The sequence below is a fragment of the Dromiciops gliroides genome, chromosome 4, assembly GCF_019393635.1.
Source record: "Dromiciops gliroides isolate mDroGli1 chromosome 4, mDroGli1.pri, whole genome shotgun sequence".
Taxonomy (NCBI): domain Eukaryota; kingdom Metazoa; phylum Chordata; class Mammalia; order Microbiotheria; family Microbiotheriidae; genus Dromiciops; species Dromiciops gliroides.
The window spans coordinates 239,029,442-239,098,483 of record NC_057864.1 but is presented as its reverse complement, the minus strand read 5'-3'; the positions used below and the strand labels follow the sequence as shown (position 1 = coordinate 239,098,483).

General features: G+C 44.4%; 3 protein-coding genes and 1 long non-coding RNA gene across 7 annotated transcripts; 3 read left to right on the top strand and 1 right to left on the bottom strand.

The window, feature by feature from the left end:
• The first annotated feature begins 9,238 nt into the window (after positions 1-9,238).
• On the top strand, positions 9,239-18,762 carry GTF2H4 (general transcription factor IIH subunit 4). The gene is made up of 14 exons (XM_044003671.1): positions 9,239-9,471; positions 11,705-11,847; positions 12,118-12,222; positions 12,330-12,461; positions 12,713-12,809; positions 12,969-13,057; positions 13,304-13,415; positions 13,577-13,645; positions 13,860-13,943; positions 15,179-15,311; positions 15,440-15,570; positions 16,555-16,602; positions 16,739-16,817; positions 18,292-18,762. Exons 2-14 carry the CDS (start codon positions 11,705-11,707, stop codon positions 18,462-18,464), a joined length of 1,395 nt encoding a protein of 464 aa, XP_043859606.1. The 5' UTR covers positions 9,239-9,471; the 3' UTR covers positions 18,465-18,762.
• Positions 18,763-18,982: 220 nt separating this feature from the next.
• VARS2 (valyl-tRNA synthetase 2, mitochondrial) lies at positions 18,983-34,541 on the top strand. 4 transcript variants are annotated; one of them, XM_044003668.1, is made up of 31 exons: positions 19,113-19,200; positions 20,134-20,298; positions 21,293-21,527; positions 21,613-21,694; positions 21,815-21,915; positions 23,545-23,666; positions 23,838-23,904; positions 24,003-24,100; positions 24,257-24,338; positions 24,506-24,625; positions 24,840-24,951; positions 25,651-25,739; positions 26,373-26,463; positions 26,898-27,025; positions 27,142-27,245; positions 27,420-27,501; positions 27,768-27,844; positions 27,956-28,025; positions 28,148-28,253; positions 28,446-28,516; positions 28,676-28,801; positions 29,028-29,132; positions 29,297-29,365; positions 29,480-29,558; positions 29,652-29,779; positions 29,886-30,038; positions 31,278-31,484; positions 32,363-32,474; positions 32,658-32,833; positions 33,028-33,156; positions 33,253-33,485. In XM_044003668.1, the coding sequence occupies exons 3-31, from the start codon at positions 21,327-21,329 to the stop codon at positions 33,340-33,342; spliced, it is 3,177 nt and encodes a 1,058-aa protein (XP_043859603.1). In that variant the 5' UTR covers positions 19,113-19,200; positions 20,134-20,298; positions 21,293-21,326; the 3' UTR covers positions 33,343-33,485. The 4 variants fall into 4 exon arrangements, with proteins under 4 accessions (XP_043859602.1, XP_043859601.1, XP_043859603.1 ...); XM_044003667.1 differs by lacking the exon at positions 20,134-20,298 and having other exon boundaries at positions 18,983-19,215; positions 33,253-34,541; XM_044003666.1 differs by lacking the exon at positions 20,134-20,298 and having other exon boundaries at positions 18,983-19,200.
• Positions 34,542-34,732: 191 nt separating this feature from the next.
• Positions 34,733-38,328, top strand: LOC122755353. The gene is made up of 3 exons (XR_006356386.1): positions 34,733-36,629; positions 37,246-37,352; positions 37,874-38,328. It is a non-coding gene; the product is annotated as an uncharacterized LOC122755353 (long non-coding RNA).
• Positions 38,329-46,879: 8,551 nt separating this feature from the next.
• LOC122753603 (surfactant-associated protein 2-like) lies at positions 46,880-47,650 on the bottom strand. Its single transcript, XM_044001115.1, has 3 exons — positions 47,590-47,650; positions 47,136-47,221; positions 46,880-47,005 (listed from the first exon to the last, which is right to left on the bottom strand). The coding sequence occupies exons 1-3, from the start codon at positions 47,648-47,650 to the stop codon at positions 46,925-46,927; spliced, it is 228 nt and encodes a 75-aa protein (XP_043857050.1). The 3' UTR covers positions 46,880-46,924.
• Between the last annotated feature and the right edge of the window lie 21,392 nt (positions 47,651-69,042).

The following is a 69,042-nucleotide window of genomic DNA, read 5'->3' as shown; positions in this document are numbered from 1 at the left end:
GACTCTTAAGTACAACATCCTAACCATTTAGCTAGCCATACTGCCTTTCAATACATCTTTCCCTCTAAATGTGCCCCTCTTTCTGATTTCATTATATCTGCAACACTTCCATTCACCTGGTCTCTCATGTCAGAAATTTGGAGTTCCTTACAACTTTTCCTTTTGCTTCATCTGTCATCATCTAAATGGTTACCAAACCCTTCCTCTTCTATGATCCCACAATCCCCCACATCCATTTCTTCTCCATTTCCATAGCACAGACTCCTTATTATTCCCTGACAGGACTCTAACAATACATCCCTAACAGGCTGGTTAGCATGCTAAACATGGAGGCAAGAGGAACTGAGTCTGAATCTTAACTCTACATACCATGAGCCATGAGATCCTGGGCAAATAACTTGCTCTTTATCTGATTCAGTTGACCTATATGTAAAAGGAGGAAATAATATTCTCCAGAATTGTTGAGGAAAAATGAGATAATAAATATGAAACATGTTGTAAAACTTAAAGTGCTATATAAATATTAGCCATTGTTATTTTAAAAATCATCATTGTTCATCATAGTGCTGGCAGCCTAATCTTTCTTATGTGTAGATCTGGCTATACCACTCTTCTGGTGAAGAATCTCTAGTGTCTAACTATACCCTACCAAGTAAAATTCAAACTCTTTTGCCTAATACTGAAGGCTATTCTGCTGTACCCCTCCAAATTACTCCCTTAGAGTCTACTGCACTCCTCTGAAACTGGACTACTCTCTATTCCCCAAACATACCCTGTGTTCTCTCACCTCCTCTGCTTTGCTCATGTTGTTCTCTATGCTTGAAATGCCCTTTCTCCTCTACTTTACCTGCTCAATTCTTACCCATCCTTTAAAGTCCAATCAAATATCATCTCCTTCAAGAAGAATTTCCTGATTCTTCCACCCCACTCAACTCCCGTTGGATTTTATTGTACAACTCTTGAATGAATTTATCATGTACTATCTTGTATTATAATCATCTGTGTTTGTATCTTGTTCCCCTACACAGCCTCCCTGGCCACCACTTCCAGAGCCAACTGAGCTTTTCTTTCTTTTTTGGTGAGGCAATTGGGGTTAAGTGACTTACCCAGGGTCACACAGCTAGTAAGTGTTAAGTGTCTGAGGCTGGATTTGAACTCAGGTACTCCTGACTCCAGGGCTGGTGCTCTATCCACTGTGCCACCTAACTACCCCTTGCACTTTTATTTATATGCTCCAACTCACTGGTTATGGTGGAGAAATTAGAATACTTCTTGCTCCTTATCACTTCAGGCTCTCTCTTCCACCATCACTCAGTAACCTCTTCTCTTTTGAGGTTCATTTAATCTATATTTACTACCCAACCAAGATTGAGGTAGCTGTTACCCTTCTACCTCTAGGATCTTCTTTCCTCAATTATCTCAATGCTTACCTTACAGTCCTTCCTCCTCAACTCCTGTTCTCATAGTAGGGGATGTACATACAGACATACACATATATGTGTGTGTATATGCACACACATATTTATATATACATACATGTGTGTACACACACATGTATGTATATACATGGATATCTATCCATATATCTATATACATTTGTGTATTCACACACACACAAATAGATATAGAAACTCTCTCAGAAATCCTAACCTCCCAGTTCCTCAATTTACTAATTTTCCATGACCTACTTCACCCCACTTCAGCTACACACAGAAATGGTCATATCTTAATCTTGCCATCACCCACAAATGGTCTACTTCTATGTTTACAAGCACAAATTTTGCAAACTGAAATTTCTTTATCTAATCACAATCTGTCACAATCTCTCCATCTGCCTTGCAACCCCAAATCCTGTTCTCTGTCCATTACCTCCAACCCTTCACTCCTCAGTCCTCTCCTTGGGCAGCACCCCTGCACTAGCTACATTCTTTTCCCTTCCCCTTCTTGATGAACCAGATCGACCCTCTTGAATCCCTTGCCCCCTTATTCTATTGTTAATCTTGCCTCATGACTCAGCCTTAGATTACTCTAAATGGACTGGGTGCACTACAAATGTATGTTACATAATCTCAAGTGGACTCTCATTGAACCTTTAATACTTCCCTAATTGATTTATTACATCAGTCACCACCACGGTTTTGCATACCCTTTCATCACTCCTCAAACCTCTCATGGCTCCCCATTCCCATACCCTCTCAGCTAAAATGTTGCCTCATATTTCACTGGAAAAAAAAAAACAAACAAAAAACTGAGGCCATTTGTCAAGAGTTCTTTCTTATCTCTCTCCTCATCTTGTATCACTCAGATTCATTCTTCTGTGATCTCCTTCACTCCTGTCTCCAGCAGTTTGCTGGAGAATTGGCTTAACTTCCCTATTACTGTTGAGGGTACAACCATCCTCTGTGTCCCCCAGAGTCACAGCCTAAGTGTCTTCCTTAACTCCTCTTGCCACCCATATTCAATCTGTTGCCAAAGTCTGTCTTTTCTACCTTTGAAACATCTTTCTACATGCCACTTCTTTCCTCTGATGCTGTCCCCACCCTGGTATAGGCCCTCATCACCTCATGCCTCTTCAATTGCAATAGCCTACTGGTTGGTTTCCCATCCTCAAATCTCTCCCCACTCCAGCCCATAGTCTACTCAGCTGTTAAGATGTCAATTGTTCTTAAAGCAAAGGTCTTATCATACCTCCTCTCTACTAAACTCCAGTGACTTCCTATCACCTCTGGGATCAAATATAAAATCATCTGTTTGGCATTCAAAGCTCATCTTAACCTAGATATTTCTTATCTTTCCAGTCTTCTTACACTTTATTTCACCCCAAGTACTGTGTGATTGTGCGGCTTCTTCTTGTTCCTTGAAGAAGGTACTGCATTTTCACTGGCTATCCTTCATGCCTAGCATTCTCTCCCTTCTCATCTCTGCTTCTTGGCTTCTCTAGCTTCCTTTAAATTTCCAGCTAAAGAGGAATGCACTGGGAAAAAGGGAAAGGGAGAGGTGGAATGGGGTAAAGTATCCCACATAAAAAGAAGCAAGAAAAAGCTTATGGAGTAGAGGGGAAGGTGGGAGAGGTGCAGGAGAGTGAGTGTGCTTTACTCTCATCAGAATTGGCTCAAAGAGGGAATAACATACACACTCAGTTGGGTATAGTAATACATCCTGCCCTGCGGGAAAGTGAGAGGGGAAGGGGATAAGAGGGGAGGGGTGAAGGAAGGGAGGGCAGATTGGGGGAGGGGTCAGTCAGAAGCAAAACACTTTTGGGGCAGCTAGGTGGCGCAGTGGATAAAGCACCGGCCCTGGATTCAGGAGGATCTGAGTTCAAATCCAGCCTCAGACACTTGACACTTACTAGCTGTGTGACCCTGGGCAAGTCACTCAACCCCCATTGCCCTGAAAAAAGAAAAAAAAGCAAAATACTTTTGAGGAGGGATAAGGTGAAAGAAGATTTAAAAAATAGAGTAAATATCAAGGGGAAGGAATAGGATGGAGAGAAATACAGTTATCAATAGTAACTGAAAAAAATTGAAGCAGAAATTAGGATGGAACACTATTGTGCTGTAAGAAATGAGGAGCAGGATGCTATCAGAAGGACTTATGAAAAGTGAAATCCATCTACAGAGAAAGAACTGATAGTATCTGAATATAGATTGGAGGTGTTGCATGACTGCACATGTATAACATATTGAATTGCTTAAGTTCTTAAGAGGTGAGGAGGGAAGGGGAAGAGAATTTGGAACACAAAGTTTTAAAAATCGATGTGAAAATTTGTTTTTACATGTGACTTGGGGAAAAGAATATAGTAGAACCCCATTTCAAATGTCATGAAAATAAAATAATACAATCATAAACGAAAATAAATTCATAGCTAAATTTCCACTTTAATGCTAGTGCTTTCCTTCTACTGATTACTCCAGTTTATTGTGTATATAGTTTGTTGTACCTAGTTGTTTGCATGTTGTCTTCCCAATTAGACTGTGAGCTCCTTGAGACCAGGGACTGTTTTTTTTACCTTTCTTTGTATCCCCAACATTTAGTACAGTGCCTGGCACATAGCAGGTAATTAATCAATGCTTGCTGACTTACTGCTAAATTGTAAATTCTATGAAGGCAGAGGCTATATCTTATTTATATTTTGTACTTTCTTATGAACAAACTGAAACACTCTACTCTGCACGCAGTAGGTGCTTAATAAATGTTAAATGGATGATTGAAGTGAGGCTTTTGACAAATTCTTAGGGCAGGTTTAAAAAAAAAAAGACTTCAGCCTTTATCCTACTTTCCAATCACACTGAGTTGGATTTCCCAGAAAAAGGCTACCTGCATCTTTCCCTTGAGGTTCTCAAGGTACCTCGGAGGAACATTTTCTTTAGCAATAGGATTAGGCCCAAATTCTGCTATGTTCTCCCCAAATATAAATTATCAGTGATTGGCTCCCCAGTATCATTTAACATAGGGACAAACTACACTAAAGGCCAAATCTGACCTATAGCTGATTTTTTGGTAGGATCCCCAGCTAAGAATGGTTATTACAGGTTTTTGAAATAATATAACTTTATTCCAAAATGTAAAAAAAAAAAAACCATTCTTAGTTCAAGCACAGTTCAAAAACAGGAAGGTCGGATATGGACCATGGGCTGTGATTAACATTAGTTAGCTTTTACAAAGATATATACTGATAAGATATTGTAAAAAACTAAAAGACAAAACATCTCTCCCTAAAATGATAACATTATTCTCCCTTATACCACTTTATACCCAGAGAGAGTAGGCTCAATCATAAAGTGTTAATTACAAAGCATCACTGGACCTTGATTTCTCTGACCTTTGGAAACTCACAAGGTCATCCCATCTCCAATAGTCTACTTAAGAACAAGTAAGAATAGATACAACAAGGAGAGAAGCAACAATGGGGCGTGTGCTCCTGATTTCATGTCAATATTGGTAGGCTGTTAGCTCTTTCTTTCTCCCTCCACACCTTCTTTGAGGTTATAGTAGTCCTGGTTTCCTCATTGGAATACAGCCAGGCAGGAAAGAGAAAGAGGTTTCCTTTGGCATGTTTTGTTGTTGTTCAATCGTGTCCAATTCTTCATAAGCCCATTTGGGGTTTTCTTAGCAAAGGCACTGGAGTGGTTGCCTTTTCCTTCTCCAGCTCATTTTACAGATGAGAAACTGAAGCAAACAGGTTTAAGTGACTTGCCTAGGGTCACACAGCTAGTAAGTATTTGAGGCCACATTTGAACTCAGGAAGATGACTCTTGACTCTAGGCTCAACACTCATCACCTGGTTGCCTATTAAGTACAATAGTTCCAGATTAGCAGCCAGTTCAAAGTCCATTTCCTCACCACATGGTTATCAGAGTAGAAGTAACTATAGAACACCTGAAAATACCCTAAAATAGAGTAGGGAGGCAAGTCTATTTCATATGAATAGTCAGTTTCCAGAAGCAAACTCATCAACTGTGTATGCTCCAAGGACTGAACCTTCTGTATATAATAAAAGCTATTCTGAATTAGAAGATCAAAGAAAGGCACAGCTAGGTGGCGCAGTGGATAGAGCACCAGCCCTGGATTCAGGAGGACCTGAGTTCAAATTCGGCCTCAGACACTTAACAGTTAGTAGCTGTGTGACCCTGGGCAAGTCACTTAACCCCAATTGTCCTGCCCCCCCCCCAAAAAAAAGAAGATCAAAGAAGAGATAGATTTATTGCTTATGGTACATAATATATTTTTAACAAATAATAAGAAAAACAAAGCTACTTTAATTTGACTTTGTTGACATGTATGTTCTTTATCAAATGATGTGTTCTTCAAGCTGAAAGGTTAGGGAAAAAGGTAAGGAAGAAAATAAAATTCAAAAAGTGAAGACAAAGAGACCATCCCAACCTGTTTCCTCATCTATAAATCAAGGGAGTCATCCGGATTCTAAGGTACTTTCCAGCTTTTTCATCTAGGATCTTATGAAATGAATTTGTGTATCCAGGTACAATCTGTCTGATGTTATTTCCAGGATGAAAGAAGAAAATTCTTGATGTGAAGTCAAAGCCACTGTCAGTAATCTTTAAGAAATCAGTGATATGGGGGCGGCTAGGTGGCACAGTAGATAAAGCACCGGCCCTGGATTCAGGAGTACCTGAGTTCAAATCCAGCCTCAGACACTTGACACTTACTGGCTGTGTGACCCTGGGCAAGTCACTTAACCCCCATTGCCCCGCCAAAAAAAAAAAAAAAGAAAGAAATCAGGGATAATAGGAGAAGTGCCAGAAAGTTTGGGATGGGCAAATGTCTCAGGTTTGCTGTTGTTATTGTTGTTTTTAAAGGATGTCCCCCATCTATTTGGTGGATTTTTGGAAACTACAGACTAATAAGGCTGATATCATAAATACTGCAAACTATTAGAGTTATAAGGGGCCTTAGAGACTATTTAGTCCAACTTCCTAATTTTACAGATAAGGAAATAATTTTTAAAATTTTGAAACATTTTTTTGATTAAAATTTTTTTCATTATATACATTTCCAATTTCATCATTCTCCTTTTCCTGCCCAAAGAATCATTCCTCGTAATTAATGAATTAAAAAAGAGAGGAAACAAAAGCACTAACAAAAGCACAGAACTAACCAAAACATCAATGGAATCTAACAGTATATTCTATACCTTGTAGTTCACCCCATACCTAAAAAAGAAGGATTAGAAGTACATTTTCTGGGGCAGATAGGTGGTGCAGTGGATAGAGCACTGGCCCTGGATTTAGGAGGACCTGAGTTCAAATCTGGCCTCAGACACTTGACTTACTAGCTGTGTGACCCTGGGCAAGTCACTTAACCCTCATTGCCCTGAAAAAAAAAAGTATATTTTCTCATCTTTTCTTCAATTATTAACTTTTGGGGTTTCTTTTTGAATTGTTGTAGTTATTGTGTATATTATTTTCCTGGTTCTGCTTACTTCACTTGGCATCCATTCATATAGGTCTATTCATTTATCTCTGGGTTTTTCTTATTCATTATTTTTTTGATAATATTACATCACATTTATATGCCACATTTTGTCTGGGCATTACCCAGTTGATGAGCCTCTACTTTGTTTCCAGTTCTTTACTACAACAAAAAGTGCTGCTATGAATATTTTGTTGTATAGAGAAATTTTCTTTCTCTCTTTACTTTTTTGAGGCATATGCCTAGCAGTGGGATCTATAACATAATTCTAAATTTCTTGAGCGAATTAATTATTAAACCCATGAATTGTGAGCATTTAGAAAAAGATAATCCTTAGAAATCATGGGATTGTAGATTTAGAACTGGAAGGGACTGCAGAGGTCATATAGTCTACCCCCTTCATTTTACAGGTGAGAAAACTGAGGCACAGAGAGGTTAAAAGAAGTGGGGTCTGAAGCAAGTTTTTCTTGGCCCCAATACCAGAACATACCTCTCTATATCATGTTTTTGTTTCACAAAGAAGTTATGCTAAAGTTGTTTCATTTGGTTTTTTGATAGGGAGAGCTTGTGGTGTGGTGGATAGAGCTTTTGACTCCCAGTTAAGGGAGACCTGAGTTCAAATTCTGTCTGAGACACTTATTAGCTGTGTGACACTAGGCAAGTTACTTGCCTCAGTTTTTCATCTGTAAAATGGCATCTATGTCACAGGGTTGTTGTGAGAATCAAAGAATTGTGTGAATAAAATACATGTAAAATGCTTTATAAATGTTAAAATGTTATATATAAATGCTAGTTTACTAAACAGGTTTCTAGACTGATAGACCAGAGTAATTACGTAGGTACAATGTGTCTTGATTTTAGGAAGACATTTGATAAGTTTTATCGTTATGCCATTGTGGAGAATGGCACCCAAAGGAAGAAAGTAAGGAAGGAAAAAAATATTTGTTAAGTGCCCACTATGTGCCAGGGACTGTGCTAAGTGCTTTAGAATGTTATCTCATTTCATCCACACAACAACCCTTAGATGCAGGTGCTGGCATTATTCCCATTTTACAGTTGAGGAGACTAAGGCAGACAGATTTGTTGTTGTTGTTCAGTGGTGTGAAACTCTTTGTTACCCCATTCAGGGTTTTCTTGGCAAAGGTACTGGAGTGGTTTGCCATCTCCTTCTCCAGCTCATTTTATAGGGGAGGAAACTGAGGCAAATAGGTGTAAGTGGCTTGGTCAGGATCACATAGTATTGTGTCTGAGGCTGGATTTGAACTCAGGAAAAGCAGTCTGCCTGCTCCTAGCACTATGCTACCCAGACAAGGACATTGACTAATTGAATCAGAGCTATTTGGAGAGAGATCTCTCAGTAATATGTCCCAGGACTGTGTCCTTGGACCTGTGTCTTTCTGTCTCCATGAATGTATGCATGAATGTATGTATATATGTATACATGCACACATTCATGTGTGTATGTATATATGTGTGTGTGTATTTAGTCAACGATTTGTTTTAAGTAAAAGACATTCTTTTAATTTTCAGATGGTACTAACTTGGGAGATGACAGATTCAAAATTTAAAATGACCTTGATAGATGAAAAGAATGGATCAACACCAGCATGAAATTTGGAGATAAATGTGGATTTCATTTATATTCCAAAGAGCATTCTCACCCAGCCATTCACAGGAAAAAGAAGGTAAGGGAGGATAGTGAATTGCAAGTCAAGTGTGATACAATAACTAGGAAAGCTTATGATCTCCTGGGATATATTAAGACACTGATCTCCAAGGAATAAGGAGTCCTGTTATATCCTAGGCCATACAGAACGCATTTGGGTTCTGGACACCGCAGCCTAGGAAGGCCATAGATAAACTGAACAGCATCCAGAGGAGAACAACCAGGAGGGCCAAGGACCTTGAGGTCACGCCCTGAGAGGATCAGTTGAAGGAACCGAGTATTGACCCTGGAAAAGAGAAAGGAGGCTTGGGGGTGGGGGAAGAAAGGACTGAATAAGCTGTCAAGTATTTGAAAGAATCGTTATGTTTGTCCCAAAATGCTTGGACCAGAGTGAAAGCTATAGAAAAGTAGATTTAATTTTGATATCAACAACAACAACAACAACAAAATCCTATTGACCTAGAGTGAAAGCTACCGTCCTGGGTGGTACTAAAAGACTGGGACAAAAAAGAGCGTCGGAACCAAAGTACCCATCCTATTGTTCCCTAGCCGGCCCTCCCAACGCTTGGTCGCTCTGGGTCCCCACCCCATCCTGCCGAGGAGTCCGCTGGGAGTTGTGGTCTGAGGGGCCCTCTGTACGCTTCCGCGAAAGAACGGGCAAGGTGTGGACTCAGATTCCCAGCTTGCTTTGCCGCTCCCTTTTCCCTCCCTCTCTCCCCTCCTCCCAACCCCAACTACCCATCCGTGACTGGAGTCAGTCCTGGAGACTTAACTCCCTTTCCCTTCCCTTCCCTAAGCTCCTGCAGCCCCTCCAAGTCGGAGCTCCGGGGGCGGCGGCGGCGGGGCGCGGAGGAGGACGCGGGGCCGAGGCCAGGGTGAGTGTGTGCGACGGGCATGGCGAGAGGGGGAGAGAGCGACCCAGAGGAGCCCGAAGTGTGTGTGTGTGTGTGTGTGTGTGTGTGTGTGTGAGAGAGAGAGATGTGTGTAGTGTGCTGTGTAAAGTGTGTTGTATGTATTGTGTGTAGAGATGTATGTAATGATATGTGTAGTGTAATAGTGATGTGTGTAGAGTGCATAAGGTGTTGTGTAGTGATATGTGTGTATAGTGTGTTGTGTGGTGTGAGTAATGTACATGGTGTCTGGTGATATTTGTGGAGTGTGTGTAGTATCTAGAGATGTATGTAATGTGTTCGATTTGTGTGACACATACCTTGCAAGGGAGGGCACCGTTGTGCTGCCCTCATCATAATTCTACAGCCTTTCGAAGTTTGTGAAGTGTTTTCCTCACATTTCTTCCTTTGAAGTGAGGAGTGCAAGAATCACATCATCCCCCATTTCCTGGGTGTTAGAGAAGAGAAAAAAACTGGGTCAGTCACACAGTTAGCAAGCATCCAAGTGGGCTCTTGAAGTCAATGCTGTTGCTGATTCCGCCCTACTGTGTAGTTTCTCCCCAAAGTACTTTAAGGTTCACAGGACAGGTGTTACTATCTTCATCTTACAGATGAAACAACTGAGCAAAAACCCCTACCCCTAAACAAGAACCCAGTGCCTGCTCTCAAGGAACTCACAGTCTAATGATTGAGACAACATGTAAAAAACTATGCACAAACAAGATATTTACAGGATAAATTGGAGATAATCTCAGAAGGAATGAAGTTTTAATTTCCTCATTTTACACATAAAGAAAAAGACTTGAAATGACAGAGCTAGGATTTGAATTCTGAACTCTCAGACTTAAAATCTAGCACTCTTTCATTGTGACTTTCTAAGATAAGACCACAGTGTAGGGGGGGAGGTAACATCTTAGAGTAGAATTTTTCTGGGAGTTGGGAGCTCCACCTGTATGATGTTATATCTGCCACTAGCTAGCTGTGTGACTTTGGGCAAGTCACTTCTCTGTACCTCAGTTTCCTCATCTTTAAGTTGGACAGTGGTCTTTGGGTTTAAGACATGAGAGGGGAGGGGCAGCTAGGTGGCACAGTGGATAGAACACTGGCCCTGGAGTCAGGAGCACCTGAGTTCAAATCTGGCCTCAGACACTTAACACTTACTAGCTGTGTGACCCTGGGCAAGTCACTTAACCCCAATTGCCTCACCAAAACAAAGAAAAAATGAAAGAAAGAAATGAGAGGGAGAAAAAGGCTCTCAGATTCTTGTTTGGAAAATATAGTACACAAACAGTAAGATAGGCAGGAGTAGGAGACAGAACTCTGTCATAAAAGTAGCAATGGAACCATAGAAAGTTACAAATAGAAGGCAGTTTAGAGGCTTTCTAGTACAGTCTCTTCATTTTCAGGTGAGGCAACTCAGGTCCAGAGAGGAAATGGGCATGTCTGATTAACCTCAAGTACAGAGTAAAGATAGTAAGCCTTTCTTATATGTGTATGGGGTAGCTAGGTGGTGCAGTGGATAGAGCACTAGACCTAGAGTCAAGAAGATCTGAGTTGGAATGTGGCTTCAGACACTTCCCAGCTTTGTGACCCTGGGCAAGTCATTTAACCCTGTTTGTCTCAGTTTCCTCATCTGTAAAATGAGCTGGAGAAGGAAATACAAACCACTCCAGTATCTTTGCCAGGAAAACTCTAAATGGGGTAATGAGTTGGACACCACTGAACAACATACAACAACAAAAACATGTAAATACTGTGTTTTACAAACATTTCACATGATCATGAAAATATTCCTGAGAAGTGAATAAGGCAGGTATCCCTGTCCCTATTTATAGATGAAGAAATTGAAGTGATTTGCCCAAGGTCACACATCTAATTAGGTATGTATTCAAACCCATTGTCTTATCTACTGCTCTTCATGTTACTTTATATCATATCACTCTCAATTCTTTGTCCCAGAACAGTCAGAAATAGTACATTCTGCTGAAATATAGGCTGTCTGGCAACTCTCTAGATGAGATACAAAGAGGGCAGAGTAGGAAAGAAGTCAGAGACTGGTGGCAAGTCAGGTTTAGCAGAAATACGGGATGATGTGGAAAGGAGAATAATATGTGAGAGAATGGAGATGTTTGGATGCTGGGTTGAGAAAGGTGATCTATTGGCTGTTGATGCTGATAGTGTTGCAAAGATTAATCACATATCTCTCTTCTCTCTTAAGATGATGGAGGGAACTCCACCTCGGACCGGGCTGAACCGAGGGCAGCTACAGTGCCGTAACCTGCAGGAGTTTTTGGGGGGTTTGAGTCCTGGAGTACTAGACCGACTTTATGGTCACCCAGCCACCTGCCTGGCTGTCTTTAGGTAAGAGAGACCCACTTTGTAGCAGGGACCCAGAAATTACTAATTGTAGAGGACTCAGAGGCTCATCTTGAATCACTACGAGAGAGTTTGAAATGCCAGTCAACCTTGTTGATAAGTTAGGATGGGAGAAAGGCCTACTCCAAAAGGCCAGGATACTATCAGAGATGGTGTTTCAGATGTAGGAAATTGGAGACATCCTTGGTAGCAGAGAAACAGTTGGAAGATCAATTCTCATGCTAATGCTTCATATCTTTATTCTACCTCCTACAGGGAGCTCCCATCCTTGGCTAAGAACTGGGTGATGCGGATGTTGTTTCTGGAGCAGCCATTGCCCCAGGCAGCTGTAGCCCTGTGGGTGAAGAAGGAATTTAGCAAGTGTGTCTCCCAGCCCTTCCTACATTCCTCTAGAACCTTCTGTGTTCCCTCTTCTCGGGTCCCCAAAAGCTCATGTCTTCTGTGTCACTTCACTGTTGCTTTTTTAGGGCTCAGGAGGAAAGTACAGGACTGTTGAGCGGTCTCCGTATCTGGCACACCCAGTTGCTCCCTGGTGGCCTCCAGGGCCTCATCCTCAACCCTGTCTTCAGACAGAATCTTCGCGTTGCTCTCCTGGGAGGGTATGTCATTTTCATTTCTTTGGAATGGGGACAGAGGAAGGGCTCCTCAAAGTACTTCTTGTGACTTCCATAGTTTTTTTAGATTTCCTCCCCTGCTTCATGGGATAGCTTAGCCTGAAATGTGGCTTATTCTGGGGTGATGAATGTCATGCTCATGGCTGATAAGAAGGAGGGGGGATGCTGGTGATGTAGGGGAGAAAGGGAGAGAAGAAGAGGAAGCATATTTTTACTCTAGACCCTTCTGGCCATAGGGGGAAGGCTTGGTCAGATGACACAAGTCAACTTGGCCCAGACAAACATGCCCGGGATGTTCCATCACTGGACAAGTATGCAGAGGAAAGATGGGAGGTAAGATTCCCAAGGGCATAGTCCTTGTGTTCCCAGAGATTCCCCAAACTTGTTTATCTCAAGGTCTATATGTTCCCCTTAAATGCCTCCTAGCCTTCTATAGAAGCTCCTCTATCCCCTGCTCCACCTGGATGAGACTCAGGCTTCCCCATCCCTCAGGTGATCCTGCACTTCATGGTTGGCTCCCCGAGCGCGGCCGTCAGCCAGGACCTGGCCCAACTACTCAGCCAGGCCGGGCTCATGAAAAGGTGAGGCCAGGGGCCTTGTGGGGCTCCCCGCCTTCCCTTCTTTCCTGTGGGTCCTTGCTGATGTGAGGGTGGAGAGTAGAGAGGGTTTCCCAGGGAAAAACCAAGGGAAAAGGGGGAAGCAAGGCCAAAGAAAGTTAGAAGTATCTGAGGAAGTTGTAAGGGAAGGGCCCAGAGTGGAAAGATGGGTGAGATTGAGGCTCTTTTTTTTTCCTTCTTTTTCCCCACAATGATCTTGAATATGTCTAGTTCCGAGCCTGGAGAGCCACCCTGCATTACCTCTGCTGGCTTCCAGTTCTTGCTGCTAGACACACCTGCCCAGCTTTGGTATTTTATGCTGCAATATTTGCAGACTGCCCAGGTAAGGAGGCAGTTACTGATGTCCCTCTTCCAGTGTGGGCACCTGCTGTTGAAATGGGGAATTTCTCCCAACAGCACTTTTGTTGTTGTTCCCTGCTTTGTCTTGTCTTCCCTGTGCTCTTTTAACCCTTTCCCCCCATGTCTCTGTTTTTCCCTCCTAAGAGCCGAGGCATGGACCTGGTTGAGATCCTGTCCTTCCTCTTCCAGCTCAGCTTCTCTACTCTTGGCAAGGTTAGCAGGGAGCTAGAAGGTGGTACTGTGGATGGAAGGGCTGGGGATACTGGGGAAGGAGACGTTGGGGGTTTTAGAGGCAAAACAGCTAGGGTATGGAGAGAGAAACGATTTGGGGAAGTAAGCAGAAGAGGGTGAAATAGGGAAAGGGGGAGTTGGGAAGGAGAAAGACATTTGGACATCTCAGCCAACCCTTGCCACCTTTTTATTCTAGGATTATTCTGTGGAGGGCATGAGTGATTCCCTTCTTAACTTCCTGCAACATCTACGAGAGTTTGGGCTGGTGTTCCAGAGGAAGGTATGAGTTCTCATATACATTTATTAAATGCCTACTTTGTGCCAGGCACCGTGCTAAGTGATTTACAACATTGTCTCATTTGGTCCTCACAGTAACTCTGGGAAATAGGTGTTATTATTATCATCCCCATTTTATAACTGAAATTGAGACAGACATAGGTTAACTGACTTGCCCAGTCTAGTAAGTGTCTAAGGCTGTATTTGACTTGTATCTTCTTGAATTGATAATTAACTTATGGAATTGTGAAATTATGAAATGGGAGCAGATATCTCTGGTTCTTTGGATACTCACTGGGAAAAACCATGATGACAGTGGGAAATAGGATGTCAATCACATTTATTATTTGGGGGCAATTAGCACAGAAAGTATAGGGGCAAGTGATGAAAAGTGAGGAAAGATATAGAGGCAGATGGCAGTGTGGGAATAGGGGATGGAATGATGAAGTAAAGTGGGCAGCTCAGGGAAAAGAATGGGGAGGCAGGAGACAGAGCATTTCACTCAAGTAACCATGGATTAGAGTTGGGAGCCCTCGGAAGCAAGGACCCAGTGGAGATGGAAGAGTGCTGGGAGAAGGGGGGCAGGAGTTTGAGGTCTCATTTTTATAGTGTTTTCAGGGGGGCAGAATAAGTCCTATCTGTGCCACCCTGGGGTTAATTCATTAACACATCCAGATAATTTCAAAGGTATTGGTAAAACTTCAAAGTTAACATTTACATTATATCAGCACCTTTTGAAGCTCTGCTGGTCTGAAACTGTTGAGCTCTGGAATTTATCTGGGATTTACATATTATAGCACTAGAACCCTGACAGCAACACTTAGATGGCTTCTCCTGATTCAACACATATTTCCAGGATGTGAATTTTGTTTAATATGATAGATACAGTTTGTAAATTATGCTCTTTTGATAGTTTGTATGTGACTTACAGGTTCCCTTTTACAATCTCATTTCCTGCTATTGTCCCTTTATGGTGGCTACTTAATAAACTTACTTACTATACTGACTAGAATTGGGGGTGGTGTTTGGAGGAACCAGAGCAAGATACAATTTTAACACACTTCCTGAGTCCAGTTCTAGCACTGTATCCACTATATCACCTCTTTGTCTCAATTAAAGAGGAATAGGGCTTTTTATCAGTTGAGAACAAGGGGACTAGAGGCTAGTGTTGGGTACCTGATCCCAGGATGGAAGGGACAAAACATCATCAAATGGCCCTCCCTCTTCTGTGCTTCCTAGAGAAAGTCTCGCCGATACTATCCAACCCGATTGGCCATCAACTTGTCATCAGGTGTTACTGGTGCTGGAGGTACTGCTCATCAGCCAGGCTTCATTGTTGTGGAAACCAACTACCGGCTATATGCTTACACTGGTGAGATTGGAGGGATGAAGATAGGAATAGTTGGGTACTTAGGGAGAATATTAGAAGAAGGAAGGAGATAAGGGGTGGTGGTTTTGGAGGAGGAACTGAAGCTTCTGTTTGTTTTTTTTTTTAAACAGAATCAGAACTTCAGATTGCACTCATTGCCCTTTTCTCTGAAATGCTCTATCGATTCCCCAATATGGTGGTAGCCCAGGTCACTCGGGAGAGCGTACAGCAGGCCATTGCTAATGGTATCACAGCGCAGCAGGTATTGTCTGCTATAGCCAGCAGGATAAGCAGGGAGGTCTGCAGCAGGTGGGGGTTGGGGTAGTAGGGAGAGTGATAGATTTGTTAGCAAACAGGTCAGATTTCATTTGGGTGAGGTGGAGTTGGGAACATGGCAGGTGGTTCAGGAGGGTAGCAGGGAAGGTGAACGGTAGAAGCCATTACTCTCAGATGGCAGTAGGGGTAGGGCATGGATTGATAGAATAGAATATAAATATAGGAGAATGTAGACCTTTAGGAAGTTTGAGAAATGATTATTTGTAATCAATATCTTGGGGAGATTCAGTACTCTCCCCTTCTTTCAAAGTCCTGAGTCCTCCCCATTTCAGAGTACTTGATGAGATTAAATTGACGATTCAATCTTGGTCAGACCCATCCAACCTTGCAAGGAATTTAATTTAGGGTGGAGAAGCTCATTGTGTGGATGGAGACTGGTCTCTTTGTCTAATTAGGAAGGCCTCTCTATGCAGGGAGGGGCTAGGATGGTCTGTTATATCGCTTCATTTCAGTATAGCCTATCTCCAAATTAAGGTAACAAATTAGATTTGATTGCAGTTTGATGAACCATCTACTATTTCAAGGGGATATAAGCTATGAGCCCTGCTGCCATGATTGTCTTTGGTCAGAGAGAGACGACCAGTGACAATCCTTGTATTCATAATTTGCTGGCCTTTTTAATAAAATGATTAAATTGCCCAGAAAGTATATTTCATATTTTTAATTGTCACAGAAGAAATGAGAAATATGATCAATAAAAAATAGGCTAAATAGCAGCAGCTGGATGGGAACAGACAGAGAAGGTTACAGGCAGCAGTGATGATAGCCATGCATGTTAAGTTGCCTGTAGCATGTGGGAGAAAAAGAACAAATTAATTTTTAAATAGAAGCAGGTAATAGATTTCAAGATGGCTGGAATTTTCTTATCTTTCTGCTGTGGCTTTAAAACTATTCTCATGTCTTTCTTCAGATCATCCACTTCCTGAAGACAAGAGCACATCCAGTGATGCTGAAGCAGGTCCTGAGTTAGGGGAGGCATTTGGATAGTGGGAGGGGAGCAGAGGTAGGGGAGGAGGGATTTGTCTTGGCAAAAAGAAAAAAGGCAACATTCAGCCTCAGCTGAAGGTTCTCATAGCTACTCCAATCCCTTATAGACCCCTGTACTGCCTCCTACCATCACAGATCAGATCCGACTCTGGGAGTTGGAGAGAGACCGGCTTCGATTCTCTGAGGGTGAGTTGTTGGTAGTGATCAGCTGGCAGCTGACCCTTTAGCATGATAGTTTTGTTCTGTTAGGCTCTAATTTCAAATCCATTTGACTTTATCTCCCTCTGAAGAATAGGCTGGTAAAGCAATTGGGGACAGTCACTTGGTGCTTATTTTGTTTTTTTTTCAGAGTTTGTTTTTATTTTATCAGTAATAAATCATACTATGTAGTAGAAAGAAAGGTAGAATAGATTCAATTTCAGACACTAGCTTGTTTTTTTTTAAAGTGAGGCATTTGGGGTTAAGTGACTTGCCCAGGGTCACACAGCTAGTAAGTGTTAAGTGTCTGAGGCCGGATTTGAACTCAGGTACTCCTGACTCCAGGGCTGGTGCTCTATCCACTGCACCACCATGGTACTTATTTTCAAAGGCAGAAAGTTAGCACAGATCAAGTCAGTCTAAATGCCATTATTGGACTATCTGCACCAGTAGGAAGAAGTGGCACAAGTAGCCCAGAGATTAGATCATTCACCTCTGCCTTTGCTATACATAGAACAGTAGAACATTAAGAGTTGTAAGGGAGTTTTCATTTGACTGGAAATTGGCCCAAAGAGGGAAAACGATTTGCTGAAGATCATCCATTTAGTTAGGAGCAGAGCCAGGGCTAGAATTCAGGTTCCCTAATTCCAGGCTGTTGTTCGGTCTGGTTTGTCACAGCACCACATTTATTGGTCTCTTTTGGTAGTAGAGACTTTGATTGCATTTGACTCACACTGGTGGTAGAGTCAGTCCCTGAGTAGGTGACGTTGGGCTTTGGGAGGAGGCAGGCCCCAAGGATGTTTCTTAGTGATGGTATTTTCAAAACTTTAAGTTAAGTTGCCAAGAAGAGTCTACAGAATGGATGACAAAGAAGTGTATGTAAACCTCAAAGTGGGTGGATAGAAGGCTGGATTTGGAGTCAAGACGACCCAGGTTCTAGTCAACTCCATATTTAATAGTCTCGTAGATTTGGAATTGGAAGGGACCCTACAAGCAGCTATTCTAATTCTCATTTTACAGATTAGAAAACAGCTCTAAAGAGAGAAAGTGATGGCCTGAGGTTCCATAGGCAGTGACAGCTGGGATTAGAATTTAGGGCCTTGGATTTCCAAATCCAAGTGCCTTTTCTGAGCTGCTTTTTTGACTCTGGCCCATCACCTAATGTAGCTCTCTCAGCCTCATTTTTCCTCTTTGTAAAATGGGTCTAATAGCTGTAGTACTTAACTTCACAGGGTTGTTTATCAAAAAACTTAATACAGGAAAGGCACCAAATGTCAATGTGCTATTAAAACTACTCAGAAACAAGAAGTAGGAATGAATGGATCTGTCAACAAGCATTTTTTGTTATTTATTGAGCACTTACTGTGTGCCAAACACCGAGCTAAATGCCTGGGCTCTGGGCTTTGGCTGATAATTGTGTCTTTCTGTCTCCCCCTTTTCCCTCGTGTTCCCGGGGTCCCAGGTGTCCTCTACAACCAGTTCCTGTCTCAGGTGGACTTTGAACTGCTGCTGTCGCACGCCCGGGAGCTGGGTGTGCTGGTCTTCGAGAACGCGGCCAAACGGCTCATGGTGGTGACCCCGGCAGGGCACAGTGACGTCAAGCGGTTTTGGAAGCGGCAGAAGCACAGCTCCTGAACCATTGACGGGGCTGCAGAGAGCGGCCAGGGCCTCGCACACCTCAGAGACTGCTGAGGAAACGGCCTGGAGGGTGCAGCCCGGCCCGCCGCGGAGCCTGGCGGCGCGGGGCTCTAATGCCGTGGGCGGCCGTGGGCGGCCGTGGGCGGCCGTGGGCAGGCAGGCCAGGAGCACCCTGCCCCCAGCCCCAGCCACCCGGGGAAGGGGTGGTGGCCTCGCTTTCACTGCGCTTAGAATGCTTGGTCCCCGGCGTGAGTCGCAGGGCCTCGCAGTATTTTTTTATCACATCGGAATTTTTCACACTCAATAAAGTTATGGAAGTGAACAATGCCCAGAGGACACCTTGCATCCCTCCCTCCCTCTCAGCGCGGGAGTATTTTTCTTCTTCGTGTTTCTCTTTATTGAGAAGTGGGCGAGGCTTCGGGGAGAGCATGCGCAGTTGCAGGCGCGGGGAGGTGGTGGCGGCGACCCTCGGTCTGCGCACGCGCGTCCTATCGCTCTTCTGCAGTTTGCTTTTTCCAGTCGCGTTCAATTTCCGACAACTTCCGCCAGGGACCCGGCCCGGCAGTGGGCCGGGTTGTCTCGTGGTCCGTCCTGCTTAAGGCCTCGTTGTACCCTCGTGTCCTGTGGACTTCCGGGGGAGGCAGGCCCGGAGCTGTGCAGAGGCGGCTGAGGAGCGTGAGCGGAGGATCCAGGGACCACCTACCTGGTCGGGCGCCTGGGGCAGGGCAGCCAGGTCCTGGGAGAACAGGCGTGTGGGGCGAGCACCTGGGGGCGGGGGGCGGGGTAAATGGGGGATCCCGGGGTGCAGATCCTAAGTTTGACACTGTCAGTGTATGAGGGGAAGCAAATTGCTTCATAACCAACAAATGGCGCTTCAAGGATTGCAGAGCACTTTGCACATAGGGAATCACTGTTCTCTCCAAAGCCCTGAGGGCTGAGTGCTTTTATTATTCCCATCTCATCAGGTTAAGAGACTTGCTCAGGGTATTTGAATTCTGGTCTAAACTACCCTAGACCCCTCGCTTGAGCCACCGAGCTCCCTGAAGTTCTCTGACTCTATTTTTTAAAAATAAAAATAGATTTATTGGGAGAGGAATACAAAACCTGAGAACAAATCACCTTGGTGACTGTCCCCCTGGAGTAATAGTTTTTTTATTTTTAAATGGAGATAATAAGGTTATAGATTCAGAGCTGGAAGGGACCTTAGAAGTCATCTAGTTAATCCAACCTTACAATTACATTTTATGGTTGTTGAGCTAAGGGGTTTGCAAGGATTCAAACCCAGAGGCTAAGTAGTACAGTGAGAAGAAATTCTGGATTTGGACCTTGAGGGCCTGAGTTCGATTTCTAGTTTTGCTACTTACTATTTATATGATCTTTGTGATTAACAACCTATGGGGGGGGGGGCCTCAGTCCTAAAATTCAAAGGAGAAGGAACCCCTTTTACTTTTAGATAGAACATTTATGGACAGATTACTGTGTGCTAGGTAGGCATGGGGAATACAAATACAAATGAGCTCCTTTGTTCCCAAGGAGCTTATGTTCTAGCGTGGGATATGACATGTAAACATATACAAAATAAATACGAGGTAATATGTCTTCTCTGACTCCAAATTTCCTATTCCAGACTGCCTCCCTGATAGCATTTGTATTTGCGTTGGTGCAGGGGGTGTTCAGGAGGACTAGAGCCTGCAGTGTGAGGCCTTGCTGAGCCCATTTCAGGGCTGCTGGTCCACCTTTACTGTCCACCTTTAACCAACTCCCACCTGTGACTCCAAGAAGTTGGAGCATTTGAAGTGGCCACACTTGGGTCAAAGCATCGAGTCTGAGGGTAACTGACAACTCTCAAACCTGAGATAGGGGGATTTCTGCCCCAAGCATGTGAAGTCTTACCCCGTGGAATGGGCAGATGTTACAGTAGTGTGAGGGCAGCTGAAACAAGGCACTGTGGAGGGCTTAAAGCTTGGTCAGACATCAAGATCTCAAGGTCATCCACTACATCCTATGATGTCACAGTCTCCGAAAACACAGGACAAACAACAGCCATTGTGTTTGTGGGTTAGTCAGGAGGACATGATAAAGATTTTATACAAATTTCAAGTGCTATGTAAGTATAAGCCATGGGGCAGCCTGGTAGAAAGTTGGTCATAGACTTAGGAAGACCTGGGTTCAGGTTCCTCCTGTGGCTTCTGGCCCTGTGAAAGGAGTTTCTATCCATAAGTTTCTCAGTAATTCTAACTGAAAGTGATTGAATTGGTAGAAGATAGCTTTTACTAATGAAATCAAGTCTAATCTAAAAAAAATATGGAACTTTAGAGTTTACAAAGCATATAAACACTTCAGTTCAACATGTCCAAGAAAAGGTTCTTTTGGGCACTTTGGAACTAGAAGAGATATAAGTATAATCAGGCAAGAACCCTGCCCACAGGAGCATAGTATAGTCCTTATCCTTAATCCTCACTGCTGCCCTGTGAAGGTAGACAGAGTTGGTATTTTTATCCCCATTTTGCAGATGAAGAAACAGGCCTGGAAAGTCATTCAGACAGCAAGCATTCATTAAGCACTGAAAAGTGACTTGCTCAAGGTCACATGGCTTGTCAGTGGGAAAGCCAGGCCAGAACTGAATCTTTAGGTCCAAGCCTTTTTTTTTTTTAATTGTACAACACTTCAAAAAGAACGGAAGTCCTAGAACAGAGGAGAAACTGAAAGGAAGAGAATGGTGAATAAAACAGCTGGGATTAAAAACAAAATGAGTGACTTGTCACTGAAGAAATAGAGGACGGGCATTCTTGAGGCTTCTAGTAAATGTCCTTTCTCTGTTCCAGGAAGGGATCCTGGCCCCCTGCCCACACAGCCTCAATGTCCCACTTGTCCTTGGCCCCTCTTCGGACCAGGCTTTGGGGCCTGAAAGCTCCTCAAAGTATCCCCTGGCCCCACCCTTTTTCCACTCAACCATATCCTCATGGATCTTCCAACCCCCAAAGAAATCGTCAACAGAAGCAGAAGCGGCTTCGAGAAAAGCAGGGGGCTTTGGAGACAGAGACAGTAGGGACGAGCAAGGTAAGGGGGAAGGAGGGTCTGGGTGGTGTAGGGAGTGCTTGAAAGCTGATAAATTTCCCCAAATCTTACCTGATATCTTTTTCAGCAACCAACAAAGCCTAGTAAAAGCTGGACTGCTAAAGAGATAGTATTGTATGAAATCCATACAGAACCTGGTGAAAAAAAAGGTAACAAATGTGAAAATCTTTTCCTACCCCTTCTTTCTTCCCCAGTATTTTAGCTGTCTAGTAAAGACATTTGAATAAGTTCAGGGATAATGGAATTCTTTCTTCCATCCATTCCTCTAGATGTCACAGGGCCCTTGCCTCCTACATACAGTCCCCAATATGTTGAAGCTGCTTGGTACTCTTGGTGGGTTCAAGAGGGGTTCTTCAAACCAGAATACCAGGTCAGTAACTAATGTCTGTAGCAGCCGTGTTGGACCCTGGGTGAACAAGATCCTTGCCCTCATAGTGTCTAGGATTGTAGGATAATAGATTTAGAACTGGTAGAGACCATCTGGTTCATCCCTTTTGTTTTATGAATGGGGGATCTGAGGCCTAGTATGGTTAAGTAGGAAGCGGCAGAATTGGCATTCGAACCTTGGTCCTTTGGCTTCAGATCCAGACCTCTTTTTACTTTCTGGGCTGCTTCTCCAGTCAAAAGGCAAGGAATAATTTACAGTGTTACACAATAAGTACATCAGAGAACTACATAAACAAAGGGCTACATGAAGTATGAGGGGTAGTCAGAGAAGACTTCTTGGAGGAAGCAGTATGTGAATTGGGCTTTAAAGGGTAGGTAGGAAGTCAATTAGCTAAGAGAGGAAGAGAGGACATTCCTGGTAGTAGGGAGCCATGGAAGCCAAAGCCCAAAGGAAGAAGAACACGGAGCTTGTCTGGGGGTTGGAGGGCTGTCTGGAGCACAAACAGTAGACTAAGGCTTGAAGAGGCATGTGGTGTTACATTGGAGAGGGCCTTGAATGCAAAGCAGAGGAGTTTGAAATTTCTTTGGAAGGCACCTGGGAACCCCTGAACATGTTTGTACAGAAGAGTAACATGGCCAGATTCATTCATGCATAAGCTGGAAGGAACCTCAGAGTCCCTCTAGTCTTACCCCTTCATTTTGTAGCTGAGGAGACTGAGTCCCAAGGGGATTAATTGATTTGACCAAGGTCACACAGGTAGGAAGTATCAGAAGTAGAATTTGAACCTAGGTCTTAGGATCATAGATTTAGAATTGGAAGGGACTTTAGAGGCTGATCCAATCCCACATTTTACTATAAAGAATACTTTTATTTTATCTTAAAATTTTTTTATAATTCTTTTTCTTTTTTTTTTTTTGGTGGGACAATGAGGGTTAAGTGACTTGCCCAGGGTCACACAGCTAGGAAGTGTCAAGTGTCTGAGGTTGGATTTGAACTCAGGTCCTCCTGAATCCAGGGCTGGTGCTTTATCCACTGTGCCACATAGCTGCCCCCAATCCCACATTTTACAATGAAGAACTGATGCCCAGAGAGGTTAGAGGTCTTGCCACAGGTCACACGGATAGTGAAGAGCAGAGCCAGGTCTTTGAAAAGGTCTTATTTCCAGAGCTAGTACCTCTAGTATGTCATGTTCCCTCCCAGGCAGGGTTGGTGTGGGGAGGGAGTGGAGGTGGGAAAACTTTATGGTAAAATACTATTTCAATAATCCCTGTGGGTGATAATGAAGGTGGTGGCAGTGAGAATAGAGAGGAGGGGATGCATGTGAAAGATTTTGTGGAGGTGGAATGGATAGGAGAGAAAAGCAGTGAAATTGGTAAGTTCTGAGCCTTGAGATCTGGAGCTCATGGCCAGCTGCCTTGAAGAATCAGAAAATTTTGGTGCCTTCAGAATCTCTCTTCTCTGTTCTCTGCCTACAATTCGAGAGCCTTCTTCCCTACATCACCTTAACTCTAGAGACACCAGGGGGCTCTCTTGTCCTAGGTAAATACCCTGCCTCAACCTTTCTTCTATTCCTTGTTCCTCTCTTGACTTGTCTTTTGCCTTCCCTTTTAGTCCCAGCTGCCGCAGGCTACGGGGGAGACTTTCTCCATGTGTATCCCACCCCCCAATGTCACTGGCTCCCTACACCTTGGCCATGCTCTCACTGTGGCCATACAGGATGCTCTTGTGCGCTGGTAAGTGGGAGAGGGTCATGTGTCTGGCTCCTGTGAGATGGGACTGGGCTAGTGGGAACATGAGTCTCAGGGATAACAGGATAGGATTGGGCCATGCAGGAACTGAGGGGTCATGGGAATGTTGGGATAAAGTCAAGCAGATATATGAAGTTCTGAATCCTTCTATCATAGGCATCGGATGCGAGGGGACCAGGTACTGTGGATCCCAGGTTCTGATCATGCAGGCATTGCTACTCAGGTATTTCTCTGACCCATTTCCCTCCATCAAGATGTAGGAGATTTCCCTCTTTGAAGCTACTTGACCATCTCTCCATCTTTCCTTTTTCCGTGCCCCAGGCTGTGGTGGAGAAGCAGTTATGGAAGGAGCAGGGAATAAGGAGACACGAACTGAGCCGAGAAGATTTTCTAAAGGAAGTGTGGAGGTGGAAGGAAGAGTAAGTATAGCTCCCTAGTCCCCATCCCTTCTTTTCCCTATATTCCATTTTCTCGGGGGTCCTAGGTATCCAGCTTCCCTGTCCTGGCCCTCCCCAATTCTCCTCCTTGACAACGAAGCAGAGGGAATCACTGTACTTTTTTTTTCCGGGGAACAGGAAGGGTGGTGAGATCTGTAAGCAGCTACGAGCCTTGGGGGCCTCTTTGGACTGGGATCGAGAGTGTTTCACCATGGATGCTGTGAGTACCAGATGCTTTGGTCTCTAAAGGGAATGGTGGTTAGGGGTAGGTGATGAGAGAATGAAAACTTGGACCTGAGGAGCCTGCCATGCTTAGGTTCCTGAGAGAGGTGATAGAGAGGAAGGAAAGTCAGGGATTGTTGGGTGTGAACACAGACCTTCTTTCAGGGCTCTTCAGTAGCAGTGACAGAGGCCTTTGTCCGTCTGTATGAGGCTGGGCTGTTATACCGGGACCAGCAGATTGTCAATTGGTCATGTGCTTTGAGGTCAGCCATCTCAGATATTGAGGTAAGGGTGAGGTTGGGGTGAGGAGGCTAGGGGATAGCTTCAATTTTGTATACCTAATGGCAAGCAAGGGGGGAAGGGGTAGTTGGACCTTTGGGTTTCTCAGATGGGATTAGAAGTGGGTTGGGGAGAGGGTGGGCAAGGAGGAATATAAACTAGGAGTCCTTTGAGGCCATGAACACAGACTAACGACACCAGTCTTTCCTGATACGCCCAGGTGGAGGGTCGGCCCCTGCCCGGCCGAACGGAATTCTGCCCTCCAGGCTGTCCTTACCCTGTCTCCTTTGGCCTCCTTGTTTCTGTTGCCTTTCCAGTACATGGGGACCCTGGTGAGTTTCATTTATTCTCTTGCCTGACTTAGTGTGTCATAGTCTTTCCTCATTTTGTCTGTCTATGAGTATCATATCAGACCCTTTGGAATCTCCCACTTTCCAGCAGGGGAATGGGAAGGGAGTGGTAACCTATTCTTCTTTCCACAATTAATATCTTTAAATGAACTCCTCAGTAAGCTTTTATCTGACTGCTAGTCAGATGCCTTTTCCTGACCCTCAAGATGGGGAGACAAGACTGCCACCCATGAAACAGAATAATTCAGGGTTAAACTCTGTGATTTGGGCTGGAAGTGCTTCAGGGGATAAGAAGAACGATAAGTCAGTGTGAGCTAGAGCAGTCACGGGCAGCACCTTAGAGGAGGCACTGGGTTCTGAGGGATGGGTCGGATTTGTGGTGAGGACAGTGGAATGCCTACAGAATATCCCGCCTCTTCCATGTCACCTGCTGGGAACTTCCCAGTTTATTTTGGCTCTGAGAGTGATTCCTAACCCCAGCCCCTCCTACCTGCTTCATCCATTTAAACTACTGGGAATTTCAGAGCATTTGGGCATTCAGATGACTAGAAGGGTGCTGATCCTCATTTTACATGGTTACTTTGGAGGAAGCTATTGCTTAGGATGGGCACCTATTTCCCAGTTCTAGGTTCTTCTAGGAAATGGGGAGATTGGTTCAGGGTTGGTTGTATGTTTCCCCAGACACAGAGATTATAGTGGGGACCACACGGCCGGAGACTTTACCTGGAGATGTAGCTGTGGCTGTTCATCCTGATGACCTCCGATACACAGTAATAAACAACTTCCTCTACCCGTCTGACCTCCTCACACTTTCGTTTTCTTTCCTTTCTCAGTCTACTCTGACCCCATCTAAGATTCTACTTCCTTTTTCCTTGGCTGCATTTTCTTGTCTCAAGATCATCCTTCATTTTCTTACTGGTCCTGCCCCCACTCCCTTGAAGGGGAATAAAAGATCATGATTCAACTTCTTTTTTCAAATAATGAATCTTAGGTCTAAGAGGGTGAAATTTTTTGACCGAGGTCATACAATGAGGTATGGGGACAAGATCAATACTAGGACCTGATCTTTTTTGTTTTTTTGTTTTGTTTTCTTTTTTCAGGGCAATGAGGGTTGAGTGACTTGCTCAGGGTCACACAGCTAGTTAAGTGTCAAGTGTCTGAGGCTGGATTTGAACTCAGGTCCTCCTGAATCCAAGGCCAGTGCTTTATCCACTGTGCCACCTAGCTGCCCCAGGACCTGATCTTTTGATTTTGTCTTTTAAATCTGTTCCTTCCAGTTGTTCCGTTTCTCCCTCTTATCCCCAATGCCCTCGTTCTCTTTCCCTTCCAATAAATTCCTACACCTGATCCATAAAAAGCACTTAAATACTTGTTGAATGACTGATCCTTTTTTCCCTTGTCAGCACCTCCATGGGCGCCAGCTCTGTCATCCACTAAGTGGGAAGCTCCTTCCTCTCATCACTGACCCTGCAGTCCAACCTGACATGGGCACAGGTTTGTGGACACCAGGAGAGAGGAAGAAAGCTAGGGGCAGACTGGGGAAGGGGGAGAGACAGGAAGATTAAAGAAGAGTGAGGAAATTCACCAGGAAGTCTGTGAAGATAACAAGGAATAGTAGTACTACCCCTTACATTTGTATAGTTATAATTTGCATAAATATTACCTATAGAAATCATGGCTACCTTGTGAAATAGGCCAGTTAGATACCCATTTTTCCAGAGGAGGAAACAGGCTCATGGATGTTAAATAACACGGCCACATGTCTACTAAGTGGCAGAGCCAGGATCTGAGCTCATATCTTCTGGCTTGAAGTTTGTGCTCCCTCCCCCACAGAAATGGAGAGGGAGGGGTAGATTTGAGGAACTACACATGGGGCCTAGAGAGGGAAAATTGAGTGTCTGATCATCTCCTCACTGCTGCTCCCTTAGGTGCAGTGAAGGTGACCCCTGCTCACAGCCTTGTTGATGCTGAGATTGGGGCACGACATGGGCTGGTCCCTGTGAATGTCATTGGAGAGGATGGTACCATGGTCTCCCCCTCTGGGGATTGGCTGCAGGTAGGACCACACCTTTAATAACACTTTGGTTTCTGGATCCTTCTGTGTCCTTGCCTGCCCCCTGCCCTCCTCTTTCCACAGGCTCCTCTGTTTCCACAAGGAACTTTTCCTCGTAGGGTCTTCACCGATTTGTGGCCCGTGAAAAGATTGTGTCTATGCTTAAGGAACGAGGGCATTTTCGTGGCGTTCAGGACCATCCTATGGTACTCCCCATCTGCAGGTAATTCTTTTCCTCCGTGTCCCACACCACTAAAACGTAAGGGGGTGGGAGTAGAGTGGAAAGGACTAACCCTAAGGAAGAGGAGGGTAAGTTCATGCCTCTCTGAGGAAGATGGGAGGGTAGGAAGAATGGGGATGAAAGAGCACGAATGGAGCCTCACTCTTCCCTCTGTAGCCGTTCTGGAGATGTGGTGGAATCTCTTCTCAAAAACCAGTGGTTTGTGCGATGCCAGAGAATGGGAGAACAAGCTGCCCAGGTGAGACCCAAGTGGGGACACTACATAAGGGAGATGGGGCCTCTTGGGACTGTGAGTGAGGGAGCCTGGGAGTCCCCTTTCCTGAAGAGGCTCTAGTTTATGGTGGCTGGGTGAGGGCTGTCTGATATGGAGGCATGAAGAAGGTCAGGTTTGTACAGCTGTGTCCTCTGTGCCTCTCACTCTGACTGGGATCCAAGCAAAGGAGATCTGAGCCTTGGAATTATCACAGGAACAGGGGCCATTGGCTGAGATCCCCTTTCTTGTAGGCTGTGAAATCAGGGGCTCTGTGTCTCAACCCTCCCTTCCATCAGAAGAATTGGCAACATTGGTTTTCTAATATCAGGCAAGTAGGAGCATTGATGAGATGGGGGGAGGGGGTAGAGACTGAGACCTAATCATACTATGAAGTAACTTTGGTTTTTGGTGGGGGTGGGGGTGGGGGTCTCATCCACAGTGATTGGTGTGTTTCCCGGCAGCTGTGGTGGGGACATCAGATCCCAGCCTATCGGGTTGTTGGAAAGGAGGTAAAGGGGGTGGGATGGTTTGCTTTCCTCAGGGCAATGGAGAGGGTAGGAAATTTGGAAATTACTGTTCCAAATTGCCTTGTAAGTCTTGACACCATCCATCCCAAATTGCTCTTTTATAGGGAGACAATGAGGAATGTTGGGTAGTAGGTCGATCAGAGGCTGAGGCCAAAAAAGCAGCTGCAGAACTCATAGGGAGACCAGAGAAGGAGCTAACTTTGGAGAGGGGTAAGTAATTAGGCTGGGCCTGGAGGCCGATGCCTGAGGAGAGCAGATTCGGGAAGCTGGAGACTCTGGGGGAGGGCCAGACCCGGGGCCTATCTGGGTCTCGGGTCTGGAAAAAATGGGAAGGGAAATAAAGGACTGGAGTGCTCAGAAAACTAGATCCCAACTGTTTGCTGTTCTCACTCCATCCCTCAGACCCTGATGTTTTAGACACCTGGTTCTCCTCGGCACTTTTCCCCTTCTCTGCTCTGGGCTGGCCCCAAAAGGTGAGATGGGTTAAGGCGATGTGAAATTGTATAGGGAGAGATGTCATGAGACTGAGGATGCGTGGAGGATAGGGATGAGGAGCAGAGATTTGGGGGCTTGGAGAAGAGTGGCGGGACTGGTTGTAATTAGCCCTTTGTTCTATCTCTTTTGTGTTTCAGACCCCAGACTTGGCTCAGTTCTACCCCTTGTCCCTGTTGGAGACAGGCAGTGACCTTCTGATGTTCTGGGTAGGCCGAATGGTCATGCTAGGCACCCAGCTCACTGGAAAACTTCCATTTCCCCAGGTAATCTGTCCTTCAGTTCCCTGTCCTCCTTTCCACAGCTCCCCAGCTAAAGAGAGGCAATGTTTTTGTACTTCTTACATGGGTCTGTTCACCTTCTCTGAAACCTAAGGAAGGGAGATCCCAAGGCAACCACTTCCCAGACCTCTGTCCCCGTGCCCAATTAACTTTTTCCATATCCCTCACCTAGCTAACTTATATACCTAACTTCTTCCATATCCCTGCCTAGGTGCTTCTTCACCCCATGGTCCGGGATGGTCAGGGCCGCAAGATGAGCAAGTCTCTGGGGAATGTGCTCGATCCTAGGGATGTTATCAGAGGGGCAGAGCTACAGGTCAGGAGGCTGAACCAAGGGTGGGAAAAGAGTTGGAGGGGCAGGGATGGCTTTTGAATAAGAGTGGAGGGACTTGTGGTGGGAAATTGGGCCTAGGAAAAAGATTCTGTGGAGCAATAGGTGGATCCTCAGATAGATAGAGGCCATGTAAAGTATCTCCTTAGGTGTTACAGGAGAAGCTGAAAGATGGAAACCTGGATCCCAGGGAGCTCCAGATTGCTGCTGCTGGACAGGTAGAGGCCCAGGTGTTTGCTGCTCACCCTTCCCCAAGCTGCCACTGCCCTTACAAACATCTTCTACTTTACCTGAAAGAACTTAGCCACCTTTTCTCTTTTCTCTGCTTCCAGAGGAAGGATTTCCCTCAAGGAATCCCTGAGTGTGGTACAGATGCTCTGAGGTTCACACTCTGTTCTCATGGAACACAAGGTAAGACCAGGGTAGGCAGGTTGGGGATAGATTCTGGAGATAAGAGAAAGGAGACTGATGAAGCCAACCTTCTGAACCCTCTCTGCTGTACAGGGAATGACATAAACCTGTCTGTCTCTGAGGTCCTGACCTCCCGCCATTTCTGCAACAAGATCTGGAATGCCATGCGATTCATCCTTAACGCCTTAGGAGACAGATTTATACCCCCTCCCACTGAAGAAGTGGGTGTTGGTTGTGTTGGGGGAAGAGAAAAGGGAGTCCTGGTGGATGGTGGTGGGGTCTGTAGTGTGGCTGTCTAAGTTGTTGAGCATTTCTTTTGTCCCATAGCCATCTCCCTCGTCTGCCATGGATGCCTGGATCCTGAGCTGCCTAGCTGTCACTGTAGGGGAATGTGAGCGAGGCTTCCTGGCACAAGATCTCTCTCTCATCACCCATGCTTTGCACCACTTTTGGCTCCATAAACTCTGTGATGTCTACTTGGTGAGCCCAGGGGGTAGGAGGCACAGGGGCAAGGTGGCATTTTCCTCTATACTTATCATACTCCTAAGTTCACCTGGAATCTCCTGGTTTTCCATGGTGGGACCCCTTTGGGCATTGTATACTGGGACATTTGGGACACTAGGACATTGTACTTTGATGAGAGAGAGGAAAGTGCCAGCGAGTGTTTGTTTCTTTTGCCTCTTGGATTGGTTCTTCCTACATAGGAGATTCCTCCCTTCCCATATCCTTACCCCTACCCCTACCCCCAATTCCCTGGGAGAGAGAGAAGAGAGGAACAGCTAAACAGATGGATTTCTTTTTCTTTCTTTCTTTTTTTTTTGGATGAGGCATTTGGGGTTAAATGACATGCCCAGGGTCACACAGCTAGTAAGTGTCAATAGTCTGAGGCCAGATTTGAACTCAGGTCCTCCTGACTCCAGGGCTGGTGCTCTATCCACTTCGTCACCTAGCTACCCTAAATAGATGGATTTCTAAAAAATTGAGGCAGAGGAGCAGGAGAAAGATCTGACTGAACCTGTTCATTTTTATGAGTACTCTTTCTGGCTACAGTGAGAAAATTGGGAAGTCAATCTGTTGTGCTCTGGGACCCAGTGTGGGCCACTAGAACAACTAATACATAACTGTGTACACTACTTAATATTAACTGGTTCTGCAAAAACATAATTTCAGGCAAAAACAGCATGGGAGGATTGTGCAGTTAGTCCACAAAGGAAAATATTCTAAATGTATTTTAAATATATTATTTAAATATTTGAAATGCATTCTAAACCATTACCTGTGTGACTTTGGTAAAGTGACTTCCTTTTTCTGGGCCTTAGCCAGACAAGGTAGGTCCCTTCTAGCTCTAAATTCTATGAACCCATGCTTCATATGCCTGTCCAGTTTGTAACAAGCAGTCAGCGAGGTTTGGAGAACTTATGGTTGAGGTTAGTTATATTGTATACATTCTGATTGTTGTGGAGTAGGTTTTACTTTGCTGGAGGTAAGTGGGATGACCCTTAGTAGAGTATTCAACAGTGGCATATTCAAGTCATAGAGGATGCCAGGGAAATGCCCCAGAACTATCTTGAGATGGAGGGACCATTGTTTTGGGGTCCCCTTTTCTTTTCCAAGCTACAGAATTGGGGTGAGTGATAGTGAGGAATAACTGGGGACTTAGCCAAAGGAGAGAAGTGACTCTGAGCTCTTCTCTAGTTGACATTGATCCTTAATTTCCAGGAGTCCGTGAAACCTGTGTTGTTGAGGTCACCCCAAGCTGCTGGACCACTGCAGACCCTATATTCTTGTGCAGATGTTGGACTTCGTCTCCTTGCCCCACTCATGCCCTTCCTGGCTGAAGAGCTTTGGCAACGATTGCCTCACCAACCAGATTGTACCCAAGCTCGAAGCATCTGTGTTGCCCCTTACCCCAGTGCCCAAAATTTGGTGAGCCAAATCTGCTTCAGAGTGGTGCAGCCAAAGTCCTTTTCCCCACTTTTCCACCAGCTTATTGTCTATAAAATGATGGGGATGAACTAAATAACTCTAAAGGTCCCTTCTGTCCCTAACATTCTGTAAGTTAACCTCCTTGGCCTCAGTTTCCTTATCCGTCAAATGACAGGATTGGACCAGATGCAAGAAAGAAGATTCCTTTTAGAGCCATGATGTTCTGTGATTCAGTGCATTGGGGAGGGTCTGGCCGGAGTTGTAGGGGAAAAAAGGATCTTTTGGAAGTGTTGGTAGCACCATGTCATACCCATTTAGAGCATTTTCTCTAGGGCTAGCTTATTATTACCATAGGGTTATAACAACCTTCTTTTAAGTTTTGAGGGAATGTTTTATCATCAGACAGTCTTGTGGTTTGTCATTGTGGAGCCTTCCAGAATTGACTCTTTTAGATGCTCATTTGCTGCTGTTGGGTCACCTCCTGACCAGGATCACTGGATTACAGTATAGTGGGGCCCCAGGCGTCCCTTAAAGAACATAAGGATTGCCATGCATGATTGACACAGCCTAGGATTCTGTTTGACAGCATGACAGGCATAGTTGGTTGGAGAACAAGGTTGTTTTCTGTAATGTCTGCCACAAAAGTTGGGGAAGCATCTTAGATTTCCTCAGTCGCTAGTTACAGTTCCATCAGTATTTCATTTAATTTCTTGAACCTGGTTTAAATCTTTTCTCTGTAATGGGGTATGATAACCAGGTGAGCCATAGTTACCTGGCCTCTTAAGTAGGCAGTAGAGGAATAGGGAGACAAGTGCATTCTTTAGTGAACTCTCCCTGGAGCCCACAGATGTGATCTGTGGTTGGTCTGACTCCCACAGGTGCACTGGTGCCAGCCAGAACTGGAACAGCGATTTTCTCAGGTTCAAGAGGCGGTGAAAACACTAAGGGGGCTCCGAGCCATGTACCAGCTCAGCAAGGCCCGGCCTCGAGGTGAGAATTTTCCCTAAATATCCAGGTCCTTGAGGGGAGAAGGGGCTGATGTGTGAGAGATGAGAACTAGTGATCTAGTTGCATGTGGCTGCTGAAGGGTAGAGAGGCTGTGATAAGGGGAGGGACCAGATGTTTAATGTTAGTGCTTTTGAGTCTCTTCTCTTTCCCCATCATCTTGCCCAGTGTTGTTGCAATGTTCAGAGCCTAAAGAGCAGTGCCTCTATGAAGATTTCCTGGAGCCACTGGGTACCTTGGCCTATTGTGGGGCTGTGAGCTTCTTGCCCTACAATAAGGCATCTCCCCAAGGCTGGGCCCAGGCCTCTCTCAACAATACCACCCAGGTCTACATGGAGCTTCAGGTGAGGATGGGAAAGGGAAGGAAAGAATTTGATAGTAGTGGCGATAGGGTGAGTAAGGAGACAGAAGGAAAGGGATGCAGGGGGATGGTTGGGTTAAGCAGAAAGAAAAGAATGGAAGATATTATGGATGGGAAAAAGAGGATATCCTGGAAGAGGAGGTAGGTCTAAGACATCTAACCATATCCTCTCCCCAGGGCCTGGTAGACCCTCACCTTCATCTCCCTGTCCTGCTTACCAGAAGACAGAAACTCCAGAGACAACTTGATAGCCTTACAGCCCGGACCCCAGTTGAGGGGAATGAAATGATGCAGAGAGAGCATAAGGTGAGTTCTTGGAAGAGCGAAGCAAGATACTTGGTCCTTGGGGGAAGGTGGGATGGGAGACCAGGTATCTAGATGATGACCTTTTATCTCCCCAAGGTCTCTTCTCTCCTCATGGAGCTATCAAAGTTGGACCAGGCAACCTCTCACCTCCAGCAGCTGATGGATATGACTCCTACAAAGCCGTGAATTCCACCTGTACATCACTTTACTCTACCTGACCTGTCTCTGGGTATTGCTGGGGCAGGATGACCAAGTCCTGGGGGAATCCTGTGGGACATTCATAATTGTCATGACCTCCCTTGTCCCCTGCTTTTTTTGCATTCTCAGAAGTAAGATAATTTAAAATATTTTTTTAAGCCAAGGCATCTTGTCTGGTGCCTTTTTTGTTCTTCTTTCCAAGTGGTGTCTTCTTTGCTCTTCAGTTCCTTTGAAAAGAATTCTACCTAATCTTGGGGCTGCTTTTGGTCCTGGGGTTGGGAGTGAGGATTGGAGTGCACCGACCTTGGGGTTGAGGTGCTGGGAGTTAGTGCCCCAGGCTCCCTCTTCTCTCTCTCATAAGGCCACAGGCTTGACCATGTGTTGGCTTCTCTAGGCCTTTTCACCAATCCAGTGGTACTCTGCTCTTCCTTCAAACTAATCCTGGGAAAAGAGGGGAGAAAGTTTTCCAGATGTAGGGGTTACAGTGACGACCAGATTAGGGAACACTTAGCTCCAGTTTGGGAGTACAGAGCCTTGGAGGGTCAACTCTCTCCCTCTCCCCTCACCACATTGGTGAGCTGGTGGTTGGAGTATGTCTGTCCTGAGATGTCATACACATTTAGAGCCACAAAAATTACCTCCTCGATCTCAATTTCGTATTTTCCTGCTCCTAAATGGTCCCCCAGAGACCATCAGCAAGCCTTTATTAAGCTCCAGCTCTCTGCTAGACCCTGTGCTAAAAGCTGGAGAGATAATAAAGAAAGGCAAAGCCATAGTCCCTGCCCTCCGGGATTGAAGGAAGCAGATAACTATGGACACCCAAGATAATGTGCAAATAGAAGGTAAACTGAAAGGGGGGTGGAGGTGTGTGTGAAATGGCCTCTTGAAAAAGGTGGGATTTGAGCTGCATTTTGGAAAAAATGCCTGGGCCAAACCAGAAGAAAAATTTTAAGTTATCAGGACACACAGTTATATGTTAACCAAACTGAAAACAAAAGGCAAGTTATTTTAAAAGTACAAACTATATACTATAAAATAACCCAAACTAACAAAATGTATTAGGACTATATTTGTCACACAAAAAAGGAATATGGTAAAATGTTTTCTTAACTTTTAAGAATAATTTGTGTAGCATTGGCACTAATCATTTTTTAAAAGTTTGATAGAATTCTCCTTTGAGCCCATCAGGAACAGACTTTTTTCCCCCTTCTGTAGTTCCTTTACAGCTAAACCTATTTTTTTTTCCTGAAATTATATCTGAAAGATATAATGGGGCAGCTAGGTGGCGCAGTGGATAGAGCACCAGCCCTGGATTCAGGAGGACCTGAGTTCAAATCCAGCCTCAGACACTTAACACTTACTAGCTGTGTGACCCTGGGCAAGTCACTTAACCCCAATTGCCTCACCAAAAAATAAAAAAATAAAAATAAAGATATAGATCAATGAGACAGACTAGATGAGAGATATGGGCCTGGAGTTTATGGCAGGGTATATAGATTGGGAATCATTGGCATGGAGATGATGGCTGACACCCACCCCAGGGATTGAGTATAGGGGGATAAAGAGGGCCTAGGAAAGAGGCTTGTGGGATACTCAGAGTTTTAGTGGCTGTGACTTGGATGTAGATACAGCAAAGTAGACCAAAAGAGCAGTCAGAGGAGAGAACCAGGAGAGAGTAGTATCACAAAAGCCTGGAGAGAAGAAAGTGATCAATAGCAATGGCTTCAAAGAGATCAAGGAGTATCTGGATTGAGAAAAAGCCATTAGATCTAGCAATTAAAACAACTTTTTTGGGGGGAGGGGGAGTTAAACTTAGGGAAAGCCTTTTCTATTGAATGATGAGGTTGGAAGCCAGATTGTAGGGGATCTAGAAAACAGTGGAAAGGAAGTAGAAGCAGCTAACAGTTTTCTCAAGGAGGTTAGCTGACAAGTAGAGAAGAAATGCAGGAGAGTGGCTAGCAGGGATGGATGGATCAAGTGAGGGTTTTATGAGGATGGAGGAGACAGGTGCATTTGTAGGAAGTAGAGAAGGAACCAACCTCTCTTAAATCGTAAAAATGAGGGTGTGGGTATGATAGTGGGGGCATTCTGCCAAAGAAAACAGAAGGTGATGGAGTCATGGCATTTGCATGGCAAAGAAAAGGGCCACTTTTTCATGTGAGACATGGATGAAGGAAGAGATTGTGGAAGATGTTTAAGTGATTTTAGAAGGGGAGAAGAGGGTAAATGGCCTCAAATTTTTTTTTAGTGAAGTAGGAATTCAGGTCCTCAGCTCACAGGGTATGTGGAGGTTGTACTGAGAGAGGCCTAGGGAGAAATCAAAAGTTCACTGTGGTGAATGGAATAGTGAATTGATTAGAAACAGATTAGGGGTCGTAAGGCATAGGGAAATATAGAACATTAAAAGATTATGATCAAATAAAGGAATTTAGTGCTCCTGAACTTGGAACACTTGTGAATGTAGCTGAGGTGGAGTGAAGTAGGAAATTGAGTAGCTAGAAGAAATGGGGAGTTGGGATATTTGAAGTAGCATTAGTATAGAGACAGGTCTTATATGAGGGCAGATGCTGGGAGGACAAAGAGAAAGCCTGTGAGTCAGGCACTGAAAGCAGTAAAAAAGGTCAGAGAATGCCCTGCAGCTTGATACATAACTGCCACCAGGATCTGTAGAGGGTGATCAATTGGAAAAGCACAAACCCCCCAAAAGGGCAGATTTCCAAGGACAAATTGATGGTGCTAAAGAGAGAGTCTGGGAGTGGCCTTGGGGTGTCAGGAGTATCCTGACTCCCCAGTCATAATTAACAATTTGGGCTTGAGGAAGCACAAGTAGGAAGGGTGGCCAGGGATGCCTTGTCATCTGGAGGAAGCTAGGACTCTGTGACAGAAGATGGAAGAAGTGAGAAAGGAAAAACTTTCAGGTATAAGAAGTTATTTATGGCACAGACAGAGTTGAAGGAGTGGGTAGGTCTGGAGTGGGACATTGTAGGTGTGGGGTTGAGGATGGGCAGCTGGAGATAGGGAATGAGCTTGGGACATTGGCATGAATGGAAGAGTCTGGGGGTGCTGGGAGTACGCTAGCTGCTGAGGCATGAATCCAGGAGGAGTGTTGATGATTGGGAGCCAATGATAACAGCTCAGGATGATGACCGACTGCTTTTCAAAACTGGATTGGAGTTTCTTTTTTTTCAAATCCAGCCTTGAGGAGGCCAGATGTTCGAGTCCCAGAGGAAAGCTGAGATTAAAGAACCACGTGGCTGCTCTCATACTTTTTGCAGGTGAATGCAGTACAAGGATCATAGGTTATGGAGGATGTTGGTTCCTGGTGGGAGTGGGTGAAGGTGATGAACAAGGGCTCCCCTACTGTCCATAGTAAAAGCCATGGACACAAACATGGGGATATACACGCCTAAATGCCCACCAAGACCATACTATTTACATTGAGGCAGCTTGCTGAAGGGATACAAATCAGAAAGATCTCATTTCAAATCTAGCAAGTCACTTAGTCTCCATCAGCTTTTTTTTTTTTTTTAGTGAGGCAATTGGGGTTAAGTGACTTGCCCAGGGTCACACAGCTAGTAAGTGGTCAAGTGTCTGAGGCCGGATTTGAACTCAGGTACTCCTGACTCCAGGGCCGGTGCTCTATCCACTGTGCCATCTAGCTGCCCCTCCATCGGCTTTAATTGCCTCATCTGTAAAATGAGGTACAGTGACACCTGCCTCACAGGAACATTGTGGGGATCAAATGTAAAAGCACTCTGCAAACCTTAAGTCATTACATACATGTTAGTGATGATTTTTTATGCAGCAGACAACACCGCCCCATTCTCCCATCCCCATTCTTTTAACTCGCTTCTCTGGAAACGTCACCTCACTTATCTGTTCTCCTTCTAGGTTGTGCCTTTTCTGTCAACCCTTGGAAGCTAGGATATTGGAGGGAATTCTCATTTCAAAGAATCCTACTGTCACTTGCACGATGGCAAATATGGTCCAGGAACTAGGTATTTAGTCCTTCAGTCCCTGACTCATCCTCCCAGCATTCCAGTTCTTCTCTGAGATTCAGTCATCCATCCCCAGCATGATAAAATAGAAGAAACACTGTACTTAGGAGTCAGGAGACCTGAATTCAAGGCCCAGCCCTGCCAGTAATTAGCTGTGTGATCTTTGGCAGGTCCCTTGAACTCTGTGTACCTCGTTTTCATAAGAATGTAGGATTTCTATCTGGAAAAGTCCAGTCCAGTCTTTTCATTTTACAGATTAGGAAACTGAGGCCCTGGGATTTGTTCAAGGTCACACAAGTGGCCCCTGGGATTTGAACTCAGACTTTCTCAAATTCAGGCCTCTTTCCTTTTTACAATGCTACGTTCTCCAGGAGTTAGAATGTTTAACTTTTAAGGAAAGTTAACTCTCCAGAAAGTGAACTGAATTCCTTATTTAGAAAATAACAGGATTGAATTAACTGTGCTGCTAAGGTTCTTTCCATCTCTGACAATCTGAATTTAAGATACACTGTTTCTTTCAGGGACTCTGACATTAAGCTTTGTGACCTTGGCCCCTTACCTTTGGCATGTGGCTTACTGGGGAGTAGTAGAAGGAGGAGCAACCTAGGACAGAATGGAAAAGGAGAATGTTATCTGGATTTCTGCCTTCACCCCCAGCCTGCCCTTGTACATGCTACTTTGCCCCTGCTCTGAGTCTGTCCTAAAACTTGAACCAGGATGAAAAATGAAAAATGATGAAACAGTATATCCAAATAAAACTGAGGAAATGATATGACATATGATTGTAATAATTCCAACCTAACTTATTTAAATAAGTTATTGATTGCCCCAAATGGAGAACAAATGAAGAAACAGACATCAACACTGGTAATAACAATTTCTTACAGATTTCAGCGTTACCAGGAGACCACAACAGCCTAGAAATTGCTTTTGTTAGCAAACACTAAATCTCCTTGTCAAATCAAGAGATGTTGCAGCCCAGAGCAACATTAATTTAGAATATAAATTCATTTGTAAAATTATATGGAGAAGGAGGCAGCTAGGTGGCGCAGTGGATAGAGCACCGGCCCTGGAATCAAGAGGACCTGAGTTCAAATCTGGCCTCAGACACTTGACACTTACTAGCTGTGTGACCCTGGGCAAGTCACTTAACCCCAATTGCCTCACCAAAAAAAAAAAAACACCACCAACAAAAAATTATATGGAGAAGGATGGTGGAAATTTACGAGCAAGAAGAGTAGAAAAAGGGAACTAACTAAACAAAGTCATCTGGAGTGTGTTTAAAGGTAAAGGAGGATTTTAAAAAATGAAAAATTGGAGGTGGGGGGGTGGGGAGAGAAGTCTGTAAAGATTTTTCCAACAAACTTCACTATCAAGGACACAAGGATACTGAAATCACCACAGTGATATAGTTTCAGATGTGCTTCCTGAGAAAGCAGAAATGGCACTAAAACAAAAATGGGAAAGCTAGTTGTACCAAAAGAGATGGTCTACTCAAGGTCTGCTTGAGAGCATTGAGGGATCCATTCTCAAGGTAGATGAAAGAAAAGAGAAAAAAGTCCTGGACCTTATTAGTTTAAAAAAAAAGTCCGGGAACATCAATAACTGATCCATCAATGTCTCCTTTCCCATCTATATAAAATTTATGAAAATAATCTACATATGCCTCAAGGGTATTGTTGATGTAGGTGTTAGAAGAGAACAGGTACCAAAAGAGAGATCAATCAACCGATAAAACAATATATACAGTGACAATAATATAAACAGAAAACTCAGATCAATTGCATTGACCAAGTTTCTCGAGAACAGATTTCTCTCTTCTACAAAGAAAGAGGAAGGGGATGAGAGGTATGGAATGATGTCAGGTGATACAGATTTGATGGTTTTTGCTTAATGTTTTCTTTGTTGGGGGAATGGGGTGTTTTGGGGAATTACTTTAGTACCAAAAGTTCTGCAATTTTAAAAACAAATGGGAGGGGTTTTTGCAAACAAATATGGAACAAATACACCAACAATTAAGCAAATGATATAGAGAATACAAGATCCCACTGTGCTTGTCAGCTAAAAATTTAAAAGCATTTATTGGGTAGAACAAAGAACTGCTTAAAAACTTCCCTGCACCAAGATGTCTCCCATACAAATGTCAAAAGTATACAAAATATGGAACAATGATCTCATTCAATGGTTCTCTGATTATTTTTTTTCTTTTTTTTTTCTTTTAGTGAGGCAATTGGGGTTAAGTGACTTGCCCAGGGTCACACAGCTAGTAAGTGTTAAGTGTCTGAGGCCGGATTTGAACTCAGGTCCTTCTGAATCCAGGGCCGGTGCTCTATCCACTGTGCCACCTAGCTGCCCCAGTTCTCTGATTATTAATATCAACCTGTCATGGGGCGCAGAGCACCCCAGAATTTCTCTGGGGCACACCGAGGAATCTTCTCCTTGAGAAACTAAACCAGAGGACAGATAAGGCCTAGAGGAACCAAATTGGACTGAGCTAGCTTGGGATTCCTACCCTTCATTCCGGTCTCCCTTATCCTGGGGAGATAAGTTTGGGTGTGGCTTCGGCCTTTGTGTTCTGAAGAGGGATCCGTAGCCACCCCTCACCCAATTCCTCTAGTCACTACTAGTGGGGGATGGTCCTCCACTCCTCACCCAATTCCCCCAGCTACCACCAGTGGGGGATGGTCCACCCCCATCAGTCCTCTATAAAAGTACCTTCCGGTCTCCTGTTCGAGGAGATTTGGTACCTCTGAGCCATGTGCTTTATGCCAAATCTCCCCATGAAAAGTCTAAGGATTTCTTTCATGGTTTCCCTCCCCCCACCCTTCCCTTCCCTTGCTCCTAAATAAACTATCACCTTGTTCTAACTAAGTTTTGTGTGCAAGAGGGTGTAATTCTTTAAAGAGGAATTCCCAAGAACCCCAACCCCAACCTGTACCCCATTTTCCCACTATATCAAACCCAAGTCTAAATTAGGGTGAGATAGACTTGTCAAACTGTCTGGTCAGATAGATGGATCATAAGATCGTGCGTGGGTCTAGAGCTGAAAGAAACCTTAGAAGTCATCTTGTTCCACTTCTTCATTTTTCAGAGGAAGAAACTAAGGCCCAGAAAGCTTGTTACCTTTCCTAGGTCACAGGTTGCAAGTAGCAGAGTAGGCATGTGAACTTAGAGGTCCTCTTGATGCTACATCTACCATTGTTCCCCACTGCTTCTTTCCTCCAAATACTCCTTCCTACAGATAACATTGTTCTGATTGTAACAGGCTCCAACTCTTAAATGAGATGCATAAATACTCTTTAAAAAAAAAAAGTTATTTTGAGTTCTGAATTTTCTTCTTCCCCTTCTCCCACCCAGAGAGAAGGCAAGAAAAACAAAGCAAAGAAAAATAAAAACAAGTATGTGTATTCATGCAGATTCCCAGATTAGCTTCCCTCCTCCTTCCTCTCAAAAAAAAAGAAAAGAAAAAGAAGGAAGGAAAATATACTTCAGTCTGTACTCTGAATCATCAGTTCTGTCTGGAGGTAGATAGCATTCTGAGTCCTCTGGAATTGTGGTTGGTTATAGTGTAATGAGAGTTCTTAAGTCTTTCAAAGCTTATTATCTTTACAATATTATTGTTATTTTACAAATTGTTCTCATTCTCACTTCACTTTGCATCAGTTTGCATCTCTGGTTTCTCTGAAGCCATCCCCTCATCATTTCTTACAATTCCAATCACCTTCATAGAACATAACTTGCTTAGATATTCCGCAATTGATGAGCCCCAATTCTTTGCCACTACAAAAAGAGCTGCTACAAATATTCTTATACGTATGGATCCTTTTCCTTTTTCTTTGATCTCGCCCAGCCTAGTAGTGGTATCTCTAGGTGAAGGATATGCACAGTTTAATAGCTTTTTGGGGTGTGGTTCCAAATTTCTTTTCAGAATGGTTGGACCAATTCACAGCCCCACCAACTGTGCATTATTATACCTGTTTCCCTTTCCAACTCCAACCCCCAGCATTTGTCACTTTTATTTTTTTGGTCAGCTCAGCCTGTTTGATGGGTATGAGGTAGTATCTTAGAATTGTTTTAATTTACATTTCTCTCATTATTAGAACTTTTTTTCACGTGGGTTATTGATACCTTGGGTTTCTCCCTCTGAAAGCTGCCTGTTTATATCCTTTTTTTTAGTGAGGCAATTGGGGTTAAGTGACTTGCCCAGGGTCACACAGCTAGTAAGTGTTAAGTGTCTGATTTGAACTCAGGTACTCCTGACTCCAGGGCCAGTGCTCTATCCACTGCACCACCTAGCTGCCCCCTGTTTATATCCTTTTGACCACATACTGATTGGGAAATGGTTCTTATTCTTATAAATTTTACACAATGCTTTATATATCTTAGAAATTAGAACTATATCAGAGAAACTTGATGCAAATTCCTGCTTCTCTTCTAGTTTTAGCTGCATTGGTTTTGACTGACGCATAAATCACTCTTAAGATTTTTGGCTTAACTATCCACACTAGAAAAGCCAAGTAGATGAAGAATGCCTATTGTGAAACTATGACATATAGTTAGATGAGCAACTTGTAGAATTGGTCCAACAGACACATTAATTACACCTTAACCTTAAGACTCAAAGCCTTATAAAGTATTCAGTAGTTAGTCACTAAGCATTTATTAAACACTTACTATATGTCACACATTATGCTAAGAACTAGGAATACAAAAATAGCTAAAGACAATTCCTAACCCCAAGGAGCTCATAATTTAATGGAGAAAGATAACAAATATACATACATGTATGTACGCACACATACACACACATACATACACAAACTTTTTTATAGGATAAATAGGAAATAACAGGGAAGGCACTAGAATTGAGATTTGGGAAACGCTTCCTATAGAAGGTGGTATTTCAGTGGGAACTTGGGAGGAAGCCAGGAGACAGATGAGGAGGGAGAATGTCCCAGGTATAGGTGACAGCAGAGGCAAAATGAGTGTCTGGTTCATGGAACAACTAGGAGATCAGTGTCACTGCATCAAAGAGTCCATGGTAAGATGCAAGGTGTGAGAAGACTGGGAAGGTGGGAGGAATCTGGATTGGAAAGGGCTTTGAATGTCAAACAGCATTTTGTGTTTGATCCTGGAAGCCATAGGGAGCCACTGGACTTTACTGAGTAGGAGGGCGACATAGTCAGACCTGTGCTTTAGGAAAATCACCTTAGTGGCTGAATGGAGACTAGACTGGAGTGGGAAGACATTTGAGGCAAGCAGATACACCGGTGGGTTATAGGGATGCTGTCATCAAAGAACTAACCATGGATGGACAATTAATTGGACCCAGAAATGACCAGGAGGAGAATTGGCTGGACTGCCTTTGCTTTTAATGACTCCAAGCTTCGCCCTAAACAGACCACTCAACAGTATTATGCCAGTGGAAAGGCATCATAGTGTGACTGGGTAGATGTCTTCACAATCAGGAAGACCTGGGTTCAAGTTTTGTCTCTGTCACATACTGGTTGTGTAACCCTGGTCATGCCACTTAGCCTCTAGTGTCCAAAGTCCTAGGCAGCTCTCAACATATAAGTTGCAGGGAAAGTGATGGCTTCCATTGGTTGGGATAGTTCTTTACCAAGACTTCCCTCCATAACATTATCTCATTTGATCCTCACTACAACCCTTGGAGGCAAGTGCTATCCTAGTCTCCATTTTATAGACGAGAGGGCGAGGTTAAGTGATTTGCACGCCTGGGGTTAATCGATTCAGTTCAATTCAAAATGCTGAGGATAGGGGGCAGCTAGATGGCGCAGTGGACAGAGCACCGGCCCTGGAGTCAGGAGTACCTGAGTTCAAATCCGGCCTCAGACACTTAACACTTACTAGCTGTGTGACCCTGGGCAAGTCACTTAACCCCAATTGCCTCACTAAAAAAAAAAAAAATGCTGAGGATACAAATAAGCAAAAGAAGCAGTCTGGGCCCTCCAGGAACTTATAATCAAATGGGGGAAGAACACACAGAAGGAATCTGAAAAGTGGGAAGAGGGGACCAGGGGACACATTCCAAAGGACGGAAGTCAAGTGGAGCAGCTGGTGAAAAATGGAGTTACCAGGAAGATGGAGTTGTTCAGTCGTTTCAGTTATGTCTGACTTATCATGATGCCATTTGGGGGTTTTCTTGGCAAAGGTACTGGAGTGGTTTGACATTGAGTGGTTTCCTCATTGACAAATGAGGAAACTGAGGCAAACAGGGTTAAATGACTTGCCCAGGGTCATATGGCTAATAAGTGTCTGAGGCCAGATTTGAACTTAGGTTTTCCTGACTCCAAGAAGTCCAACATTCTATGCTTTATTCTACTTGACTGTTCCTTAAATCCCTCATCTGGTTAAAAAAAAAAAATCTTCCAATATGGCTGCAGGACATGCAATGCTAATCTCCAAAAAAAATTAAAGCTGAGTGAGGCTCACTCAAACAGGTGCATGGTGGGTATGAATAGGCTGCCACCTTCCTGGAAACATGAGGAATTAGGCAGAAGTTGTGTAAAGTATGTCATCAGACAAAAATATGAGTAGGGAAAAAAAAAAGGATAGATTGGTTTTGAAGTAAAAACCAGGAAAATAATGAATTTATGGCAGCTAGGTGGCGCAGTGAATAAAGCTCAAGCCTTGGAGTGAGGAGGACCTGAGTTCAAAGCTGACCTCAGACACTTGACACTTGCTAGCTGTGTGACCCTGGGCAAATCACTTAACCCTCATTACCCCACAAAAAACCAAAACAACCAAAAACAAAACACTTAATTCCATTGGTATCTACTACAAGGGAGGAAGGTTCAAGAATCCCTGTAGTGAATTATTTTTGTTGTTTTTAGTGAGGCAATGGAGGTTAAGTGACTTGCCCAGGGTCACACAGCTAGTAAGTGTTAAGTGTCTGAGGCCGCATTTGAACTCAGGTCCTCCTGACTCCAGGGCCAGTGCTCTATCCACTGTGCCATCTAACTGCCCCGCTGTGGTGAATTTGTGAAAAGCTGTGCAGGAGAACCTCACAATGGCCAGGAATGGGTGAACTTTGCTCTGCATCACTGGAGGGAAAACTCATGTAAATGAAGTCACACATGCCTTGAAATTTTCCATTTATGTCTATAGGCTCGCCATTCAGGATACCTATTTCCACTATTGGTATCTGCTCAAGTGATTTGATAAATGTATTCACTCCAAGATATGAGTGACTGGTAAGACTGATTGTTATCTCTCTCAGGGGTCTTTGCATTTTAACAGTACTTAATACTAAATAAGTAAATGTCTGATTGTAGAATTTCAGAAAGTGTGCCCCAGGGAAGGCATTTTAGAGGATGAGGCTTTTTTAGGGTCCCTGAAGTTATTCCAGGAAACAGCTTCCATCTCCATAGATTTATTTTTTTTATCTCCATAGATTTTGAAATGCTTGAGTTCTAGTGGGTGGGGGGTGGGAATGGAGGAGGAAGAGAAGTTGGAACAATTTTTTTTTAATTGATGTTAAAATTTGTTTTTACATATATTTTGGAAAATAAAATTCTATTCAAAAAGAAAAAATAAAATAAAAAAATATATAAAGTCAACACAGGGTGGAAACATATTTTGGAGAAAATGGGAATCAAGATGGGTGAGAGGCTGAATAAGAGGGTTTCCCAGGTAGAGAAATTGAGAGACTTGTTCAAGTTCACACAGGTAGGAAATAGTGGAGCCAATATTTGAACCCTCGTCCTCTACCTTCAAACTTGCTCATCCCTAAGGGGCCAGGAAGGGGTGGTTAGGTGCTCTCTCCTCCCCTATCTTCCCCAGCTGTCTTTCCTTTTCAAAGGGCAGGTGCACATTAAACTCTTCAGGCTTGCTTTTCCAGAAGCTTGAGCTCCTCAGCCCTCAAATGCCACTCTTTTCTTCTCCCTGAGCCTTGGCTCCGTGACCTTTTGGGTCATGGTGACCCCATCTTAGAGGATGACCTAAGGGATGCTTATATCATCATCTTGGACCTACTCAGCACCCAGCTCCACCCTGGAAGCTCTGGAATGAGGAGATGAGAATATAATTATTTTTTTTCACGACAAGATGTGTTTGCCTGGCATCTTCCTTCCTTTGCTCTCACAGTGGATTTCATGCTCCTTGACTTTTCTCTAAGTGGGGAGATGGAAGAACAGGGAGGTGTGATTCCTAGCAAATAGGCATCTTGGAGACTACCCTGGAGTGGGGAAGTGAGTTCCTGCCTTAGGTGAGGAAACGGGAAGTCACCAGTAGTTATGGGATGGGGCAGGGTGTCAGTCTACCCATCCCCTGACAAATACACACATAGTTTCTGCCTAGGAGACCAGAGAGGCAAACAGCAGGTTGCCTTCTCCAGTACTTAGTGTTCCTGTTCCTGCTAGGAGGGGAGAGGAGGGGAGGGGAGGGGAGGGGAGGGGAGGGGAGGGGAGGGGAGGGGAGGGGAGGGGAGGGGAGGGGAGGGGAGGGGAGGGGAGGGGAGAGGGAGGGGAGGGAGAGGAGGGGAGAGGAGAGGAGGGGAGAGGAGAGGAGGGGAGGGGAGGGGAGGGGAGAGGAGGGGAGGGGAGGGGAGGGGAGAGGAGAGGAGAGGAGGGGAGGGGAGGGGAGGGGAGGGGAGGGGAGAGGAGGGGAGAGGAGGGGAGAGGAGAGGAGAGGAGAGGAGGGGAGGGGAGGGGAGGGGAGAGGAGGGGAGGGGAGGGGAGGGGAGAGGAGGGGAGGGGAGGGGAGGGGAGGGGAGGGGAGGGGAGAGGAGGGGAGGGGAGGGGAGGGGAGGGGAGAGGAGGGGAGGGGAGGGGAGGGGAGGGGAGGGGAGGGGAGAGGAGGGGAGGGGAGGGGAGGGGAGGGGAGGGGAGGGGAGGGGAGGGGAGGGGAGAGGAGGGGAGAGGAGGGGAGAGGAGGGGAGGGGAGGGGAGGGGAGGGGAGAGGAGAGGAGAGGAGAGGAGAGGAGAGGAGGGGAGGGGAGAGGAGGGGAGGGGAGGGGAGAGGAGGGGAGGGGAGAGGTGCTTTAGACCTGGGAATAACAATGGGGAGCAACATGGGTAGGAGAACTCCAGAAGCCTAGGGAATCCGACGGTCACTGAACCCTCCCCACCAGGTGCTACTTATGCCTATGAGACTGGATTTGTCTGTATTAGCTCATGAGTCCAACAGTCCTGAAACTAGCAACAGAGTACTGGACCCTTATTTTACAAATGAGGAAACAAGTACAGAAAAAGGAAAGTACCTTCCCCATGGTCACACAGGGACACCACTAAGTCAGTGGCACAACAGAGACTCAGGCTCAGATCCTGATTCTAGAAGCAGGGCATATTTGAGAACATTAAGAGAATCTGGGATTTTCTGGTCTGACTCTTTCTCCCTTCTATCTGTCCTTCCTCCTCCCTCCCCACTGCCCAAAGACACACAGAGTCAAATCAATACCCGCATCTTTATTAAAGTGCCCCAGCAGGGCTGTGAAGCTGAACCAAACATTTGCCCCAAGCTCCATTGTTTGGGTATGTGGACGTCTGAGGGAAGGAGAAGTTTGAGGTCTGGATGTACCGGTACTATCCCTGGAGGGCACTGCTGCCCCTGCTTTAGCAGATGATATGATGACATGACCATGGTTTTCGGAGGGTGATATTGGTCCCTAATGGGAGGTTCAGGAGGTGACAAGCCTGGAAGACAGGGAAAGGTAATGGGATCCCCAATTCTTAGTCCTAAGAGACAGATGGATTAGTATGTTCTGTGCCTCAAATCCATCTCCCCCCACCATCTCCCCCGCTTGCCTCACTTTCTAGGCCATACCTTCTCCAGAAACTCCTGGGAATGGGGGGACTTTGAGAGGTTCACAGAAGAGTTCTTCAACTGCAGACGCATGATGATCTTGGGCCCTATGGGGCCATGAGTATAGGTCAGGATCTAGGCAACTGGTCCCATAGACTTTGGCTCTCCTCACTTTCCAGCTCCTGCTTTCCTCAGGGACTACCCCTCACCTCCCCAGTCCCTTTCAGAGCCACCCTCCAGCTCCACTTAGTGAGTCAGGCATCTCTGTCCCTCCCACTCCTTTTTTTTTTTTTTTTTGGTGAGGCAATTGGGGTTAAGTGACTTGCCCAGGGTCACACAGCTAGTAAGTGTCAAGTGTCTGGGGCTGGATTTGAACTCAGGTCCTCTTGAATCCAGGGCCGGTGCTCTATCCACTGCACCACCTAGCTGCCCCTCCTCCCACTCCTTTTAGGGGGACTAGCTCCCTACCTCTTACCTGTCCCTTGTGGCTTGCTGGGCAGGATTAAAAGGAGGAAAAGAAGCATCCAGGACTCCATCGTGGCAAACTGATGACTGGGAGGGAGGGTGTTCCCTGGATTCCAAACCAACCCTTTCCTCCCCTCCTCCCACCCCTCCCCCCTCCTCCTCACCCTTCTCCACATACCTTTATGATACTTGATTATGATACCTCTACTTTCTCCAAAGCCTACACACTTCTGTGTGGGGGAAATGGAAGGGGGAGGGCTGGTTAACTGGATTTTCTAGTTTTCCTAGTATGCTATGATGGACTGTAGGGTTGGGGCAAATTATTTGAGTTCTAGAGGAAAGCAAAGGGTGGGAGATTTGATGCTTGAGACCTTGAGTATGCAAAGGAGTCTGGAAGGAAGTCAGATTTCATCAACTGCAGGATAGGATGCCTGGCTTGGAAGGGACTAAGGACTGATTGAATGAGGGTGGGGATAGAAGTGTAGGTGCTGGGGAGAGGAAGGCTGAGGTGTTCTTGTTGGCTGTTCCTGGGCCCCACCCCAACCATAGCCTCTTGTTCCTTCTTAGTGATTAATTATTAACCTCAATTAATTGCCATTATTCACCACACTAATTATCTTAGGAATGTGGGCCCAAAAGGGAGGGGTGGGGTAGACTAGTTTCCTGAGGCCCTAATTCCCCTAGCTCCCTGAAGTAAGAAGTCTGGTCAATAAGGAGAATTCACTTCTAAATTCCCCTCTATGTGCTCGAACACAAACCAGAAATACATACTTATTCAGCCTTGGGCATTCACCAGCCACCCTCCTTCCCCCAACACCCTCTTTCTCCACTCAAACTGGGCACATACGACTCAGCAGACAGACATACCAGGCACTGAGATACTCTGTTTCCTAAGGATATGCACACATAAACAAATGCATAACCAGGTTACCCCTTTATCTCTTACCCTGCCCTGAAACACACCCTGCTTCCTAAACCCAGATGGATATAGCCTTCGAAAACCCCACGTTTATATGTCGGACAGACAGGTAGGGATAGACAAAGAAAAGAACACACAGGTACAGACACAGGTACAAAGGAGGAATGAGAAAGAGGCCAAAAAAAGAGACACAGGAGGTACCATAAAGTCATATTACCTAGGGCAGGTGCATGGGGGACAGAACATCCAGATAGACCCTACTCCTATATAATAACTAACATTAATATGTGTCTTCCATGTGCCAGGTCCTATGCCAAGTGCTTTACAAATATTATCTCATTTGATCCTGATGAAACCCTGGGAAACAGGTGCTGCTACTATCCCCAAACAGAGAAGTGATGTGCCTGCATCACACAGCTAGGAAGTTATCTGCAACTGGCTTTAAACTTGGGTCTTCCTGACTTCCTGTCATTTTTTTTCTCTAATTGAAAGAAAATGTTATCAGGACAGTTGAAAATGACAAGACACACAAGCACAAGAGACTATTGTCCCGTAGGCTCTCACTTCCTCCCATTTGCAATGCCACGGAGAAAATCATTACTCTCTAGTAAGACTTGAGCCCTCATGCATAGACACCCTGGCTCCTTCTCTCTTTGCTGCTACCAACCCCAAGCTGACCTCTGGCTTTCTTACATTTCCTTATTTCTCTTGGCCTAGTCAAGGACGGAAAAAGTCTCTCTGCCCTTGATCCTCCAGAGACAAGTTCCAAGAGAGCAAATGAAAAAATAATGCTCATTCTTGATAAATGAGCATCCTTTGCCTTTTATCTTCTTTTACTCGAAATTGCTTTCTCCCTTAGCTATTTATAAACTCCTTAAGAGTAGGGATTGTTTTATTCTTTGTCTTTTTGTTGTTGTTGTTGTTGGTTTTTGCAGGGCAATGAGGGTTAAGTGACTCACCTAGGGTCACACAGCTAGTAAGTGTCAAGTGTCTGAGACTGATTTGAACTCAGGTCCCCCTGAATCCAGGGCTGGTGCTTTATCCAGTGCGCCACCTAGCTGCCCTCTTTGTTTTTTTAAATTTCCATCATGGTGCCTAGTACGTTATAGTTGTCATTTGTCACGATTAAAAAAAAAATGCTAACAGCTAGCATTTGCAAAGCACTTTTTTTTTTTTTTTTGCAGGGCAATGAGGGTTAATTAAGTGACTTGCCCAGGGTCACACAGCTAGTAAGTGTCAAGTGTCTGAGGCTGGATTTGAACTCAGGTCCTCCTGAATCCAGGGCCACCTAGCTACCCTGCATAGCACTTTTAAGGTTTGCAAAGTGCCTTACAAATATCACATCTCATCCTCACATCAATACTGGGAGCTAGGTGCTATTAAGTTTAATTGTTAGCTTTGTTCTGCCTTGTCAGGACTAAGGGAAGGAGGGCTTTTAGACCCTCATCCAGGTCAGGAGAACTGGAGGAATGTGGATATTCCAGAGGGCCAAGGAGGGACTTGAGGCAGCAAAGACTGAGGGACCTTAGAGCTGGGGTTTGGGGGCTATTGGGAGAGTAAGAACTTTATAGACGCACTTCTGGGGCAGAGTTGTGCTTACCCCGTCTCATATATTTCTGCAGAAAACAGAAAAACCAGGAGAGTCAAAGCACCAGTAGAGGCAGGATTAGTTCTTTTTTGGGGGTTCAGTCATGTCCCTTTTGTGACCCCATATGGAGTGTCCTTGGCAAAGATACTGCAATGGTTTGCCATTCCCTTCTCCAGCTCATTTGACAGATGGGGAAACTGAGACAAACATGGTGAAGTGACTTGTCCAGGGTCACACAGCTGGTAAGTGTCTGAGGCTGAATTTGAACTTAGGAAATGCAGTATTTCTGACCCTAGACTTGGCACTCTAACCACTGTACCACCTAACGGCCCCATTAGTTTTTTTTTTTTAAAGTATTTATTTTATTCTGAAATTAAATGAAACAAACATTTCCATAATACTGTGGAATAGTATTAGAGAATAATCCCTCTCCTCTCCTCTCCCCAAGGCGGCAAACAATCTGCTATGGGCCATACATGTACAATCATGTAAAATATTACCATACTTGTCACTCTGTAAAAGCAAACTAAAATCATAAAAAAAAAACTTAGCTCTTTAATTCAGGGTTTAAATCCCATCTCTGATGCAGGGTGACCCATGACACCTTAACGTCACTGGACCTCAGTTTCCTCATCTGTAAAAATGAGGGAGTTGAGGAGCAGCTAGGTGGCGCAGTGGATAGAGCACCGGCCCTGGATTCAGGAGGACCTGAGTTCAAATCTGACCTCAGGCATTTGACATTTACTGGCTGTGTGACCCTGGGCAAGTCACTTAACCCCAATTGCCTCACCCCCCCCCCCAAAATGAGGAAGTTGGAATCCATAGCCTCTGAGGTTTCTTCAAGCTCTTGATTTATGGTCCTATGTGAAGAGAACTAGCCAAAAACTAAGCTAGAGAAACACCAAAGGGTATCTCACTTAGAAGGGGACAGACTAGGAGGGAGACATGAAGACAGGGACATAGATGCTCCACCCTTCCCTGCCCCCTCACTCTTCTGTTTCTCTCTCAAAGGGTGAAATTCCTTCATCCCTCCAGGATGGGGTTCTGAGTGACTCGGGGCCCATCCCCTCACCTTGAGGTTCAGCTTCCACACACAGGTCTAATATCTCCTGTCTTGTTTCTGCTCTCCCACCTCATCATTATTCTTATTACATTAGGCCCTTGGTCTACCGAGATTCCTGAGCTCTGGCTGCAGGCAGGAGAGATAGGCCCTCAGTTTGGGCTGCTGGCCTTCCCCACATTGTACCAGCCCTCTAAGACTTTCCTCAAGTCCCATGATCTCTTCAGTATCAGGAGTTCACATTTACCAGACCCCGACTCACCTGCCCTGCTCCCCTAAGGGATCTGGGTATATAGTCGATCAATCTGTCGATCAATGAACAAGCATTTATTAAATGCCTATTGTGTGCTAGGTGCTAGAAAGCTTACAATCTATAGTCCCCAACTGCTACAATGTCCAGGAGCCAGAGAGGACAGCGTATTTGGGTTACCAAAGAGAATTGGGTCTGGGGGATAGACATGAGTTCTAGGAGAAACTGGAGGGCCAGGAAAAGGGAAGTCTCTAACCTCTTACTCATCCTCTTGCCTGACCTGTGTTTCCTAGGATCATGCTGAGATGGGTTAATCTTCTGGGGATAGAGTGGTGACCTCTCCCTGGGAATGGAGATCCCAGTGTTGATGGAGTCCTTGGCACACCTGAATTCCCTTGGAATCCTTTATAAGACTCAAAGCTTTATAAAGGGTCCAGATGGAGCCAGAGGGATGATGATGTCAAAGAACTTTGAATTCAGCACCATGGAGGTTGCTTTTGCCTTGCTTGCTGGCTTGCTGGCCATGTCTGCAAATGGTGAGTGCTGAGGGGGCCTGAATGACCATGTTCTAGGGCCAGGGAAAAAGATTCCTGGATCCCCAGGAAGCACTGAATTCTTGTATTTCTGTTCTTTCCAACAGCTCAACTGATCCGACCAAATGTCCCTGGAGGTGTCCCCATTGCCTCTGGGGGTCTCCCTAGTACCTCTGGAAATCTCCCTGGTATCTCTGGGGGTGTTCCCCCTGCCTCTGGAAATCTCCCTGGTATCTCTGGAGGTGTCCCCCCTGCCTCTGGAAATCTCCCTGGTATCTCTGGAGGTGTCCCCTCTGCCTCTGGAAATCTCCCTGGTATCTCTGGAGGTGTCCCCCCTGCCTCTGGAAATCTCCCCGGTATCTCTGGAGGTGTCCCCTCTGCCTCTGGAAATCTCCCCGGTATCTCTGGAGGTGTCCCCCCTGCCTCTGGAAATCTCCCTGGTATTTCTGGAAGTGTCCCCTCTGCCTCTGGAAATCTCCCTGGTATCTCTGGAGGTATCCCCCCTGCCTCTGGAAATTTCCCCGGTATTTCTGGAGGTGTCCCTGATATCTCTGGAAGTGTCCCCCCTGCCTCTGGAAATCTCCCCAGTATTTCTGGAGGTATCCCTGATATCTCTGGAAGTGTCCCCTCTGCCTCTGGAAATCTCCCTGGTATTTCTGGAAATCTCCCCGGTATCTCTGGAAGTGTCCCCCCTGCCTCTGGAAATCTCCCCAGTATTTCTGGAGGTATCCCTGATATCTCTGGAAGTGTCCCCTCTGCCTCTGGAAATCTCCCTGGTATTTCTGGAAATCTCCCCGGTATCTCTGGAAGTGTCCCCCCTGCCTCTGGAAATCTCCCCGGTATCTCTGGAAGTGTCCCCCCTGCCTCTGGAAATCTCCCCGGTATCTCTGGAAGTGTCCCCCCTGCCTCTGGAAATCTCCCCGGTATCTCTGGAAGTGTCCCCACTGCCTCTGGAAATCTCCCCGGTATCTCTGGAAGTGTCCCCACTGCCTCTGAAAGTCTCCCAACTGTCACTGCAAACATCCCTACTGTGTCTGCAAGTGTCCCGAGCATCTCTGGAGGTATTCTTGGAACTCTTCCATCTCTTTGGGGGGATTTATCTGGAAGTTTGTCTCTGTGGGTCTCTCAACTGCCTTTGGGTGTCTCTCTGAAGATCTCCTGTCTCTGGAAGTCTGGTTGCCTTTGCAGGTCTCTTAATTGTCTCTATAAGCCTCTGTACTGTTTCTGGGAATCTTCCTGAAAATCTCCAGGCAGATTCTGTGGCTTCCATTTGGGGAGATATTTCTGTATTACAGAATTTTGCCCTCAGTCTCTGAGGATCTTCCTGGAGGTCTTCTAGATGTAAGTTCTCTGGAAGCATTTCCAGGATCCCTGGGACTCTCCCTGGAGGGCTCCAACATTAGGAGGTGATCTTTTGTCTGTCTCTGCAGATCTCTTGGGTTCTGGGGTTCTGCTTATGAGGGTCTCTTCAGTGATTTTCCAATTGGAACACTGACTGTTCCTGAGCATATCACAGGAGCCTCAACCATAGTCTGACTGTCCCTGGAAGGGTATAAACAAGCCCCCTCTACCCACCACTCCACAGTGACTCATAGACCTTGGACCAGATGCACTGACAGACCCAAGGAGGGAACCATTCCCATTGGCTCCTCCTCTGGGGGCTTCATTCTATGCTCCTGGGTCCTGTTCCAATTTTCTTACTAGTACTTGGTCTCTGATCTATCCCTCTACCAACCATCATCCTCACTTTTCTAACATGTGTCCTTCTCCTCTCAGGATCCTCTGGAATCCCAACAACTGGTTCTGGAGTTATCACCACCATGACTTCTGCATCTGTTCCTACCATCTCGGGAAGTACTTCTTCTACGACAGGTAGAGCCACTAGTGTCCCCTTGACTTCCAAGACGTTTTCCTTGGGATCAGGGTAATTCCCAAGAATGGTAGTGGTGCTGGGGTCCAGTGTTTTTTATTTCTCTCTTAACCTCCAGAACCACCCCTGACTCATGGGAACAAGAATAAGATAGTTCCCATCTGTGCTTTGTCCCAAAGTAAATCCCATGTCATCCGACTGTATCTCTAGGTGCTTAAAATGAAATTCCTTCTTAATCTACCTCTTCCCCCCTCCCCCAAGCACACAGCCAGGCTGGGCAGTCACTTTGGGGTTGACTCTACACTCCAAAATTATTGCTGTTCTGCCTCTTTTGGACGAAAACATTTCATCAAATCCTCTCCCTCCTGTCCTTTTCCTTCTTCTTAGCACAGAGACTCAAATCATTGCTGCCTTGAAACAGCCAGGTAGCCCAGTGCTAGATTTGAAGTAAGGAAAACTCGAGTTCAAGTCCCACCTCAGACACTTAGGTCTGTGACCTGGGAAAATCACTTCACTTTTGTTTGTCTCAGTTTTCTCATCTATAAAATGGCAGAATAATAGCACTTACCTCAAAGCGTTGTTGTAAGGATCAAATGAGATAATTATATGTTTCTAAAGTGCTTTGTGGACCATGAAATGGCGTGAAAATGCTAGGCATCAGCATCATTGTAATGTAATAAGAACCAGAGAGAACTCCAGAGATAATGATTCAGTCCAGGCCCTAGCTTAAAGGATGAGTCCCCATTAAGCCTATTCCACTTGGGGGATAGCTCTGATTGCTGAATTGAGCTGAAATTTGCCTTTCTGTAACTTACAACTGTTGGCCCTAGTTGTCTTCTCTGCAGTCACACAGAATAAATCTAATCCATCTTCCACATGACAGCCTTTCAAATATTTGAATACGGTACAGGGATCATGGCCTTCCCCTTAGTCTCTTTCCTCACCCTTGCCTTTATTTGTAGTTGGGAGAGATGGGAAAGTCCTTCTCTCTGACAGGGCAGGTGGGTGGGGAAGGGGACATCATCCTGGTCCTTCTCTTTGTCAGGGATCCTGGAGGAGATAGTAGTGGGAGAGTGGTCACTTCTAGGTCTTTTTGGCTGAGACTAACTTCAAGAACAGAAGGATAGGGTTTAGCTAGCATTGGGCTTCATAAGAAGTAGGTGCTCGATAAATGTTTGTTAAACTTATTTGTGGTTCTTTTTGTTTTGTTTGTTTGTTTTTGTGAGGCAATGAGGGTTAAGTGACTTACCCAGGGTCACACAGCTAGTAAGTGTCAAGTGTCTGAGGTCATATTTGAACTCAGGTCCTCCTGAATCCAGGGCCGGTGTTTTATCCACTGAACCACCTAGCTGCCCTTGTTGAACTTTTTTTGAAAAAAAAAAAAAAGACTTACACAGAGGCACTTACAAGGCAATGAAAGATTATTATAAAATTAGTTTTAGAATTGAAAAGGATCTCTTCCTTGTTTCCTGGGTGAGAATACTGAGACCTAAAGATTGTCCAAGTGGCAGAGTTGGGGGTAAGAACTCAGGTCTCCTGACTCCTGAGCAAATGCTCTGTCCATGACAGAGATAAAGAGACACAGAAACAGAACTAGAAAAATGGAGACAAAGAAAGCTGGAGACACAAGACATCCTGGAGATATTATTAGTAGAAACACACAGAGGGAGGGATCCACAGGGAGACTGTGTTCCCTGAAATCAGACATGAACAAAAAGACATCCTGATCTTTTGAGTAACCTTCTTTTCTTTCCAATCCCCAGCCCAGAGCACGACTCTCAAACCCCAAGGGAATGCTTTCCCAGTCTGGGCCATTGTCCTGATCACTCTAGCAGCAGTGGGAGTTGCCATACTCTTGGTTTTTGTCTTTTGCAAGGTGAGAGAGCCAGGTGGGGCAGATACTTGGAGGGAGGCAAAAGCTAAGAGCTCAGTTGGGGGTTGAATGCCTGGGGCCCATGTGGGAAAGGAGAGAGGGGAGAACCAGATGCTGGACAACTAGGTGTCTGAGGAAAATGACCCTCGAGGGACAGCTAAGGATTTGGGAACCAGATGTTGGGGTTGTTGAAGGGAGTACAGTTGAAGGCTGGAGGCAGGAGGACGAGACTCCCGGCTAACCCTTAATCCTCTCATTTTCCAGGTTTGCCGTCACCTGCGGCAGAATGTAGACTTGGTTTCTTATTGCTTCCACACAGAGAGAGCAGGCCAGAGCTGCAACACCAAATAGGGGTGTTGGGACCAGGATCCTTGAGTCCCTTGCCCTGAATTCTCCAACATTTTCACTCCTTTGGTGACCATTAGGTGTCTGTACCTGCCTCTGGTTGGGGGTGGGGATGGGGGTTTGAGGAGGAAGGGAGTTGAGCCAGGTGGCCCCTGGCTTTAAGATTACTTCTGATGGGGGCAGCTAGGTGGCGCAGTGGATAAAGCACTGGCCCTGGATTCAGGAGGACCTGAGTTCAAAAATCTGGCCTCAGACACTTGACACTTACCTGCCAAAAAAAAAAAAAAAAAAAGATTACTTCTGATGCCTGGTTTTGTTCGTTTGGTTTTTTGGGGTTTGACCTGGAAGTATGAGAATCTCCTCGGCTGTCTCCTACCTCACCCACCAACAAACACTTTTACTTCCATCCAATCACTGGGGTGTGAGAAAGCTTCTTCCCTCAAAGCCCCAGTCACTTAAGGCCTTAAGGCATAAGACACCTGCTTCACAGATCACTCACTAGGGAATCCTCAGTCTGCCCTCCTCCCCACCACCCTCCTCTCTCCTTCCCACTTTGCAGGCCAGTAATGAATAAATTCTGTCCTGAAGTGGCTGGTTGAACTACTTTGGGTGGGAAAGGAGAGAGAGGCCAGCTGAGAAGCCAGAGGGAACAAATGGATCAGCAGAGATTGGCCTCTCTTCCCGACTCCTTCCTCTCTTGCTTGCGAAGTTCTTTCAGCTCTATCAAATAAAACACAAACTTTGTAGGCTTTCTTCTGTCTTTTGTGCTTCCTATCTGAGCTCAACATCAGTTCCCCTCAAGAACCGCAGTCCTTCTGCCATCCTACTCCTTTGTAATAAGAGGGTTGTGTGCTTTGAAAGATTCTTGAAAGCATTGGAAGGCTAGAGGGAGAGTCATCGGCTAGGTGAACACTCATGTATTCATTCAACAAATATGTATTAAGCTATTATTCTGGGAAAAGGATCAAAGGCCTGGGTTCCTAGGGGGGAATGGGTGCTGAGGTGGGGGGAATTAGTCACCTGAATCCAAAGTTTGTAGGACTGAGATTAAGTCCACTTTTCTGCCTCAGTTTCCCTATCTCCCAAGGGCTGGCTGGGAGACAAGATGCTTGGGTTCTGGGTGAGGCCAGTCTTGATCTGCCTCTTAGGAGCCTCATTAATCTCTTGTTAATCACTCTAATGAGCTGTTCACCTCCTCACCCTCTTTCTTCCCACCCAGCCTGGCCCTACCCAGGGCTTAGAGGCTGGTCATGCTTAACAAGAGGAGAAACCCATGTGTCCAGCTCCCAGGACCCTTTTGCAACCTTTCTATTCTCTGCCTCCATCCCTTCTGGTGCCTGGTGCCTAGTTTTGCTCCCCCTACCAGTTACAAGTCTTACTTAAAAGCTATCTGTTTCCTTTCTGTTTCTCCTTCTCCTCACCTCAGACTTTAACTTCCTTCTCCTCAGAAACCCAGCTTCCCACTTTGACCACTTCCATTTCCCTCACATATTCAATCACCCAGCTAGAGCTGGGTGGAGCCCTTTCCTTTCTCCTGGGAGAAACCATGATGATGTCCCTACCTGGGGGAGATAATGGGAGGAGGTGAGATCTTGAGGGATCCTGGGACTTGAATACCTTGCTGTAGGGCCACGGTGAGGAGAGAAAGGGAAAGTTGGGCTTTGAGGGTGAACAGGTCCTGGAGAGATTCAAAGAAGTCTTTCTGCATGTTTCTGGATCCTGTTTCTCTCTCTTTTCATGTTACTGTCTTGAAAAATGTTTTATTTGGTTTTTAAAAATATCATTGTTAGGGGCAGCTAGGTGGCGCAGTGGATAGAGCACCAGCCCAGGAGTCAGGAGTACCTGAGTTCAAATCCGGCCTCAGACACTTAACACTTACTAGCTGTGTGACCCTGGGCAAGTCACTTAACCCCAATTGCCTCACTAAAAAAAAAAATTATCATTGTTACCTCCCTTGGGCCCTGCCCCCCCTCCCTATAAAACCTTTACAGATAAATCAAAATACTGGCTAGGTCTAGCAGCCTGTGCCTTATTCCACACCTGCAGTTTACTACTTCTCTGCCAAGAGCAGAGAGTCATGCTTCTGGTCGTTAATCTTTGAAATTAAGATGGGGTCTTCCATCTGTCAGTCTTGATGTCCTTTAAGAGCTGTCTTCTTTTCCATCACTGTGGCTCTTGTTGCTTGTTTCCTTGTTTCTGCTGACTCTGTCCTGCATTAATTGAATTGAGTCTTCTCAAGTTTCCTGGAGTTTTCTATATTCTTTTCATAGGGTTTTGTCGTTGTTGAGTCATTTCATTCGTGTCTGGCTCTCTGTGACCCCGTAAGAGGTTTTCTTGGCAAAGATACTGGAATGGTCTGCCCTTTCCTTCTGCAGCTCATTTTACAAATGAGGAAACTGTGGTAAACAGAGTTAAGTGACTTGCCCAAGGTCACACAGCTAGCTACTAAATATTTGAGGTCATATTTGAACTCAGGTCCTCCTGACTCTGGGACCGGTACTCTACCACTTTGCCAATTAGCTGCCCAAAACATCATGCTGAGGTATGGGCCATCTTTTCATTAATTTCTAATGGTTATATTCAGTTATATTCCATGGCATTCATTTACCACAATTTGTTCAGCAATTCTCCAATAGTACTTACTTTATTTCCAGATTTTTTGCTACCCAAAATTTCCCCTTATTAATGATATCCTTTGTTTTTAGAGGCAGCGTGGTAGAGAGGTGGTCTCAGAGCTAAGAAGACTTGGGTTTAAGTCCCATCTCTGACCCATACCTTGGGCAAGTTATTTAACTTCTTACTACTCTAAGCAGCTCTTTAAGGATATATCACAGAGAAGGTACTGCCCTGTTATTGGTAGAGGGGATTTCCTCATCTGGGACTTTGCCATATTAGTGAAAGACAGCTCCAGTTTCTATCCCAATCACCTATGTTTCCCAATGTTTCCCCTCAAAGCTACCTTGTATTACAAAGAATTTTTTAAAAATCAAGTTTAGCAAAATTAACCAACATTGAAAAAAGTCTGACGATGGTGGTGGTGTTCCATACCCACAGTCTCCCACTTCTGCAAAGAAGGAAGAGAGGTGCCTTCTCATATGGTTTCTTAGGGGTCAGACTTGATTGTTTTTGTTTTTTGTTTTTTTTAGTGAGGCAATTGGGGTTAAGTGACTTGCCCAGGGTCACACAGCTAGTAAGTGTTAAGTGTCTGAGGCTGGATTTGAACTCAGGTACTCCTGACTCCAGGGCTAGCCGGTGCTTTATCCACTGAGCCACCTAGCCACCCCTCAGATTTGGTTGTTAACCATTTCATAGCATTAAGTTTCCATTGTTTTGTTGTTGCAGAAAGTGCTGTTACCAAAAAAAAAAAAAAGTACATACAAGACAGTTCCTTCTGTCTTTGATCTCCTATCCCCAGAGCCTGGTAGCACCAACATGGAAGAAGCTGCTTTCTTCCCTAGGTGTCTTATCTCTAAGACTCTCAACAGGGCACAGCCATTCCAAGCCTAGGCACCCCTCTTCCAGGATTAAGACTCCTTAAGTCCTTCTGAGGGGTGGTCTGGAATCTCTGCGGAACCTGGCATGGCTATACCAGAGATATCAGTCTGTCCTCTGCCACAGCCTCCCCACAACTGAATTGGTCCTGGGTGCAGTTGTGGTTAGTTATATCTCTCCATATTCCTGTCACTTTCTTACCTATCATCTCTGCTTCTTACTGTCTCTGTCTCTGAAAGCCTTTCTGTTAGGGTCTTTTCCTTTAATTATCTCTGTCACTGAGTGTCAGTTTGTGAGTGTTTCTATGTCTTTGATCTGTTCCTAGACATCTTTGAGTGTCTTTCTTCTAAATGTCTCTGACTTCAAATATTTTGGATTGCCTCTCTCTGAATGACTCTGTACAAAGGTGGCTTCCCCACCTCCCTCCCTCCTCTCTGTTCCTTGCACTGATACATCTGAGCAACTCCACCCAGGATAGAAATAATGACCATGTGTGAGCAAAGGGTGTGGAGCAGTTCTAGGTAGGGGACAAAGTCGGGGGGGGGGGGGGGGGAGTAGAACATGATCACTGGAAAAGGATTAGAATCTCCACCCAGAAACGAGAAATTCCATTTCCCAGTTTTGTCCTCATTCTCTTGCCACTCAGTTCTCCTAAATCTCCCTCCTACCCAAGTCATGACCATCCACGCTCCAAAGCCTTGTCCCTGCAGATACCACCACTCCATCAGGGATCTAGGTTTCTTCTGGCCTCATGACGCAGCTTCAGGTGTGGTTTCCTCTTATCAGTTGCCCCCTCCCTCTCTGTGTGCTCCTTCTTGGGGGTGGAGCAGGAGCGTTTGTTTAAGATTTTAGGCCTGAGAGGGGCCTGGGTCAACTGACGTCAGTCCTGGCCTCATATAAGGACATGGGCTCCCAGTCCTAGGGCCCCAAATCTTGGCCCGAGCTCAACATGATCCAGATGATCCACCAACTGTTCCTTGCCTTCAGCCTCTTCCTCCTTCTAGCTTCTTGGACAGTAGGTGAGGAATTCTAAGAAAATACTTGGGTACGGAGTGGGGATTATATACATCATTAAGAAGGCAGCCTTAGTCTAATTGCTCATGTGTGCTCATGGGACTCAGATGGGACCAGCGGTGAGTATTTCCTGGAGTCTCACCAAAAACAGCGATTATTGAATAATTAATGGTGGATGGTAATGATCTATCTTTACAGTATCCTGTTTTCTCTACCTCCCTAACAATCCTTCTCACTTAGAAGACCCAGGCAACCAACTTCTAGTAGTCCATGGATCTCTTCTCCTCTCTTCCCCATAAATTTCTATTCTCTCCAAGGACCCAGGTATCATGCCTCCCTTCCTTACTGGGGCAAAGAATGAGTCTAGCAGGCCGTGTTAATCGCAGCTCAGTCACCAGCTTGCTATATAACTCTAGAGATGTTAATCTCTTTGCTGCCTCTTTCAAAGAGTGGTTTCCACACTCAAATGAGATGAGAATGAAAGAGTTTTGGAAGGAAGGAAATCCTCTGTGAATGTAAAGTATTATTTCAATTCATTTGGGAAGGAAGATATGCATTAGCATAGGCCAGTGGAAGATCTCCTCCACAATGGAGATACAAAGAGGGGATTGTGGGACAGGGGAAGAGTAGGAGTCAAGATGAATCTGGGGTTTCCTTCCTCATTCTTGCTCAGAATCCCACAGGTAATATAAGTGTCTCAGCTGAGATGCAAACACCACATTCTGGACTCTAAGACATGGGTCCTTCTAGCTTTAAGGTCATAGAACCCAGCTCTGACATTGGCAAGTTGCTTAATCTCAAAACAGTATTATACAACCCTGTCAGCTGCCTAAATGAATACTAGCCTCTGATACGTACCAATGGGGACTTTTTGTCCTTGGATCAGGAATGAGCACTAACCCATCTTTTAATTAAAATAATCCCTGAGATTAGTGTTTTTAAAAGGGACTGAATATTAATAACTATAAACAAATATTAATAGCTATAAATGATGCTAGCTATAAATTACAAATTAATAGCTACAAATTAATATTAATAGCCACAATACAAATTAATAGCTACAAATACAAAGACTTGTCTATCTCAAAAAACAAAATATGGGAAGAACCTGCATGTACCTGCATTGAGAGCATACTTGAAGAAGGTTAGACATATCACAAAGAGCATTCTATAGAACACCATGGTATTGAAATCACACAAGTGACTGAAATACAAGAATATAAGATCCCACTGTATTAATTTATTTTGTTATAGTAAAAAAAGTATTTGATTAAACAAGATATTTCTCATGAATATGCCAAAATCATTCAAGATCCCTTGAGAGAGAAGTAACAACAAAGACAGCATTTTTCAAAAATCCCTTGATTGTTAACAATATGGAGGAAGAAAACAGGGAGAGGAGTGCTTGATGTGGGGGAGGGGGGCAGGATGCAAACAGTTTGGCCTAATGGTACACAAAACTATACAGACAAAAAATGTCAATTCTCCAAGAAGATTCTGTATGGTTGGATGGACAAGCCAGAGAACTGGTCCAACAACTCTGTGACTTGTCCTTTTAACTGCAGAGAATCTTATTGGAAAATAGACATTCTTTATCCATGTGTATGTGTGCACATATGGGCATGTGAGTTTTGTGTATGTACTCATATGTGTATTTGTGTATGTGTAATGTGAGTGTGGGGTGTGTGTGTGTGTGTGTGTGTGTGTGTGTGTGTGTGTAGGACAGACAATGTATCTGGGTAAACAAGCTGGATCTGTAACTGAACAAGATGAGGAAAACTTTTGGAAATTTGTGCAGTTCTTTTAATGGCCCCGAGAGTCTCACTGAGACAAATGTCCATCTTTTTAAAAAAAAAACCAATAATATTCTTTTAGTGATCCTGTCTGGTTTCAGGTCTTGGATTCCTATAGTCTCCAGGGAATTAAAGTTGAGAGCCACCAAAAGAGCAATAGAGAGGCACATGGTGGGTGGGAGTAAGCTGCAACACATTATCAATCAAGAATTGTGGTGAGAAAGCTATGTAAAGAATGTCATTAGAGAGATGCAAGACTGGAAAAGAAAGTGAGATTATCAAGAGGGAGGGATAACTGATGGATACCTCACAAACTCCATTAGTATCTAGTGTCAGAAGAATTAGAGGTCCATATTGGGGGGACCTTCTAGGGGAGGGTTTACAGGAAGACATGCTTAAGAGTCGAAAAAGATGATAAGTCATGGATGGGGTTGGGGTAGGAAAACCAACATTTATTAAGCACCTACTATGTGCCAGGCACTGTGCTAAGCACTTTGCAAATATTATCTCATTTGATCCTCACAACAATCCTGAAACGTAGGTATTATTATTCCCATTTTACAGTTAAGGAAACTGAGGCAGATCAAGGTTAAGTGACTTAGCTAAGATCACATTGCTAGGAAGTGTCTAAGACTGAATTTGAACTCAAGTCATGGACAGATTGTGATTTGTCACCAATGAGATCATAGATCCATCAAAGTATATTTGAGAGGAAGGATGTCATTTTCTGATTCAGTCTCCCTGTACATATACCTCACTTTTCCTTTTTTATTTTCCTAACAGCCAGGGTATTTTACCTCCTTGTCTCAGTGTAATATTCTGCCTTCTTGGTGGATTTCTCCTAGGGAAGGCCCAAGTGCAAGGAATCTGTAAAGGGAACTAGGGATGATGAATAATGTTTGTTATAGATAGTCAGTGAGGTATGTTGGAAAGAACACCCAAACTGGAGTTGAGAGTCTTAAAATGGAATCCCACATCTAATGCTAATTGTGCAAGTCCTATCTACCTCACAGGGTTGTTATTGGCACCAAGTGAAATAATATCTGTAAGTTACTTTGTACACACCTTCAGTTATCCCAAATTAATATCATCTATTTATATATACTGGAAAGCTTGTTAATTAATCTATCTCTCCTCTATCTGCTCTCTCCCTAACACACACACACACACACACACACACACATGACCAATGCAGAAGGAGGGAGAGGATGAGGTAGAGAATCTAAATTGATTTATCAGGCACATGGCATGTGGCATATTTGTGGATTGGAGTACCAACATCATTATGGAAGTGCTTTGGGGGAGAGGGGAAGGATACTCTCCTAATGGACAAGGAATAGTGGGAAACAGATAAGAGTATTGATAAGAACTGAAGTGAGACATCGGCTATGGAGCTGCATGAATGGTTCATTCAGGGCAGCAGGGAATAGACTGGGATTAGGAGAGGAGGGATCCCAGGACTGAAGGTTTAGATGCTACAATCCTTTTGGGAAACAAGGACTAGGGTAAGGGGTGAGAAGAGTAAAGGTCTGAATGGGACTGTGTGTACTTTGGTCCCTAAAGGAAGTAAGTGAAAAGGGTGGTGGGATTTAGGAGTCTAGATGCATGGATATTGAAGGGAGATGGACATTGAAATGGGAGCAGGGGTGAGGAATAGGGAACCAGATATCTAAAAGGGGAGTTTAGAGCTGGTGGAGGTGGGATGGGGTGGTGCTGGGTAAAGTGAAGTCTGTAATGCTGAATACCTGTTCCACTCATGAGAACTGAGATGAGAATTGTTGGTTTGAAAAGTATGTAAGAGTTGAGGATAAAGAACCTACCTTACAATCAGGGTGAACTGGGTTCAAGGTTCTATTTCTGATACATATTGATTGTGTAAACCTTAAGAAATAATTTAATCTCTCAGTGTCCTCAGCAACTAAGTCTAAAAGTTGCAGAATAGTTGTTGAGAGGGAGTTTCCTAATCTGAAATCTCCCTATGTTGAAGAAATCAAAGAAAAAAGAGAGAGAAAGAAAAAAAAGAAAGAGAAAAGGAGGGAGAGAGGGAAAGAAAGAGAGAGGGGGAAGGGAAGGAGGAGAGAGGGAGGGAGGAAAGAGAGAAGAAAGGAAAGGAGGGGGGGAAAGAAAGGGAAGGAGGGATGAAGGAAAAAGAAAAAAAGGACATAAGAATACTAGAAATTCCATTGAGTATTAGCCCTGACTCTGACACTCTGACAGAGGTGCCAAAGGATGGTTTGTGGGATTTGTCTTCTGCAATGTCAAACTTTTTTGTTGGATGAGGCAATTGGGGTTAAGTGACTTGCCCAGGGTCATGCAGCTAGTAAGTGTCAAGTGTCTGAGGCTGGATTTGAACTCAGGTCCTCCTGAATCCAGGGCAGGTGTTCTATCCATTGCACCAACTACCTGCCCCCAATGTCAAACTTCTTAAACAAGTAAATGAAGCAAATGGAAAACTCTAAGATAGTCTGTGGTATTGGTGATTCATAATTAGCTTACATTCCACAAACATATCTTTCATAACTAACTGGCCCCTAGAACACTGACATTCCTCTATCCTTTTATAGACTTAATTCTCTCCTTCCTTCCTCAATCCTCCTCTACCCCCAGTTATCACATTGGCATTTATCCTTGTAAACTGGTTTCATCAGAGGTGATTCCCACATTTGTTGGGGACCGTGATTTCCTTAGTGTAACGAATTCTGGTGAGGAACTTTTTCTACCAGTGCTGGTCTGTCCTGAAATTTATTTTTCTAAAGGTAGGTCTGGCCATGTTACATATTCCCTACTTGATAAACTCCAGTGACTCCTTGCTACCTCTGGACTCTCTGTTTTATATTTAAAGTTCTTTATAATCTGGCCCCTTCCTAGCTCTCCAATCTCCTGACCCTTGATTCCCTGTATGACCCACCTACACTGGACCACTTGATGATCCATCTCTCATCTTCCTACACAGGCAGTACTGGTTGTCTACCATTCCTGGAATGTTCTCCCTCCTCACTTAGATCTCTTAGTGTTCCTCTATTCCTTCAAGACTCAGCTCAAAACTCACCTGCTGCTGAAAACTTTTCTTGGTCTCCAGGACGGGGAGGAGGGGGGTAGAGAATCAAAATTTATTATTCAGGCACTATGATACAGCCTGTGTATAGCTAACTTGTGGGTTGGAGCACCAACATCATTATGGGAGTAGGTGGTTTGGAGGATTGGAGTGGAGAGGGAGAGACTCTCCTAATGGACAAGAGATGCTAATGCCTTCCCCTTTCAAATGACTTTCCATCTATTCTCTATATATCTTATATGTACATAGTAATTTATATGTTGTCTCCCCCATTAGAATATATTCTATTTGAACTCAGGAATTGCCTTTTGCCTTTCTTTGTACCCTTACTTAGCACTACAGCTGGAACATAGTAAACACTTAATAATTGCTTGTGGACTGTGAGGGTTCATACTTCAGTGATGGCAGTAATCATGAAGAGGAGTTGGGAGCAGCTAAGTGGTTCAGTGGATAAACTACCAGCCCTGGATTCAGGAGAACTTGAGTTCAAATCTGGCCTCAGACACTTGACACTTACTAGCTGTGTGACCCTGGGCAAATCACTTAACCCTCAATGCCCCACCAAAAAAAAGAAAAGAAAAGAAAAGAAAATCATGGAGAGGAGTGTATAAATGCCAGAGATATTTGAGTAGTAAAACCAATAGTACTTGATTAATTGGATATGAAAGAAGATGGAAGCTTTCAAAATAACTCCAAAGCTTCAAACATGGGAGATAGATGAATGATGGTGCCACTAGCAGAAATAGAGAAATAGAGAAATAGCAGAAATAGGGAAGAGAATGTTAAAGGAGGAAAATAATAAGCTATTTTGTATATGTTGAGTTTCAGATGCTGGTGGTACATACAGGTAGAGCTCTGAGTCTGGAACTCAGCAGAGAGGTCAGGACTACAGATACACTTTGGGAGTGGGGGGGGGTGTCATACAGATAAAGATGGTAATTAAAGCCATGAAAATGTAGGAAGGGAAAATAAAGAGCAAGCAAATAAAACAGAGATATATTAAAGGAAAGTTAGAAGAATGAGACTTTTGTGTTCTAGAAGCCAAAGAAGGAGAATGAAGATTGAGAAAAGGTTGTTATATTTGGTAATATGGAGGTCTCTGTTGACCAGAGAGAAAGAGAGCAATTTCTCATTTATTTAGAGTTTTTCCCCAAATTACTTGTAAAAACAAATTTTGACATCAATGCTTTAAAACTTTGTGTTCCAAATTCTCTTCCTCCTTCCCTCCCCACCCCCCAAGAACTCAAGCAATTCAATATAAGTTATACATGAGTGGTCATGCAAAACATTTCCACATTAGCCAGGTTATGAAAGAAAACAGACAAAAACAAAACTTCAGATAAAGGAACTAACAAAAAAATTATGCTTCAATCCGTATTCAGATACCATCAGTTCTTTTGAAAGAGAGCAATTTCAATTGATTAGTGGGGCTAGATTGCAAAATGTTGAGTGGGTAGTGAGGAAGTATGTATACTATTTTTAGAAGTATACTCATGAAGAAGGAGAAATGAACCATCAGCTTGATGGAGTAAAGGGGTCAAATAAAGACTTTATGTACATGTATATCTGTATACAAATATACAATTTATTGTGAAATTACCTTTAAATAGCAAAACCAATAAAATCTATTTACAACTTTAGGTGTTATTTCAAAATAACCTTCAACAAAGAGAGAAGCTTTTTTATTAATCTGAGAAATCTGGGGATGTTTTTAGTTACAGGAGAGGTGTTCAGAAGATATGTGAAAAAGAGGGGATGTTTGATGGAGTATGGTCCTGGAAGAGATGGGAAGGAATGGGATCAAAGGCACACGTTATGAGATTATCTTTGGTGAGGAACAGGGTTACCTTAATGATTCTATGACCATGATTTTATGATTTAATAACAATACCTCCCCCTTCCTATACTACCCACAAATGAAAGACTAGAGACACTTGTCTACTATTTTTTTTTAAAGTGAGGCAATTGGGGTTAAGTGACTTGCCCAGGGTCACACAGCTAGTAAGTGTTAAATGTCTGAGGCCAGATTTGAACTCAGGTACTCCTGACTCCAGGGCCAGTGCTCTATCCACTGCACCACCTAAGCTGCGTACAAGACCTGAAATCCATTTCAATCCCTTCATTTTGCAGATGAGGAAACTGAGGCCGAGAGAAATTTAGTTACTTGACCAAAGTCACATAGGGAGTGAGTAACATAAACCAAGTCCTTTCTTTTTAATTTAAAAAAAAATGTATTTCTTTATTTAGACTTTTCCCCCACCTTACATGTAAGAACAAATTGCAACATCGATTTTTAAAACTTTGTGCTCCAAATTCTCATCCTTCCTCCATATTTCCCCCTTAAGAATTCAAGCAATTCAAAATAAGTTATACATGTGCAGTCGTGCAAAACATAGCAGACAAAAAATTTTTTAGAAAAAGGAACTAACAACAACAACAACAAACTATACTTCCATCTGTGTTCAGGTACCATCAGTTCCTTCTCTGTAGATGGACTACATTTTTCATAAGTCCTTCAATGTTGTCTTAGATCATTTTGTTGCTGAAAATAATGAAGTCATTTACAGCAGATCATCTTACAATATTGCTATTATTTTGTATACAGTATATTTCACTTTGCATCAGCTCATGTAAGTTTTTCCAGGTTTTTCTGATAGCATCCAGCTCATCTTTTTTAATATATATATATAATAAACTACATTTATATATTACTTTAAAGGGGGATTTCCCTACAAAATGCCAATGAAGTTGAGAATCCAAGTCCTTTCACTCCAAATCCCCCTTCTCTTGTCACTAAAAGAGAGCTGCCTCCTTTTTCTGCTTAATCAATTTGTGATAACTGGAAAATTGGTGGTAATACTTTGTGAGAGAGCCAATATGGTTCAGGCAAGAATCCAGAGACCTTCCCCAAGTTGGGGAGGAGGAGGAAGGATGGAGAAAAGAAGGCTGGAGTGTGAAGGAAGTTGTGGAATAAATTTGTCCCTGGGTAGTTATGATCCTCTGAATCTGGTCAAATTCCTTCTACCCTCCAGACCTCAGTTTTTTCCTTGGCAAAATGAGGGAGTTGAATTAGATAATTTCCCAGTTCTAATATTTTAGGACTCTATGACAAGAAGAGTGGGGAACAGAAAGTGTCCAGAAGGGGAGCCAGGGAGAAATTGTCTGACACTGTAGTGTGAGGGCTTGGAGAAGGAACAAGGAAAGCATGAACCCCCTCCCTGGCACCTCCATCCCAGGCCATGTGTTATAATAGTCCTTATTCCCCTCAAAGACCCAGGAGTCCAGCCCCTGCCTCTGCTGACCTCTCATCTGTCATCTGTCCTCTCTATTGTGGACTTCCACATACACCTTTTTCCCAGAGTCCTATTTCCTTACAGGAGCCAAGTGTCTATCCTCCCCATGTCTCCCTTTCCCACAATCTGCTTTTTAACTCAGGCCTCAGCTCTCCCTCTAGGTGTAAAGAGGGGAGGGTTGAGGTTTTCTGAGACTTGGAATAGAGCCAGGCACTGGCCCCCGCCCTGAACTAACAGGGATTGGAAATCTCAGCTGCAGATTGTTAATATCTCCCCAGCTCTCACTTGCTCTTTTTCTCCCAGGGAGCAGAGACATCTCCCTAGTCACCACTAGCTGTTTTCTTTTGGGATTAAGGTTATAACTGGCCCAGTTAACCA

Excerpts from the sequence above, each read along its gene's own strand:
- GTF2H4 (XM_044003671.1), top strand. The coding sequence starts at position 11,705 with ATGATGGAGGGAACTCCACCTCGGACCGGGCTGAACCGAGGGCAGCTA. Across the intron at positions 12,223-12,329 it reads GTGAAGAAGGAATTTAGCAA|GGCTCAGGAGGAAAGTACAG; the intron begins GTGTGTCTCCCA and ends TTGCTTTTTTAG. Across the intron at positions 13,416-13,576 it reads AATATTTGCAGACTGCCCAG|AGCCGAGGCATGGACCTGGT; the intron begins GTAAGGAGGCAG and ends TTCCCTCCTAAG.
- VARS2 (XM_044003667.1), top strand. The coding sequence starts at position 21,327 with ATGTCCCACTTGTCCTTGGCCCCTCTTCGGACCAGGCTTTGGGGCCTG. Across the intron at positions 23,905-24,002 it reads ATGCAGGCATTGCTACTCAG|GCTGTGGTGGAGAAGCAGTT; the intron begins GTATTTCTCTGA and ends TCCGTGCCCCAG. Across the intron at positions 25,740-26,372 it reads CTGATGACCTCCGATACACA|CACCTCCATGGGCGCCAGCT; the intron begins GTAATAAACAAC and ends TTCCCTTGTCAG.
- LOC122753603 (XM_044001115.1), bottom strand. The coding sequence starts at position 47,650 with ATGGAGTCCTGGATGCTTCTTTTCCTCCTTTTAATCCTGCCCAGCAAG. Across the intron at positions 47,222-47,589 it reads CAGCAAGCCACAAGGGACAG|GGCCCAAGATCATCATGCGT; the intron begins GTAAGAGGTAGG and ends ATGGCCCCATAG. Across the intron at positions 47,006-47,135 it reads CCCAGGAGTTTCTGGAGAAG|GCTTGTCACCTCCTGAACCT; the intron begins GTATGGCCTAGA and ends CCTGTCTTCCAG.